This window comes from Coturnix japonica, chromosome 8 (assembly GCF_001577835.2).
Source record: "Coturnix japonica isolate 7356 chromosome 8, Coturnix japonica 2.1, whole genome shotgun sequence".
NCBI lineage: Eukaryota > Metazoa > Chordata > Aves > Galliformes > Phasianidae > Coturnix > Coturnix japonica.
Window position 1 is genome coordinate 19,222,459 of NC_029523.1, and position 71,866 is coordinate 19,294,324.

The window sequence follows — 71,866 nt, forward strand, 5'->3', positions numbered from 1 at the left end:
AAGGGGATTTTTCTTTGCCACCTCATCTGGAGGCAGTGGACTCTAAAAGCAAGATGCTGATTCCTTGATCCCCATGAGGTTGGCCATTTGGTGCCTTCCCCAAATGATGGCTGATGGCACATGTCACCACCAGCAAGGACATGTGGAAGCGGTGCACAGGGGCACCAATGCCTGGCCCATGCTAAAAAACCCCTTGCAGCCACCACTGACAGGTTGAGCTGCTTGCACCCATGCCAGTCTTCTTGGGTAGCTGTCAATGAAGGATGCACAGAGTAAATTTTTCTTTTCCCCCTTTTTATTAGTGGTGTATGAAAACAGGCAATAATTTTACAGAAAGCAGGACTGGCACAATTGGTACATAGCATCATGCTGCAGCTTTTCTGAAATGAATATAAACTCTTTTTTTTTTTTTTCTTCTTTTACCTATCAGAATAAATAAATATGATACAAGTTTGAGTTCCTCAATAGTGAATTCTAAAGCACAAGTTCATACACTACAGCTCAATTTTACAGCAATCTGTACAGTATATTACTTTGTTTTCCATTTTGTTTTCCTTTAGAAGCCATTGTTTCTTTGCAAGGTAGGTTTGACACACAAACACGTTTACACATTGGAGTTAACTGTATATCTTGGGTCAGAAGCTGGGAAAAGATTGATTGCCTCCTGGCATGAGAAGAGAAACCAAGAAGTAGTTTTCTTTTGCACAGACACACCTAAATTTCTCCAGCATGAGAAAGACCTGCTCAATAACTAGCATAGTTTTAAAAGGCTTTGGCCATTTGTAGGGCAGCAGATGCACTATGGGTTTTGCAGAAGGCTTTTAGCCTGGAGCCCAGACTGCTCCAAAAATAAAAATATATTATATGATTCTGTTAATATATGACAGATGTTTTATTCTTTACAAATTAATGTTGGGGCTAAATTTTGTTTGAAATCGGTGCAATTGCTCCACCGTGGCATCGGAGCAATTCAAAGCAGTGCTGGGGTCTTACTTTACAATCATAGAATCATAGAATGGATTGGGTTGAAAGGAACCTCAAAGATCATCTAAACCCACCCCTCTGCTATGAACAGGACTGCCAACCACTAAAGCAGGCACCAGATGAGACTGCACAGAGTCCCATCCAACCTGGCTCTCAACACCTTCAGGGACAAGGCATCTGCAGCTTCTTGGTTGGTTCTTCTGAAATGAGAAATGAGAAAGACTTCATGACCTGGGACGTATCTGAACTTACAGGTCCCATTGGCACAACCAGTGTTGGCATTAATCAGAGCTCTCATCAAAGAGAGGCATCCATTTATGAAAGAGGTGACACTGGCAGCTTGGCTTGTATATCCCTTCCTCAAGCAGCTCTATAATCCAGGGGATAGCTTGGGGTGAAACAGTGCATCTGAGAGGTCTGGAAAGCAAAGGATGTTTCATCATCACTGGGCTGATTTGGGACATGGTGAGAATCCACACATAATTTATTGTTTGTTTGTTCATGCTTTGCTGGATTTTTATTTTTCCTTTTGGCAACAATCTTTTCCTATCCTTCTATCATAAGTCTGGATTGAAAGCAGATCTACTTGGAGAAATAGCTTTTTTCACTCAATGGTAAACACAGGAGGTGTACTGCATTGCTTTGGGACAGGTCGTAAAAAACCAGCAAGGGGTACACGGAGGAGTAAGGAAGGAGGGATAGAAAAATCAACACGGCTTGTAAAAACCAGCGGGAAATTTGTGTAATTGAATCTTTTTAAGCCTAATTGAGTTATGTTTCATAGCTACTGTAATTAAACTAATAGAATATGGTAGATTTGAATTTATATTTCCTCTCTACAGATGTTTGTTTAATCCTTTTCATGTGAACTCTTCTGAAATGTCCTGATGTTGCTCTAAGTTGTCATGCCAATGGAAATACCATGTATGGCACATGGGACAGAAACAGATCCAGTTCCCTCTGTGTCCAACTGCCCTTGGCTGGCTGCAATGGTAACAGAGATGCGGAGCTGCTAGAATTCCTTGTTACAAAATGCCTCAGTGAGAACAGAGATGCAGGGAGAGCTCCATTTGTTGAGGGATATTTTTACGTTTGGGAGCATTTTTGTATTACTTGCACATTAAATGATGATTTTTGATGGGAAAAACTTGCATTGTTCTTTGTTCCCATATAGAAACAAAGGATAAAGGGTAAAACCTAAAGGGTATTTCCATTTGTTTGATGTAAAAAGAAAAACAATGTAAAAAAGGGGAGAAAAAAGCAGGTTTTTTTCCCCTCCCAGCATCATTACAAGTATTTCTACTGCACCATTTAAATACCTCTTTCATTTTATTAATACATATAAGACTTCTCTTGCAGAGCAGGAGAAATTTTGCTGCAAACTCCTACCCTGCATATCATGACTTGTTTTCTCATGGGCCCTTATTCTGCACAGACCATAGCTAAAACCCTTACAAATTCAATAAGCAAGGGCTGAAGCCATGGCTGGTTCACCAAGGAAAGGAAGTGGATCAGATCTCTGCAGGGACAGCAAGGGGAGGGAATCTTCTTTCTGTTCTGTTTCTGAGACTCCATCAACAGATTCACTTTCCCAGATAGCTCAGAAAGGACATGGAACAAGCAGAGCTCACCTTCACCATCAGCAGTCGGGGAGGTTTGCATCTGTCCTTTTCACTCAATAATGTTTTCAGGCTTTTGAAACATGAAAAGGAATGACACAGTACCATTCCCCTCAGTCTTTCCACTGCATATAATATATACAGCCTTGAATTGGTTGGGGAGTTCCTCTTTATATTTTTTTTTCCTATTTTTTTCCAAATTCCCAGAGGCATTAAAACAATTTGCAGGAAAGGGTCTGCTTTGACAGATAATTCTTTATGAAGTTATACAGGCTGGGAGCCTGAATTCCTGCTTTTTGGACTTCCAAATCAGTTTTTGCATTACGCGTAAGCTTGCTCTCATTGTGGATGTTTTGGTGAATTTGGGCCATAAGTAAATAAAAATTAAGAAAATCAGCACTAAATATCTCAGTGGGTTTACACAGGTTTGAGGCAATAGCGTGTTTTGTTTTGTTTTTTCCTGTTATTTTAAAATATTACCTAATTTAATCCCAATTCAGAACAATCTCAACATAAGAAATGTGATGTGGCTGCATTAGATGGAGGCAGATGAGCAGAGAGATCCCATGGAAGGGCTGTATTTGTCCCGGTAATAAAAAGGGTGACTTATGGCCTTTTAGAGAAGAAGAGGACAAAAACAAAACCTTTGTTCTGATGTCTCTGGTTTGGGTGAGAGGCACCCAGTGCTACTGAAGTGAAAGCTGGGATGTTCAAAGGATCTTTTTGGAGACAGTAAATGTGCTTTGGTGGTTTTAATTTAATTGAGTCCTTTGAAAGTGGCAGCCAAAAATTGACGTCCTACAAATGCATTTGGTTTTGGCAAAGCTTAGAATTCTGCTGGTCATGGGACCCGATCTGACAAAGTCAGTAAAACTAAGGAAGGAAAGGCCCAAACTGAAGCATTTGGCAGAGCAGAACTATTTAGGGAAGGTGTTCCATTTACCTTGGAAGCTTCTGCGGTCAGTGAGCTGCCCTTCCCTTTCTTGCTACAATTTTAAGAGGGATAAAGCATCATTTCCAACCAAACTTGGCTATTCTTATGTCTCAGTTTAAGGGATTTAGATGCATTATTGGAGTTGAAAACACCCTTTCCACCTCGTGTTTAAAGAGGTAAATCAACCCACGGCTTCTGCATTAGTATGAAGTAAGGCAAAAGCAAGAGGCTATGCACAAGTTGCCTCTACATTTCTTCTTTAAATCAAGTAGGGACCAGATGATGGCCTGCAGTGAATTAGCCCAGCATGTTCGTGGCAGATCCAGCTGACACCCTTTGGATTCCAACCTAGCACCTGCCACAGAGCCAGTCTGCATTTTTGGTCCTAGGCAATATTAGATTAGATCTGGGTTTCCTCCCTCCCTGCTGCTTGGTGCAGTGAGTTTAAAGGATTTATTTGGTTTGGGGAAAAAAACAAAAAGACCTTTGGGTTGGCAGAGAGGTTGCTTCTCAAGAAGGAAAAACACTCTGGGTGGATTAGTAAAACGAAGGGTCACTCCAGAGAAATGAGGCCAAAACTGTGGACTGAAATCACTTTGGAGTTGGTAAGTTATGGTTACTTGAGGACATTGTACCTTTGGCAAGCGTTATCCACTCCTTGCTGCAGAGAATAGAAAGCCCCTGCTTATCACCCCACTTGGCCTCCAGCACTGCAGCATTTTTCACTTGTTACGTTCTCACTTGCTAACCAGGGTCTGAAGCTGCGCAGCTTGAGGGTAGAATTTGGTGATCGGAGCATATTTCTAAGAACATCTTGCATTAATCGTGGTTTTGTCAAGGAACCATATAATTCATGGTGTATGAACACAGTGGGAGTTCATACAAAGTTTTTATTGTTCTCTATTGTTGAAGCTAGACCAAAATGCTCTCCAAAAAGAAAACCCCATAATTTGTAAATAGGGGAGTTTATACTTCACTGAAGGCCAAAGAGGAAACAATCGAGTCAAAAGTAATTGTGTGAATTTGGCTTTCATTTTTCTCCCCAGCCAGCAGTGTTTGGCCAGTATTTTGTCCTCTGTCTGTGAACAAGTGCTATTAGAAAGTAAAGGAAAAAATGCTTGCCTTTTTGGAAGTGCTTAAACAGGAAATTCACCATTGCATCATTTCCTGGCTGTTATAATACCAGCTTTAGCAGAGAAGTGGAGCCGTGAGTTGCATAATGGTTTTTCTTTGCTCTAAGCACCATTGAGACCCTGAACCCAAGAAGAACAACTAGCTGCAAGCTGAGGTTGGGAGCGTGGCTGATTTGTGACTTTAGGACTAGCTACGAAAACTGAGAGAGAAAGGGGAATAAAAGCGAAAGAGGCCACAGTTCTGTAACACTGGCAGTAACATACAGGCGATTGATGCTTTCAACATTGTAAACTATGTACAAGACAAAGCAGGACTCTTTGTTTTCCCAAAGAATGCACTGACAACAGAAAAAGGTGTAAAGAACACAAGTTGGCACATTATCGCAGGGATGAGGTGAGGGGGCTCTTTCTGAATGTTACAGGCTTAACTCAGAGCAGTCCAAAGAGACAGTTCATCTATCTAAACACACATCCTCTCCCCCTTCCTCCTTAAATATTTAAAGAAGACTACTAAGCCAGTAGTAATGTCTGATGCAGCTGTGGTCCTAGTAAGACGTTAGTAAATGCAAAGTTTTCCCTGATAGGGAGCACCTTACTCCAGGAAGAGATGAGGGTGGTGGAGGGGTTCCAGGAGTGATATGTCTGGTTCTGACCTCTGGTGCATCTTCTTATGGGCAATGGTTGCCCGTCTGGCAGTCAGTTGGGTAGGGTGTCAAGCCCAAGGGATGCTGCATGCTGCTTTGCCCGGAGCCTTAGGTTCTCAATACTCGTTGTTTTACTGTTCAGGCTTGGAAGAGAGCTTGAGGCCTGCAGGATGGGTGAGGACCAGACCTGCTGAGCGTGGGAGAGAGATTGGTAGTACGACTGACAGTGCAGGGAGCTCAGAGGCGCCATGTTGACATTCATGCCCAAGTAGGGCATAGCAGACGGTGTCCCCATTTCAAAGGAGGAGTAATGGACCAAGTTGTTGGTAGCTGCCATGTGCTGGCGGAATTGTTCCTGCAGGCGGAAGAGGCTCAGGGGTGAGGAGGAGTAGGAGTGAGTTTGAGCCAGGCCACTGCTAGATGAAGGAGTCACAGTCGCGCTGATGGGAGACTCTGCATCAGGAGACAGAGGGAATAGAGGTTATTTTGGCAGGATGGATGTGGGTGCTGATCTGCACCCAGTAGGGTTCAGACTGAAGCAAGGTCTTCTCTTGTGCCGCAAGATTGCAAAAGAGAAGAGTTGTATTAGCATGGGAAGGCTAAAACATGTGTCCAGTCCAAGCATCTTATTTCCTAGAAATGGGGTTGATAACTTTTCTGTGGCTTTCTCACTCTTAATGGACACTGTTCTCCCCAAGCTGTAACCTGAGCAGAAGGTCTTTGTTCTTTCTGCCATTCTGCTTCAATAAATATCACAGCCTCCATAGGACACATTTAGCGATGGGGACAAGAAGACAAGTCTGGGCAGCCTACATGCAAGCACCCAGACCTTAGGGAGTAATGCTCTATACCCAACCACCAGCATCTCCTTTGGATACACCAAGGTCCCGATCCCAGTAACCACCAAGATTCTGCCCCTCACCTGCTTTTGGGCTCGCTCTCTTGCAGTTCAAAGCCTTGCCGTCCACACCAGGGCTCTTGTCCACTTTAGCCTCATCCAAGGTGCTCTTAAACTCCTCCTCTCTGTCAGTCTGGTCCTCGGGTGCTGACTCGCTGGCTGACTGCTCTGATAGGGTTAGGTTGAGGTCCGTGCTCACCTCACTTGGGATGCTCTGAGTCTTCTCAGTGTCAGGTATTGTGGACTGGGTCTCCAGCACAGGCGGTTCTGTCTTCCCCTCACTATGGCTGCCTTCACAGTCCTTCTGCTTCTGCAGCTGCTCCTTCTGCAGGCTACGCTGCTTCTTCCGGAATTTGGCCCTTCGGTTCTTGAACCAAACCTTCAATGTCACAAATGAAAAAGGGGAAAAATGGTGAAAATCACCCACAATGCCAAATTCAGCATCATTCAGTAGGGCAACTTCAGGAGACGCCCATGTATGAAATACTGCGGTACCGCTGTGCCCAAACCTCATTCCACTTTGTTGTGTTTTAACCTTTTGTTAGAATTTCTATGAGTAGCACAATAAATATATCTAAAAACATCAGTCATATGTTTGTTCTTTAAGACACCTCATTGTTTTGTTTTGTTTTGTCTAAATTAATCAGGTTGTTGCATCCAATCAGAATGACTGATAGTTTTGTTTGATTGTACTACACTGGAAAGTGTTCTGAATGGTGATTGACAAAGTCATTCTGAGTGCATCAAAACTACAGAAGAGATAGTTAAAGTAAATCATTATAATCATAAGTCATTACAGGTATAGGCTGGTATATTGGAAATGAATCTAGGGAAGGGGAGGGAGAATCTGTCTTTCCTTATCTAGAAGAAGGAGACATGGATTGAAAGAAGTATATTTGTAAGTATTGTTAGTGGGGTTTTTTGGTTAGTTAAATGAAGAAACAGAAATGATGAAGGTCAAAATAGCTTGATTTTTATATAAAATAATTATCTTTTTCCACTGTTTGTCCCCACTGAAAAGCTTGCTTTTAAAGCCCAACAATGCAAGAACCGCCCCACCAGCAGGTTAAGAAGCAAGTTGCACAAGTAAAAACTTGAAAAAAAAATGAAAAAAAATGAAAAAATCAAACCTTGGCCTGAGATGTTACAATTATTGACACTGGTGGAAAAGAGCAGATGGAATTACTTGGGTTTCTGCTCCTCTGAGAACGCCAGAAAAGCCTTGCAAATAAATAAATAAGTAGACTTCTGTTGATGTTTCTAAAATTTCCCCCAAAGAAATGTGAAAGAACAGATGAAAACCAGTGTGTGCTTCAGACAACCCTAAATTAAAAAAAGACGCTGTGGGTTCAGAATTTCTTTAGCATATGTTGTGACTTCAGCTGAATGGTTTAGGAGTTGGGGCTCTTTTTTTGTGTTTGGTTGTTTTTTTCTCTCCCTTCACTGATAATTTTACCTGCCACAAAATCTTTAGTTACACTGGGAATATCTTGAAAGACCAAGAGAGCTCATCAACCCTCTGGGTCCATTGTGACAGGACAAGGGGAAATGGTTTATATCTAAAAGAGGGGAGAGTTAGATTGGATATAAAGATAAAGGGTTTTACAATTAGGGTAGTGAGGCACTGGTGCAAGCTGCCCAGAGAGGTGTTGGATGCCCCATCCTTGGTGATACTCAAGATCAGACTGGACCAGACTCTGAGCACCTGATGGAACTGTAGGTGTCCCTGTTCATTGCATGGGAGTTGGACAAGATGGCCTTTAAAGGTTCCTTCAAGCTCAAACAATATTATAATTCTGTAACCCCAACACATTCATTTAATCATCCCCACTCACAAACCCACGTAACAGCAGTACCTGAACTCTGGCTTCAGGCAGATTTGTGCACATAGCCAGCCGCTCTCTCATCACTACATCTGGATAGTGTGTCTTCTGGAAGGTCTTCTCCAGTGCCTCCAGCTGTTGGGCAGTGAAGGCTGTGCGACTTCGCCTTTGTTTGCGATGCTGGGATCCATAACGTGCCTCCAAAATGATGTCTTGAAATGTACAGCCGTTGGAAGACAAGAAAAGTGGCCAATTTAATTATTGGAATTTGTATGCTGACAGTTGAATGAAGCACTTGCTAACACCAGATGAGTCAATACAGTGGTGTTTTCGTGGGCTCTGGATGTAATAAAACTCATGCATGCTTTTTACTGGTTAGCTGAGGTGTCTGTGGAGGTAAAACCTAGGACTAGGAAGCTTCTTCTGGAGCTGAAAACTATTTCTATAATAGGTGTGGGAACTATTGAGACACCTGAACTAAATTTGATTGAAATAAGCCAGTGTCAGTGATAGGCTTCAGTGCTGCCATGACGTGGTGTGCTGATCAGTGGGGAGAGTCCATGCAGCTCCAACTCAGCTTTTCCAAGCCTGTTTTGTGGCTGTAGCTGCACTAGAAGATATGCGCCTTCCCAGAAACCAGGCTGAGCTCGCTATTCTGTAGTGTCTTGTGTGTTGCTCATTGTAGTCTTCAAGGCATGACACTAGAAAGCTGTCTTGGGCTCCATTTCAGGAAAGCACTTAAGCTCATGTGCTTTTGTGTTTAGCTTGAAAGCACGTGCTTTACTGAGCATGGACACACTCCAGCATCTGGGGTAGAAAAGGCAGCCAGGAACCCAACCCAGCTCTGCTGATGGCAAGCCGAGCTCATGTGCTGAGCCCTTCTTGGTAGAGAAGCTGCTCAGAGGCTTTGACACTGCAAACTGCGCTCACAAAATTGAGGGCAGAGAAGAAATTCAGGCTGGGGAAAATCTGAGGCCCACGTTTAAGGGCTTATTATTTTACCACAGGCGTTATTATTGCACAACAGTTGGTGGGAGTAGAAAGATCTTAAATCAACGAAAATAAGTTATTTTAGAATGAGAAAAAAAAAATCCCTACGTTACTCAAGTTGGGACATGTTGTGCTTCAGTGCTGGAATGAAACGCTCAGTCTGGCGAGAGGTTTGCTCTCAAAGAGGAAAATGCAGAAAGAGCTTTAGCGGTGTCTGGTATCATTTTTAATTCAGTTAAGAATGTGACTTCCAGTAGAAGAGAGGGATAAACACACTAGAAAACAACCTACCAGGAAGAAAAATCATCATTATCAACGTGAGGAGCCAGATGAAGGCTCTCGACGCTGTTTGTTTGTGCCTTTGTCATGAGTATCGTGGCATGAATGTAAACAGTAAAAGAAAACCTGCTGTCAGGCCAGCCCTAGAACCACGCAGCTGGATTCCAAATATGTCAGCTAACGAGCGTAGCGAATCAGCCCTGCACTGCTCGAGCATTCCTCTTCCCAGCTTCCAGCTGTTTCATTCTAGGTCAGCATTTGCAGCGCCTTTCCGGGCTATTGCCAAAGCAGTGTGGTTTTGGCAACCTGGAGAAGACTTGATTGGGGTAAAGGGCTTCGGCCAAATGCAATATGGTCCTGGGTGTGTACAAGAGACCTTTGTGTTCAAGGTATCCAAACTCTCTGGGGAATTAAAACTGGAAAAAGCTGCCACTTTGGAGGCAATAACCTGAAGCTGAAACTACTCCTAAATGTTTTACAGAGCTAACAGTTGTGTTTCAAGAAGAAGAAAGCAGGAGAAAGGACGCTGTTTTAACACCCTACCTGGAGGCTGTAATACTCCCAAATTTCTAGAGCAGAGTTAGCAGCGTTAGACCAACCAGCTCCCCAGAGGCAGCAGCTCATGCATTAAGTTTGGCCACTCCAACGAGAGCTCACCAGCAATTATTTTAATGTTTTTACTATGTTTTCAGGCTTTGTGTAAGAAGGAGAATATAAATTGCAGGTGAGGCCTTGCAGTTACAATCAGAAACCTCTGTTTTCTGACTTAAGGTCGTTTGCTTTTGTGCTGCTTTATTCTGACTGTCCCTAGAAGGCAAATGAGATCTATAACCCTGCACTGAAAGATATTCAGAAGTAACAGAATGTGAAGCAACTGCAAAGGAACCAGCTCATAGGTATGTAATGCGTTTCTTCTACCAAAGATAAGCAGACAAGGGGGCTGCGGGATTTAATTCAGAAAGGCTTCCAGGTGGGGCATTAATTTTAAAGATAAGAGGTTGAAAGACCAATTAAATCTCCCAGTCAACAATACCAGAAGATCTTTTTATTTCATCATTTTATCTTCCTCTTCTTTCACCCTAGTTAAGGTCAAAAGCATTAAGTCCTCCATGATGTAGTATAAAAGATAACAGGTGATGACAAAAGTCTTTTGTGAGATACTTGTGTTTAGGAAAGGGGCACACTGAGACCCAAGGTCTGGGAGGAATATTGTAGGTTTGGGATCATCCACTCCCCTTTCCCACCTACGTGTTGGAATGGTTAGGGCATGAGAGAATGGGTGATCAGGACAAGCAAAATGCTCACGTGTCCTCACTCTGCAGCCGGTAGTTAATAGAGACAGAATCAGTCTCCTCTCTCCTCTCTGAATCCCTTTTTTTGAGGCAGTGACTCCCAGTTCTGCCCAATAGCCTCCCAGAGATCCCGCTGACTGCAGTGAATGGACCAAGGAATCATTTTAAGGAGGCCACTACTAGCATTTCCTTCAGCAGATGGATAAGGGAAATTTACTGCTGTGAAGACTTGAGTGGTTTACTGATAGAGACCAAGACCTTCACCACCTTGCCTACATGATATACTCACTTGAGTGAACTGTCCTGAAAGTTCACCTTTTTTTTTGTTTGTTTGTTTGTTTTTTGTTGGTTTTTTTTTTTTTTTTTTTTGTTATCAATAAATCAGACAGCTACAAAGCTTGCTTAAAGCAGATGAGCAGTTCTTAGTTGGTCAAGTAAGATGTGTCTGTTCTGGAAAGGGCTCTAGAGCTGCATCCACAGCAAAGTGATAACTTTAGCTTCAGCATACTACTGCAATGCTTCTGCTGCTTCCTGTGTCAGATCTGGTCTGCCACACCACATCCAAGCAGCAACCAGAGTACTAATGAGGCTGCTGTTGGCCATTTGAACTGCAGAAGACTCTGACAATCTCAGCCAGGTTTGGGTGCTTATGGTAGGCTGAAAAGCAGAGCAGTTGGTTTTGCCTTATCATAGTATGAGTAAATGTTCAGGTCTCTATCAATTACAGGAAAACAGGTCAAGTCAAGAGTTTGTGTTCCCTACTGAGAAAGAGTTCTGCAAGGTGTAAGAATCAAGGGCTTTTTCCCAGGGAAGGGCAGAAGCCGTGGGTTGTTCTTACCAGCCAATCTCTCTGCCAGGGTGAGGGCGTGCACCGAGGGCCGGTAGTCGGGCGCGTGCTGTGCTTGCTGGGCTGCCTGCTGGTGCAGGTTGTACATGGCGCTCAGTGAGTTCATGGCATGCAGGGAGTATCCGTTCACCCCATAGTGCTGCATGGCGACATCAACCTGCAAAACAGCAGCCAGATCTTTGGAAGGGCTGATCCCAAACTAATTCCCAAACTTGCAATGGCACCAGGTTTAGGGACAGATGCTCCTAAAACACCAATAATACCAATATGGCTACCAAACTTAGAGATCAATATCTGACTGTATGCTACACATGATATGCAGAAGGGATTTTTAAGCATTGTCACATACGTACCATAATAAAAATCATATTATCATTGCTTTTAATGAACCAACCCAGCTCCATCATAGAATCAGCTGAGTGTTTCTTCCTATCATTGCCTACAGTGTGCTGTTCCACACACCCATTGCTAAAATGTCAGACTATCTGAACCTACTCACATGTAATTTATTTCCACCCATTTTCCTTAAGGTTGTTGGTAACAAAACCCAAGCGATAGGAGGAAAAAGAAAAAAGAAAAAAAACATGTAGTGTAAAGGAAAATAAATCTGTAGCTACACCATTTACACCTCTTAGAAAACAGTTCTGACCACTGATCATTGGATCATTAGAGGGAGGTAGCCTGACTCCTGCCATTTTAGGAGAGCATCCAGAGAAGGGCAACAAAGCTGGTGAGGGGGATGGAGCACAAGTCTTATGAGGAACGGCTGAGAGAACTGGGATTGTTCAGGCTGTAGAAGAGCAGGCTCAGGGGAGAGTTTATTGCCCCCTACAACTACTGGAAAGGAGGTTGTGGTGAGATGGGGGTCAACCTCTTCTCCCAGGTAAGAGTGATAGGACAAGGGGGAATGGCCTCAGGTTGCGCCAGAGAATGTTCAGGTTGGATATTAGGAAACACTTATCTGGAAGAGTGGCAATGCATTGGCACAGGCTGCCCAGGTAGGTGGTTGAGTCACAGTCCCTGGAGATGTTCAAGAAACATGGAGATGAGTACTAAGGAATATTAGTTTAGTGGGCAGCACTGGTGGTACGTGGACAATTGGACTAGATAATCTTAAAGGTCTTTTCTAGCCTTAATGATTCTATGGTTCTATATCATACGCTTACTGTGTGATACAATTTGAACTCATAGGCAACGTTAACTGAGATAGAAAACAGCTCCCATTTAACCGTCAGCTCCGAGCAAGCTCCAACCTCAATAAATTAAATATTTAAAAGACATCATACAGCAATTTTTTTTAATGGAGAAAGCCATTCATCAAGCCACCGCTGTGTTTCACAAGCTGTCGAATAGTGCTTACACTGGTTAAAATAATCTTTATATTTCATTAAGCAACCAAATAAGCTGATCCCTCCCCACTGGCTGTATAGATGGCTTTAATTTCCAGAATCTGCAAATGCATCTTTTATGTGTCTGGCTGGTTGGAGAGCCTGGGAGGAGGCTGAGCGCAGCCACCTGCATATTGCATTTCACCTTATGTTGTAGGAGAAGCTCCCTGCTCCTCTCCTTTTAAGCCCAACATTACCAGCCCAGTCCCAAAAAACTCCTCTGCTACTGCTGCTTAATTTGATGCAAAGCAATGTGCAGATTTATGACTGGTGATGAGAACTCTGCTATCCTTGAGCACTCCCACTATTCCCTTCCCAACATTAGCCCCAGAAGCCTCAAATTCTCATGAATTCATAGCATGAGTGGTGTGATTTTTTGCACTTAATGTAGCATATAGGGGAAATTTTCCTCTGAAAGTCAGTATTGTCAAACACAGTGACTTTGACTTCTCAATTTGTATAAAACACTTGAAAATCCCCTATTTAACCATATTAAGGCAAATCATTATGTCCTGAAACAAAATACAAAGAGGAAAAAAACAGGTGAAAACTCCTGTTCCTTTTGACCTGTGTTTCTGCATGCACTGAGTTGAAACAGTCTGAAAAGAATAGAACAATCTTAAAACTAGATATTGAAGTATTCTGCAAAGTGCAGAGGAAAATAATAATAATAATAATAACAATAATAATAATAACAAATAAGACCTAGAGCTGTACTAATTTCACTCAGATATTCGGTTGAGGGACATTTTCTGCTTGCTCCTCTCTCATTCACCCCTTCACTCTCCCATCAATATGTCACCAGTCAGTCTCTGGCTTTGCACGCCAGCTGCATGTGAGGCATTCAACAAAAATACACAACTGACAAAACTCGTTAGGTCAGAAATGTATCGATTGCTGCAGCCCAAGTGTCACGGAACTGGCCTCAGAGCTCACATCAATGCCGCAGCGCCGTCCCCATGCTGCGCTGTGCTGAGTGAGGACGTCCATGGCAGCTTGGCTGTAAGAGAAGAGTAATGCCAAACCAGCACAGTGCTTATGCTTCTGTGTGTTATCCTAGAATAAATACCTCTACTTCAAATGCTTTGCCAGGGCTTTGGGTCATTTTCATTTTTCTCTGCAATTGGCTCTTCCCGATACCGAGCCATCCCAAGCTCAAGAAACAGAGACTAAACTTCAACTCTCCCTGTAGCAGATGAGTTGGAAATGGATGATCTTGATGTCCCTTCTAATCTGAGCTAATCTAGGTTTCTAAACTGACAGACCTACACAGGATCCTCAGAAGCCTTCATGAAGAATGGGGCAATAAAACCTACGAGGCACAGGTTGCCCAGCGAGGTGGTGGGAGCCCCATCCTGGGAGACACCCAAGGTCAGGCTGGACAGGGCTCTGTGCACCTGATGGAGCTATAGGTGTCCCTGTTCATTGCAGGGGAGTTGGATATGATGGCTTTTAAGGGCTCCCTCCAACTCAGATGATTCTTTGACTATATGATAAAGAAGACAAAAATTTTCTTGGAGGGGTCAGGAATAGGATGTCAAAGTCCTCATTTAGCTGGTGGACACTGCGGGGTGTTCTCATTTCATTACATCTTTCCAAAAACTGGGGAGCAGTGGAGTGTATAAGGGCTTCTTTATATAGAAAGGGATAAACTGCACTAAACAAGTGACATCTGGATTTTGACAGCTCATTGGTGGAAGTGGATTTCAACACCATCCTTCATTTCTGAAGAAAAAAGAAGAGCCAGAGATGCTCTGCATCAGGTCTGTGCCAGGAAGCAAGACACTGCTTGGGAATGGGAAAAACACTGGGGAAGATCAAACAAGAAAAAATATGTAAAGATATGGAAAAATAGCCTGGTGCTTACTGGGGACCTACGGCTTGTTGTTGGCATTTGGGATCCTGACAGCAATATGGGAGCAACAATGCCATGTAAAAGCAAAGTTGCAGTCTTGCAGCCCAGCAAATCTGCTCGGTCAGTGCGAATTCCTGCTTGCATTCGCTTTGCCAAGCACAGGAATCTGGTCACTATTAACAGGGGAGAACAGAAAGCGGTTTGTGCTGACAGTGTCCCCTTTATTACTGCTGGCAATAAGCCTCATCAAAACCGAAGTCACAACAAAATATTCCCCCCCTCCGAGGGCTGCTCTGCTTTGTGATTTCACGCTCCGAGTCCTTACTCAGAAACACTTCAAATCAGCAAGATGGATAACAAATCTCTGCCCCTGCGTATCTGACAGCACAGGGAAAGAGGCTCCATCCATAGGCGGACAGATGTTTTATATGTACTTGGTGCTAAATGAGTTACATGCCTACGAGGTTCTGAACAAATGGTCCTTGCAAGAGGTTTTCTTCAATCTTGTTTTTTTTTATATCCCTAAATCTTTGTACAAAGGTCCAAAATCATGTAAGATAATAACCAGCCTGCCATAAATCAGTTTTGTGCCTCACATGAGGTCGTTCCCTCAGACATTCAGTAATCTCACCTTTGTAGGGGATGAAATATAAATAATTTCCAATACTGCAACACATCATATTTTCCCATTCAAACGTCAAGTCTGAGACCAACATGCACCATAAAACCACCCTAAACAAAGGGCTGAAATCAAGAAACAGCTCTCAAAAAATAGAAAAAAATAATATCAAGATTCCCCATTTCTAAAGTACTGATGATATTTTTTACATCTGTTCAAATTCTGGGATTGAACCACCTTTAATTTCTAAGCACAGAGTGAGATCTTAATTACACCTGGTCTGTCTGGACAAGCCACAGACCAGTGAAAGCAGAACTGGAGTTATTAGGTTTGTAGGTTTTCAAAGGCAAACCTGAGAGCATCCTGCTGGGATGGGGAAGTTTTAAGGCTCACAGGACATGGTGATGTGAGCGGCTGAGTGCCGAGCCTGGCTGCAGCAGGAACACTCGTTGGTCACTGTGATTTTTATTTAAGGCTTTTGGGAAATTGCCTTCCCCCCTCCTCAGATATCAGCACCAAGTGATTGATAAGACAGATCCTGGCTAAGGAATATCCAGGGTCTTTGCTTGCTTTGAGGGCAGCCTCTCCCAGTCAAAAATAAAATAGAATAAAATAAAAAAGAAACACACTCACTTAACCTATTTTTTGAGTCAGGCACGGCTTTTAAGGCTTGGTCCCCAACGATGTGCAGTGCAGAGACAAGGCTGGGACTGCTAAACATCACCATGGTGCTCACAGTGCTATGCAGGTGAAAATCAGTGCTTGCAGATCGGTTCCCTTGGAGGGATTCGACCCTCAATAAGAGATCCTGTATTTCGTGTTGAAACATAAACATTTTCCTGGGTAAATAAGCTCACGATACAAACGTCTCTACTTCCAGGATTTCATTCTGCTTCCATCTCAATCAACAACAAAAAACTTAAAACCACATTTTTAGGCAGATTTTCTCTGATGAGCGCTGTGGTGAGACTTGAACTCTGCAGCCCACCCGGTGCTGAGGATGGGAGCACACACAGCCCTGTGCTGTACCCATAGATATCAATATCACACTGAGCTGGGCTCCAATGGACAGCACGACTCGCACCTCTCAGCCCATCCCTGCCTCCAACCTGCCCTGTGGGGTAACCCTGAGGATGCTGAATTCACCAACAGATTGAAGTGTTTGACTTGGCTGTTTGTATAGGGGAAAAAAAAGTCCTTTCCCCCTTGCCCCTTCCAAAACAAGCATGTTTCTGGCTCAGTTGTATTTGTATGTGGGTTGTCTGGCTCGGCTCTTCCTCTCGCTGTCATGAAAATGGCTTTGCTCAAGAAGCACCATTTTGTTTGTCTTAAAGTTGATTCTCCAAACCTGATAACAAGGAAGACTCAGAGATCCCAAGGTGCCTTCAGGACTCCTGGCAGCACCAGGGGCAGCCCCTGGAGGTTCCTACCCATCATGAGGTGAGGGACACTAACTGTGTCCCCTCTGCTCTCTCTCCAGGCAGAGGACAGGGACAAGCACCTAACATCACTGCTCATCCACTGACCCCCAGGTTCTGGGTGTTAAACTGAGAGCAGATGAGCACCACACCTTTGTGATATGCAGCAGGTTTGTGCTTTATTGTAAGAGTTTGCCCCATTTGGCACAAGAAATGAGTTTTCTAGATGCTTTTCCAGCTGCAAGGTTGGCTATAAGGCAAAATGACAGACAAGTCAAATGATGAGGGATATGGTTTGGTGCTAGTGGTGGTGATGGTTTGGTGGTTAGACTAGATGATCTTTGCAGTCTTTTCCAACCTCAGTGATTCTGTGATAATAATAATCTTGAAAGGAAGCCCCAGCAAGTCACGCAATTCCAGGCCATTTTTAATACCTTAAAAGAACAAGGCAGATGTTTCAAGTTTTCCTCCTTTACAAGAATAACAACACCAATATTCCTCCTTCCACTTAAAAAACCTCTACTTCTACACCAGGACTTCGCATGAGCTGGAGGGAGATGTGACCCCTTGGAACCACTGATGGGAGCTGGGGGGAGCTGCAGGCACCATGACTCACCCCATCCCGTAAGTGCTTGGCTGCACACATCAAGATGAGCACAGCTGCCAAGGTAAGCGATGCGCTTTGGCCACCAGCAGGTGATCTGAGCCCACAGGACAGGCAGAGCAGCTGAACGCCCAAGCACCCTCTCCCCATAAAACACTTTGCAAGTTGTCATCAGGGCGGATTAAAGCAGCTTTCCCCCAAGCAGTGTTTGCTCTGGCTGCGATCTCTCCCTAAGGAGCCGTGCAGCAGCTACCAGGAGAAAACCACGTCTGTGCCGTGGCCCACCCACAGCCCTGGCTGCAAGCACTGCTCAGCCCTATTCCCACTCCCTCCCTCCTTAGGGGACCTTATCCTTCCCACGGGCTGTGGCTGTGCTTTGGAACCCATAAATGAAAGGCCTGATCCCAAACCCAGTGGAGTCAAGAGAAATAAGAAATAATCAATCCCAGAAGCTTTTGTGCTGGTGTGGGCTGGACGCAAAAGGCTAAAGGTTTTGAGCAGTCCTGTTGCACTGTGAATTAATACTGATACGTATGTAGCTGCATCTCAATGTTTTGCACATGTTGCAACAGGCATGTTTCAATGTGTTACCCTAAAGTAAGGCAATTATCAGTAGCTCTGTAGAATAAGAAAATTCTGGCTTTGCGTCTTCTTAATGTTTTTCACTTAATGCTTTTGTCAAATAAAGCTGTGTTTCTGTTCTGATGCAGGGACTGGAACTCAGCACTGAATCTCAGCTGACATCCATCAATGAGCTGGGTTTGGGATACCCCTGAGAATTCTCCAACCGAATGTACCTGCAGCCTTAGAACACGTTGCTTCAAGCTGAAGCATTGCCCTACCACATCAATAACCACATCACATCATGGGAGCTACGTCCCACACCTTTCCTGCAGCATCTCTGCTTTGGCAGAGCTGGCAATGGGGATGACACAGAGGAGAGATGCCCTGCTCCTTCTCACTTCCTTTCTTTAGGATGCCCTCTTTTCTCAGCAGAACTTCTTTTAAAGGAGAAATTCACGGCACAAGGATCAAAACTCTCTGTATTCACTCATCCCATGACTACATTGCTTCTCCCTGACAAGCAAGATCTGCTCTGCTCCTTTGGTGCAGGTAGAAGCAGCAGCAACACAGAGAACATCCCAACTGCCTATTGAGTTATGTTTAAATTACCAGGAAAATCTGGCAAGCCACTCTACCTGCTTCCGTACAACAACTTTGGATACACGTTTGCATTGAATACATTGGTGAAACTTAATGCAGCCACTCATCAGCTGCGGGGTAGCTGAGTTGAAGCTGCTCACAGTCGTTCAGGAATTTTCTGCTCTCTGTTATGTACCTAAATGGAAAAACTGAGCTTAGAAACACCATCCAAAAGCCAAAAGGCTGTCGCACACGGGGACATGGGACAACCCAGCCTAAGCGAGTTGCCCAGGTCTCGGAAATTGGATGAAAAAAGGCAGGAATGGCTCGAAAAGGTGGGGAAAAGGATGTTTAGTGGTCACCCTACAGACACTGCTCAGCGAGACCCGGAACGTGGCCTCTGCCGGGAGCAGATTTCCCCCCTCATTTGCTTTGTGCTGCAGGGCAGAGGTGTAAGGAGAGAAAAGCCCCTCCAGCTCTGCCTTTGGGGGAAGCGGGAGGCGACTGCAGACAAAACTGTTATCCATTAACATCCAATTATCACTTGGTCCAAGCCATTAATTATAAATCAGCCTCCTAATTGGGATAATTAGCTCTCTGCTACTTAATGTAGTATGACTGATGCGTTTGGAAAGAAGGTAATCACTCCATTTGTTTAGCGTTAGGAGAACAAATCCAACTCTCACGGTTTAATTTCAGCCTTAACTTCTCTCCATACCCACCCCTCCACCCCCAATCCCCCAGCAACACGAAGCGCTCACCGCAGCCTCATTCATTGTCCGAGGGTTGCGGGGAGGGGTGCACGCAGCCTCGAGGGGTTGGGGCAGGGCTGGGTGGGTTAATTGCAAAGAGTTAATCGGAGGGGACGGGGTTGAGTCCCGGTGGGACCCGCAGGTGCGATGGCTATGGAGGAAGAAGGAAGCACTGTAGCCTCCCCCCACCACCCCGACCCGGAGCAGCTCTGCGTTTGACGCCCTTTTAAAGGCGAGCGGAAAAAAAAAAACTTTGCTCCTCGCTAATTTTCTTCTCTTTCTTCTTCCCCCACCCCCATGCCCCAAGTCCCCGGGATGTCTCATTAATGCCGGCTGCTCGGCGAGCCGCCGATGGCTGCGGGACATGATTAGATATTTATTACTGTCATTTACATGGAAAACTTGAGCTAACCAAGTGGAACTGGAGGGGGCCGCCGGAGGGGACGGGATGGGGCCGAGAGCAGAAGATTTCTTCTTTTCTTTCTTATTTTTTTTTTTTTCCTCCCCCCGGCACTGAACACAGCCTGAGTCCGACCCGCCGGAGCCCCACAACAGCGGGATGAGAGCTGCGGGGCTGAGCCCTCCGCGCTCCAACGCTTTGGCTGCTCTTTTCGGAAGGGGGCCGAACAGGGCCCGCATCCCATAAGGATAAAGAGGATTTTCCCCCTTTGGGCTGTCGGGCGGGTTGAGACCGAGACGATCCCGGAGGATAACGGGGATTTGGGCCGGGATGCGCTGAGCCGGGTCGCGCTAAAGCTCGAGGGGATGCCTCCGAACTGCGCGTCCGCCTGGAAATCAATGCGAACAGCAGCGGAGGAGCGTTCAGGGGGCGGGGGGGCACAAGGCTCCGGGCGGGGCACTTCCATGGAAAGTAAAAAAAAAAGGAAAATACAAATAATAATAATTATTATAATAAAGGCTGTCGCGGCAAACCTCGGGGTTAAAGCGCATCTCCCTCGGAAAACGGACTTCTCAGAGCGCTTTTCCTGGAGCGCTTCGTTTTGCCTGCAGGATGGAGCCATCCATCCTCCGGGAGGGACCCCCCACTCCGGTGAGGTCCCTTCGACCTCTACGTGTCCCTGTCACGGTAGCCGCGGTCCCGGTGTCCCTTCAGCCTCTCCTATCGCGGACTTCTTTCCCTCCCCCCCTCCCGAGCCGTTCTCCCGTGGCCCGAGGGGCGGCTTTGGCGGAGATGTATGAGATCTCAGGCAGTAAAAATATGCATGCTGCTCCCCGTTTGGTCAGCCCCGTAATGGAGGTGTAAATAGGTTTCGACTGCGGAGCCCTTCATTCATCAACCCAGCGTGACAGCGCGGGGTCGGGGTTTATGTACCTCTAAGAGTGAGAGTGAGGAAAGTAACCTCCCCAGATCTTTGGGGGCCAGTGCCCAACCTTGAGGGATTTGGGGGGGGGTGATTTCCCATAGAAACATACCGTAGCACTGCGGAATTTCGACGCTGCCCCCTCTTTACTTAACTTCAGCGGCACCGGCAAGAACCCCGTTGCCCCCCACCCCCATCCCATGTCGGGACGCAGCGCTCCGTCCCGGCTCTCTCTCACTCACCGATGGTTTCCCCACCCGGCGGCTGAGCCGTTTATTAAAACATCGTTGTGTAAATGGAAGAAAGTTGCTCTCACCCGGATCGTGGCAAATGCAGGATGCGCAGCCCCCACCCGTACCTCCCCGGCTGCCAAAACGCCCATCGCCGCCGTCCCCGACCGCACAGCGGCCCTACGTCTAGAGTTGGGTTTTTAACCTTTTTTTAATATTATTATTATTATTTAAGAACGCACGATACGCTCCAAATAGAAGAAAACAAAAAGAGAAAGAAAACGTGCACCGCAAGGAATGGGATCTGTGCTGTGCTTCCCCTTCTCGCCGTGCCCGCGTCCCCGCGAACTCTCCCACAGAGGAACTTCCCTCCATCCCACTCAGCCACCCCTAAAACTCTCCTTACTTCCCCCACGGAACCCACTCGGGTGGGTGCTGGGATCCTACCTGGGGCGGCGGCGAAGCCTCTCCGCCCGCAGTGGGAGCGGGGACACGCGTGGGGAGCGGGCGCGGCTCTGCGCCCCGACCCTCCCTACTCCATCCGTCCGCGTTGCCTCCGCGTTGCTTCCGCGCCCGGCGGAGCTGCCATCTACCGGGAGGCAGCATTGAAGAAGGATTTTTAAAAGGAGCTTCAGAACGACCCGGGAGCTACCCAGCAGGATTTTCAATGGTCCTCCATCCTGTCAATCAAAACGGGGCAGCTGATAGATTCCCCCCCACCACCCCCCTTTGCCTTTCCCCCTCTAACCCCCCTCTCCATCCCCCCCCTTCCACCTTCACCAACACTTCTTACCAGTCATTTACTCCAAGCCGAGGTGTAAACGCCTAATTAAATCTCTGGGAGCGGACGGGATGCTGCCGGAGGGAGGAGGGTTGAACCCGGGGGTGGGGGGTGATGGGGGTCTGTAAGGCATAGGGGAGGGAACCTGTGTCCCCCTCCCTACTCCCTGCTTAACAGCACGCCCTGAAGTTTTCCTCTCCCCGATAATCTCCCTGCGTTAAATCACTGAGCTGCTCCCGGCCCCCTCCTGTACCCCTCTTTTGAGACGGGACGGATGAAATTGGGGACAATGCGAGGAGCCATAGGGCTGGGAGCAGCTCTGAGAAGGAAACTGAAGAAAGAGGAGGCGAGGGGGGGACACTTTAATAGGGAAGAGGCAATCACTAAACCGCCCTGATTTATATATGTTTTATATATGTATCTATACGGACACTCTAAATTTTTTTCGGGACATAAAAATAGGAAACCCCTCTTTTTCTTTCCTTGTTTGTTTTCTAATTTCTTGCCCCCCTCTCCCCTCCCCCCATCCTTTTTCCTTTCCTTCCCTTTTTTTCTTCCCCTTTTCTTTCCCTCTCTGCGGGATCTCCGCAGGTACCCCCGTCCAAGCGGCCGGGCTGGGATCTGGCAGAGCCCACTAGCTGCAGCCGTGGCTCTATTTGCTTTTCAGCTTTGCCATGCCTTCGCAGCAGAAAGAGCAGTTTAAAGCCTTTAGAGAGATTGCTAATAGATGCCAGCTCCTTGCCTTTAGATTCTCTCCCAGCCCAGAAGGATTTAGGATAGGATTGGGAGACAAGACGCCATTTCAGGCTCCAAAACACCCTGTTTTAAAATGACTGCGGGTAAGAGGATTAAAACAATAATACCCTTCTCTTCTTGAAGGTTTTTTTTCCCTCTCTCCCTCCTATAGAAAAGATTTCTTCTCCCAGAGCAAAACCGTTTAGACAGGAATTAAGGGAACAAGAAAGAATAAGAGGGGGGGAGAGGACCTTTTAATTTGAGCTTGATATTTTGTACAAATTCTGACCATAAAAAGAAAAAAGAAAAAAAAAGAAGGAATTGGTCTGTCTCAAGGCACCCGAGGCTCCGAGTGCCACTTTCTTGTATTTATTTTTATCTTATATATACATTTCTTGCAGAGGTTATACGGAGCCAAGCGATTGTCCCGGCAAAGAGAGGGGTGAGGGGTTTGCTTGGGGTAAATCTATTTAAATCTCTTCCATCCCTCCCAGCCTTCTCTCCCTAAGAAGGATAGGAGCCCTCGCGCTGCCTTTCCCCCAGACCCGATAATTGATAACCACCCGCTTTTGTCCTACAAACCGATCGGGAGAAACTCGGCTCTTTTATTGCAGTCATCGCTTTTCGAGGGCGTTTTTTTCGGGGGCCTCCGTCTCTGGGGCTGCGGGGGCATCACCCCGCAAAGCTCACGAGGTACCTGTTTTGGGGTGACTCTACGCAGGGATCCCTCCCCGCCCCCAGTCCGTACACTGTATTTTCAAGCAGCTCCATCGCTACCCCGCAAAATACAACGAGTTGAGACGGGGGTGAGCAAGGGGCGGGCGGGCGATGCTGCCCCAAATTCGGTCCCTCGCTTGGAAGTTCCCCCCGTCTCCCAGAAGCTCGGCCGGTACCAGATCCTCCCCCCGACCTGTGGCTCGCAAGAAACGCGGTCCCTGGGTACGAAAACCCACTCGAGTGGCTGCTAAACTTTGCAGCATCCTCCGTTGAAATTAATGGGGAAGGGTCCCGCCGTGTGCTGGAAGGGGGTTGGAGGAGATCGAGGTCTCCTTGGCCGTTCCCGAGTTGCTGCTGGCAGCCCGGGCACGACAAATCCCGACCCCTCCGACCGCGATGTCACTCTCTTGTCGCCTTAAACACGGGAGATTTTGGGATTGCTTCGATGGAAACTCCTTAGTTTTAATTCTCCCCCCTCCCTAAGTATTAAAAAGAGTTCCTCTCTGTTTTCACAAAATCTTTCTGATTTCTCTTTACCGTCGGGCTTTAAACAGACCCGATAAAGAAATAACCGCATTTAATTCAGCGCATCTTCGCGGGGAAGAGTAAGAGGTGCGCTCCGCACAGCTCTCCAGCGTGTCCTCAGTTTGTCCGCACAACCGACTGAATAAATTCCCCCCCACCCCCGGCCCCAATGTATCGATACGAGCAAAACATCGGGAAAACGGCACGGTTGTGTGCAAAGAAGACTTTATTCTCCGAAGGCGGGGAGATGCGGGGATGCCCCGCACGGAGGGAGATTGCAGCCCCGAAACCCTCTTTGCCCCCCACCAACCCGGGCTCCTCCCCGGGGCTCCGGGGGTTCGCGGCCGGCAGCGGTCCGACTGCAAAGCTCGGCTTCTCGGGGCGAGAAAGGGCTGTTCCCACCCCCGTAGGTGAAGTCATCATCATTAAAAATAATTAAAAAAAAAATAAGAAAGAAAAGAAAAAAAGAAAAAGAAAAAGCGAGGGGAAGAAGGGGGCAAAAAAATCGGGTAATTTTTTATTCCGCTGAAGTTTTGCCCGGTGGAAGAAGGGGCAATATAGAAATGCACACATCTGCCACCCCGACTCGGTGGGTGGGGGTGGAGGGGCTGTTTGCTCGGCAGCAGAAAGGACGCTTTCCATTGCCGTGACATCAACTGTATAATTCTGGCCGGCGGTGGAGGTCCGGACACGTCTCCCCCCATCCTCCCGAAATGCCATTTGTTATATCTTCCCGAAGAGAGCGGCGAACTTCAGGTTTGGGTATAGACACTGAGCACCCGCACCTGCATCACAGGACAGAGAGCGCAGAACTGCTTTTTAGGGGGGGAAAAAACCCCAAACCTAAAATCCTTGGAATCATCAGAGCGGAATTGTGGAAGAAAACCGTGTTTTCCTCATATTATTGAGGAAGATGTGAAATTTCCCTATGTTGGGTGTTTTCCACCCCTCTCTTCGCACCCCCCTAAATATGTAGGGATATGCAATAAAAGAATATCACCGTGTGTTCGCCCCCAGATCGTGGCTGTTTGCTTCAGTACAACTAAAATCACAGCGCGGCTGGTTATGTTTTAAACAGCCGATGCATTAACTCCCTCCTCCTCTCCCTCTTTGTTTTTGAGTATTGTCTCCCACCTATTCGGACAGTGAAGTGCTCAGAGATGAAGGGTGCCAGGGGCGAAGTGTGCTGGGGATGGGATGTTTAATTTCAGATCGAATGAAGAGAAATAAAACTCCGTCCTCTGAGGATGGACAAGGGAGAAAACTGCATGTACGGCAATACAGCGCAGGATGATTTATACTCGCCTCGAATTATAGTGGCAACGGGGTCTTAAGATAGTTACTTAACTAAATCAAGACCACTTCACCGGGTTTTGTGTTGTTTTGTTTTATACATTTTTAGATATGGGGCATCTTTTGGGAGGTTTGAAACGTCCCAGACATTGTCCAGGACTTTGTCCCCGACGCCAACCGCATTCGTGTGAGACCAAAAGGGGATTAACTTGTGAACTTTTAAAAATCAGAACTTAAATGAGAGGCAAATCTAGGCCACAGCTCATTGTGGGAACCGTTTCTTAAGCAATTAAAGCGAGAAGAAATTCCTCGCAGCCTTTTTCCTTAAAGCAGCTTTCTGAAGGATTTAAGGAGGACTAGTGTCCGGTCCATCAAGAAAGATTTAAACTGCACAGTGATATAGAAAATCTCCACTTGCTCTTATTTAAAGGGGCACTATCACCATTTCCATAAGACCCTTGACATTGTTTCTTTAATCTTGTTTATAAACTTAAACAGATTTAAAAAGTTTTTTTTTTTTTCCCTCTCCCCTGCCTCCTTTTTCTTTTCCCCCCCCCCTTCCCCGTGAATTCATTGAAAACATATTTGATGCAGCATTTGAAAAGAGACCAAAACAGGCTCACATTTAGGGATTTTCTGTTACTAAAAAGTCTCAAGCCACAGCTTGCGCCATTTCTCCCTTTGCTCTCAGAGGTTTGGAGGAAAGCAAGATTAGGAGGAAGAGGCATTTATATGATTTTTTTTCCCTCCAGGGTCAACTATGTAATAAAAGTTCCCTTTCTTCCAAGTGAGGACGACGTGGTGCACCTTTTCCCCCCAAAACCGACTCCAACCTTTGCTGCTTAAACATTTTCCTTTGGTTGAGAGCAGAACCGTATTCCTTCAAACCTCCTGCAGCTCCATGTATTGTATCCCCTCCCTTTTCTCCCCTTGCCCCACTCCATTTGTGCTCTCTCCTTCACGAGTCCTTTTGCCTTAGCACACACTGGGGCTGTCCCTACCCGTATTTAAAGGTCAGAATCTCATACAGTTTCCCCACATCTCAGCACTCAATGCACAGCGTTAGGAAATACCTGCTCACCGTATCTAGCAAAACCAGTTGTTCCCCCTTAAGTCTTTAAAAGAAGAAAAAGGAGGAGAAAAAAAAAAAAAAACAACCCTCAACACAAAACAAAACCAAAAACCAATTGAACACCTTGGAGTCACCAAAGCTTTTGGTGCTTATAGCTAATTAATAGCCCTAATGATATTTTTCCAAGTCCATGAATACATTATGTTTGCAATCCAAAAAGGCGTTAGCCCCATTCAAGGGTACTTCAACATCTGCTCATTTAAGGGCAATTAATCATTTTGATATATGGTTTAAAATTGACTGCTTCCAAGGGACTTTTTTTTTCTTCTTTTTTTTCCCCCCTTTTTTTTGACAAGAATAACAAAGCAATTTGCCAGGAGCCATCTTCTGGACATGTTATTAGCAGAGCCTTCATCTTAAAGAGGGTTTAAAAAAAAATCCTCAGATTTAGGTACCTGCTTTAAAGGGAACCTAACACCTCCTCTCTCCCTCTTCCCTTCTCCCACCTCCTCCAGTGCTCCATCTGCCCTTTCATCTCCCCGATGAAACATGGAGATCTCTACCCTCTTAGACCTGACGTTTGTATCTGGATGGCAGAAGAATGTGATTTTATAAGATTTTGAGATGGTGAGCTGCATATCATAGATACGGGAAATCCTCGGTCTTCCGCTCTTCCTTAATTGTGATAGCAACTACCCCCTTATAGCCCTACAGCTCTATAGATTTGAGTATGGGTGCTTTGTTTTCCCTCATCAGCTTCATCCAAGGAGATTTCTTTTTGCTATTAACTGCAATTTGTAACCACCATAAACCATTTCTTAGTTTAGCCTATTTTTTATAAAAAATACCTGTAAGGAATCAAATTTACCAAGAGTATTAGGTGAAAACAGCCAAAGAGATCAATTTTTTCAGCCTCTGGTTCCCGGTAAAAGTGTTAGCTGGGAGAATGTAAAGGGGAAGTCTCTCCCGTGCGGGGAATTTAAAGTACAGTTGTGATGGGCAGATCTGCTTACTTATTTCTTCTGTGAATCCCGGCTGGGCTTGGAGGTTGCTGTCAGACCAGGCCCTGCTCAAGCCTGGGATGAAGCAGGATGAAGAGCTCCCAGGGCAGAGGGTGTGAGCAGAGAGGTGATGGGAAAGGCAAAGAGCTGGACCAGGACTGGTGGCAGCACTGGCATGGAGGTGATGCTCGGGTGCACCTTGGTACTGGGGTTGCCCTTTCCATGGGGACGTCTCACACCCAGGCTGCTCTTTGATTTAAAATTAAATTTATAAAGCTGAGAAGTGTAGGCAGTTCTGATTTGTTTCCACTGCCACAGTGTTGTTGAGTATGAAACACCTTTTTTCTCTTCTGATGATGGAGCTCTATGGACAGCGAACCTCTCCCGTGTGGTATTGAGGAAGATGTGGAAATGGGAGATTGGAACCTTCTACCACCACATTGCCAAAAAGACCTCTTCTAGCTGTCTGGTTCTGACATCTTCTGAGGAAGGTATTCTTCACATACTGGCCTTAAGTAACACTAAAGCAATACCATTCCAGACCTTTCACCTCCATATGCTGCCGAGAGTCTAAAAATGCCCCACTGTTCAGCTGTGGTTGAGGAGCTTGAGTAGAGGCTGAAGGGTCAACACATTCTCTGCTGCTGGAGGAAGAACCAGGGAGTCTACTCTATCCATACTCAAGGGTTGGGTAATGGGGTGGTGGTCTTTGGTAGGCCTCTCTCCCACTGATTAACTTAGGGGGAAAAACATCTCCTAGGTTTTTACAAGCATTACACTGTGTGTCCAATGTGTACAGTGACAGCTTTTGCTGTCTTAGACTGATTCCAACAGAGAAAGCCCAAGCTCTCCTCTGCAATACCCAGCCATGTAGGTAATTGCTGTTTGTTGTCAGGAGATTTGCTCCCTTTGGGAATTATGCCATACACCCACCTGTACAGCTGTCAGTAATGCAAGCAAAGGAGTTTCTGACCCAACCTCACATCTCTGAAGCCAAAGGAGGGCTTTGCCATTGTCAGTACAGACCCATCCCTTAACCAGCACATCGCAGAACTGGATTTCTCTGCCCATCTTATCAGGAAGAAGTCCATTTCTTGGTCTCTTGGCCATCAATGAGATCTCTGCCTATTCTGGCAGCATAACTGGATGCAGTTTCCTTGGTGTGCATCCAAAGTAATTTATTCAAAAGCGATGGTATTTATCTAGATTTACATCATTTAGCACTAAGTTCAGTCCTTCAGTAACGGATGCTCAAATGCATGAGTGCATTTATTTCCTACCTACCTCTGAGCAAAATGATAGATATGTTTCCTTGGGGATAAAATCCATCTCCCAGGCACAAAGCCGGGCTGGCCGTGTTTTCTGCAGGAGAAATTTCAAGGACACAAGAGAGCTGGGGAAAGTGATCTCTTCTTCCTAAAGCAGCTCTCATCCCAGTGGCTGCCTCTACTTGAGCTCCCAGGATTGTGGTTCTAACGTGTGTGTTGCATTTAGAGCATCTAGCAGAAGCATTCCTATCCAGTTTCTCTTATCAGGAACCATCATAGCTTGATCCCCATCATGCGGATGTCACCAATGAGTGCTAGCCCACCATGATGCCAACCCGTGTGCCACCTCACCTCCCCAACAGGGGACAGAGGAGGGGAAAGGAAAATGAGTCCTATGCAGGTTTGGGAGACATCTGACATGAAATATGTTAGGTAAACACCTTATTAGAAATGATTTGCCATCCCTCTGCCTCTCTCAGCTGCATATAACTCTATCTCCAGACTATTATAGTATCAAATATATTTTACAAAAGTTTTACCTACAGGTGACTTGCTCTTTATTATTGGATGTAGGCAAAATCAATACTTTAGTAACTAGAAGATAATTTATTTTGCCTTTTGAAACATTTTTCAGCAGTGGGAGAGCAGCTAAACCCTGTGAAGCTATGATTAAGAACAGCAAACTCTACTTTCCTTCCCTTCTCTCCCTCCTAACCCATTTATTGACTTAAATAGGTAAGTTCCAAACCCAGGACAACATCCCAAATAGCCATTGCTGGAGTATGGTTCTCTTTCTCTCTTTTTAATTTATTTTTATTATTTTTCCCTTGCAGACAGATAATTCTTTAAACTTGGGTAATTTCAAGGGGGAATCAACTTAATATAAATGTACCTGTCACCGGTTGAAATAGAAGCAGATTCTGGCCTTTCAATAAGGCCACTTCTGCAGTCCCACACTGGGGAAAAATCAAAAATTGCTGGGAACTGATAATGCATTCCTACAGTGACGCAGCCCTGATGGAGTTCAGTCAGGCCAAATACCCTGCCTGGTTTTATGCGTTTATTTTACCTTCTGATTTGTTTTGAAGGTCATCTGATGCAAAGAAGAAATGCTTGTTTTTTAAGGAGGTTTGTCCCTAAGTCACAATGCCCCGCTGCCTGCTGAGCATGGTGGCTGCAGCCCACAGGGCTCAACCACTTGAATTAATCTTGGGGAGAAGGAATGTCCATGTAGTCACTGTGAGGTCTGCCAGCTCATTAGGGTCCTTGTCCCCATCCTGTGCTCCAGCAGTGGGAATGAGATGCCAGCTTTATGGAGTTTCCTATGCCTACAGTGATCCGTGCTTCCCAGTTTGTGAGTTGCTGTCATGGGGGAAAATGCAGCCTATTTCCCCTAAAAAGAACTTGAGAGGTGGGTCTCATATGGGGATTCTCTCAGAATTTGATTACTGGCAAGTTTATTTATTAAATGATGTGAAGTCTGTATTTACAAGTTAAGAAAAATAAAATTGCACTAGATCATAATGAGAACTAAGATTGCAAGGCAGCCATCTGATCAGTGAGGCAGACTAAAGTGTTGTGAATGGGTATAAAATGTCAGGTTTTTGGAGGGATGTTTGAAAATGTACCTTTACTTGGGTAGCCCAATTCAAAAGCACCGAAGAGCTTGGTGTGAACATGGAAGGATGCTGTTACATGGGGTTTTTTTTCTTCTCTATCACTTAAGATTAATGGCAGAGCTGACCCAGGACCTGGTGCTGGACGGTGCAATGGAGACATTGTATGGGCATGTGCCAGGTGGAAGCAACTTGCATAGGTGAGAAGCCTGAAGGTCGCCATTCAGCACGTCTGGTGACCCAAGTCCAATTTCCCCCTTGTTGCCCAAGTCTCACCTTTCCCTCACTCATCTAGATGTAAGATCCCTTCCAACTTAAGCCATTCTATGATTCTCTTCTCAACTGGTGCTGAATTTTCCTCGTTTTGGGAGGGAAGCTCTCCAGGAGGCTGGGAGGTGGCATTCAGGCTGTCTCACAGTTCACTGTTCCCACCAGGTCTGGCCATCTTGTATGCACAACATGTCCAGCAACGTTTGTGTCAGGGGGTTTAAACTTTAGATCTGTGTGACCAAGGAATTCCCAATTCTGCTGCATGTGTTCCCCTGTCTCTCCCTCTCCCCCCCTCCCTGTCTTTCTCTTGGCTGTGAAACAGCACAAGGAGACTCTTTGTATGCTCCTAATCCTGAAGCAACACAGCTTTAGCAACATCCAGGGATAAAAGCACCATCAAACCACAACTTTATGGGGGCAAATCTCCTCTAATCCCTCGCTTTAGCTAAACAAAGCTTCTTGCCCTAATCCGCTATCGCTTTAAAAAAAAAAGAAGAAAAAAAAAAAGCTCAGATTTTGTTTTTAGTAAGAAGATGATCCAAAGGACTAATTTTAAGAGAGACTAACCAACTCTGACAGCTTTTAAAATAGACGACAAGAAAATAGATGCAAACTTCCCTCTCAATTCAAGGGTTTTCAGCCTATGCAATACGAAAAATATCCAGGGTTTAACTGCTTTCCTTTAAGCTCACTCTTATTGTATTAAATACTCTGACCAACTCAGATTCAAATCACCAGGCCTAAATGCCATTTGATCTTTAAAAAGAGAGTTAAAAAGTGTGCATATTATTCCCAGGAAGGCAGTCCAAGGAAAATCAATTATCATAAACAAGGATTATATTACACACATAGTCAATATCAAAAAACAAACATGATGCTGATAATAGGCTGTGGAAGTGGCTCACATCTGGGGCCCCTTTGACTGCAATAAAGATAGTTCCTTATTAATTTAAGGGTGTGTGTGAGTAAGGTAGTAGCTAGCGGTAACTGAGCTCTTCAGAAGCCAGACCAAACTTTGATTCCAAAGCTGAAGCAAATCTCAACTTCTTCTACTTTTTTTCCTCCTGCAGGAGATAGGAAAAGAGTTAAAACTTGGCTTGGGTGTTTCGGGGTCTGTATGTGGCTTAGAACTGCTTGGTTTCATATGTGGGAAAATGCTGGGCTCAGGGAGCAACAGGGAACAGCTGTGAGGGTGCTGCGGGAAAACAGCTAAACCCATAGATCTCTTCCTCTGGTTTATGTCTCTATAATTCTCAAGTTAGGGGTTTCTGGGTTTCCTTCAGCATCTTGTCTGGCACTCAGCAATCTGGAGGAAGAGGAAGGAAGACCCCAAGGAACACTGAGTGTGTTGTGATATCATCATTTTGTCTTTACACCTGCTTTACACCAGAGGAACAGGTCAAATTACACCCAGTTTTTCATCACATCCAATGCAGCCTGAACACCTTGTTGATGTCAGAAGAAAGGAGACAATGCCATGGCTTTGCCCTTCTGCACACCTTGGCCAGCAGAGAAGGATGTGGGGGTGCTCATCCACTTGCTCCATGCTCTGATTCCACCTCAGAGGACCAATGGGACCTTTTCTGATCACAGACCCTTCCCTCAGGCACAAAAATATATTCATGCCCCCATGGCATTTCTTTGCAATGTGGTTTGGTGAAAGCCTTGCTGGGAAGTAAGAATTATCCACAATAATTTTGGTGCTGTGACGCCAAAGGACGCGAGTAAATAATGCATATGGCATGAACAGCGTATGGGATAGAACTGCGGCTGTGGGAATATGTTGACATAACATAAAAGCAGAAGTTAAATAAAGCGAGGGAGCTCCCCCTCATGTGGCAACTTGCTGAAATGTGTCACTTTTGATGCCCAGCACCCTGAGAAAATCTGTGCAGATTCTTTGGATGTTTTCTTGTTCTGAAAGGTTATTGAGCACAACATGTTCTCGCCACGTGTTGGCTGATCACTGTCAGATGAGGAATGATCCTGACTTAATGCTCTCAGAGCATCTCCATGGACCCAGCTCCCAGCGTCATCATCACCTCTGAGCAAACCAGCTGATGACCTCCAAGATGCTCTACCTTCTACACGGTGCCATTGGTGCCCATCAGATGCCCCTGACCCTCTGCATATCTGCAAGGAAGAGCAAGAACCCAAACTGACTGAGTATAGGATCTTTGTCCTTGACCAAAGAGACGTGTATAATCTTTGCTAAGCTCCCCCAGGACAACCAGCTTTTCTCTGCTGAGCCGCACAGAAAGGGCCCTTTTGATGTCTGCCCGGCGTGGCGGGGTGTGTTTGCCCGCTGACGGCGAATGAAACTGGTAAACATCATTTCTCAACTAAAATCTCCAAAGTTCATATCCTTTCAGTCTGAAAGTTTCCCTTTCTCATTGACCTGTGCCCAGAAATGACTCCTGATTTGAATAGTAAATAGTAGCTGTCTTTCTCTTTGTGGCTAAGCTGTTTTCTTCCACCCAAAGAGAGGTGGTATCTTTTCATGATGATCTTCAGAGCAGCTGTGCTGCTTTGGAGGGGAAGGGAAGGTGATGGAGATGGCCCATGGTGGATGCTTCCAACCTGGCTTTTGCAAAGAGACTTTGACTGTCCTGCTTTTTCCCCATGCAGAACTGGACAGCTATAATCTTCCACTGCTAACAATGTGTCATGGAACAGGGCTGAGTTTTTTTGGAAGCAGGCTTTGGTTTGGCTGACACAAGGTAAACATCCAGTGATGGGCCGATTTTGCAGCATCTCGTGTTACCTGCTGATAATTTGAAATAGAGAAACCCCAGAGGAGGGAAAGGATGCTCTCTTCAACTCTTCCAACATTGGATTATCTGCTTTGGAGCAATGCATCCTATTGCATCCCATCACATTCCACTGCATCCCACTGCATCCTGTTGCATCCTGTTCCCCATGTGCAGGGCAGGGATGATCTCAGATCTCTCAGGTCTAGAAGCTTGGCTTCCCCTTTTAACATTTAATCAAGCCTTAGGATGAAAACTATGTAGAATTTTAACAGCCTGAAAACCAGGCTTCATGAGATTATAAACTCCACTCCTTTGTTGTCTATATATGCAGCTGAAATCTACAGCATTGGCTGTATTACCACTACTGTGATACGGCTTCTATTTTTTACCCAAACAAAATGACAGGGCACAGAGTTTCAGCCCCAGGTTTCAGATCCCAGAGCATCCAGCTCTCTTCTGCAGGGTTTTCTACTTCCTATTGCCTTTCTTAATATTTGATGTGAATATCTCATAAAAACCCTGCAAAAAGCAAGCCAGCAGCAAACCCAAACACATCCCCATTGCAGCAAATGCTGGAAGAAATAAATTGAGCTGAAAAATCCCTGTCTTGTTTTTTTGTTATATTTCTTTCTCTTGGATAAGGCAGTGGAAGGAGGAAAAATTAAAATCCCTTGGTTGCAAAAATGCCTTCAGTCAAGTTCTCTCTCTTACTGACAGCTCAGTTCCAGCTACAGGAGTTTTAATGATATTTTGGCCATAATGCCAAGAGAAGCAAGAAAGCCCCTTCAGACACTTGGAGCTTTCACCTGACTGGAGCAGTAAGTAGACAGCTGAAATGTATCTTTGAACTCAGGCAGGGGAAAAAACAGTAGTTTGCTGTGGCACCCCTCCTCCCCATGTCTGGATGTACAGATGCAGCAGGCACTGCTTGAGGCTGTCCCCTGCAAGGTGGTTGGGATGGGAGGATGCAGTCACCCTGCAGGCTTGGTGCTTGTCCTTCTTTGCCTGGTCTGGAGGTGTGTTGTCAGGATGTGGTCATCAGCAAGGGTGTGTTTCTACAAACCCCTCATGAAATGGAAATGGTTGTATGCCTCCTCAACAGCAATCAGTCCTGGTGCCACCAGCTGCCTGCCCTGTTGTCTGTGACACCTTAAGGGCTTAAATGTCAGAGGTCTGTATCAAATGGAGATTGAACTAAAGGAGAAGGATCTGCTTTCATCTTAACTATGGGTGTTGTAGAGAATTCAGGTCTCCACTGGTTCAGATGGGCTGGTATACTTTCACCAGCCTTGCTAAGCCCTCAGTGGTTGTGTCTAGCAAATATCTGGGGAATGACCTGAAGAATGACCCGGGATCTATCCCAGAGTCAGAGACAAATATACCTTTTTATCTGCTGCTGACATCAAACCTTCTGTCTGCTTCTAATGGCAATCCTACCTTTGCAGCAACCCTATGGTGATACGGCGTTGTCCTTAAGGGTCTCCAGCTTTGCATGGATAGAGGTAAAATGATATCACTGTGGAGACCACATATCCCTCTGCTTCTCTGCCCTAATAACACCTCAGAGAAATCCCTTCCTCTGCCCACTTCTTCCTTGGGTCCTCCATGGAGACACCCACAGGGCTACTAGTCCACCTATATAAGTAAAACCCCAGTCCAAGGAGGGTTGTGTTCTGCTCCCAAGGCTTTGGTTGCTCAGTGAAAGCCATTTGGAAAACAAAATAAAACAAAAACAAAACAAAACAAAAACCCTAGAATCTTTTACCCCTTAATCAAAGTCTTAATCCATATGTTTTATTTGCCTTTAAATCCCAGCTGGAACTGCTTGCAGCCCTCTCCCAACTATTGCCTGATCCTAAGTAATAAGCACTAATGTTTGAGCTTCAAAAATCACTTGCAATGTTTCAGCCTAGTAAAGCCATCTGGCTGAAATCTGTCAGGATTTATTTTCCACTGGAAGTTTCTCTCTGGGCAGCTCTGATGCTGTCTTTTGTTATCACAGAGAGATGATCATATTAAACTAATTATAGGGAATAGCTGATGACAAGTTCCTCTTTAAACTGCAGTCTTTCTTTAAAATCAGAATTAAGGTCATTCTCCATTCTCTGATTTTGGAAACTCCCTGGCAGCAGTTGTTAGCTAGGTTAAAATTACAAACAAAGTATATTGTCTTTTGCTCCCACTAGGAATGAATAAGCAGAGATTTGTTATCTAGGCTCAAATTCCCCATCATTTTATAGGTACCAAGTGTTGTTCTCATGTACTTCCTCCACTGTGAGAGGTAGGTGAGAAGGGCTTTCAAACAAATCAGGTGTTTTTTAAGTGTAAATAACTGAATTGTTCTTACACTGCTCAGAGAATCTCCTCACTGTGCAGTTTCCCTGCAGTGAATGGCAGATGGGCTGGAAGGAGTCACTGAGATGTGGGAGGGATGGCTTCATACTTCAAAAATCATTTTCCTGTGATATGATGCAATGTAATGCTTGAGCCTACTGCTATGTCCCTAGGATGTCACTTGGTACGACTGCCTCCATGCATGCAAACAGAAGCAACCGGAGCCCTTCCCTTAGGGCTTACACAAATACACTATATTTAATAACAGTTAATCCTTTTAACACAGTTGCTGGCCTTGCCTTTTGAAATTGGATTAAGATTGATGCACTATAAAGAGTTTTTAATGCCAATAAATTCAACCTGTTCTAGAAAATGGAAGTTGTAAACATGGTACAGATGCTGTGATCATCCTGGCCCTAGGAGATGGCTTTGAGAAGAGCTGAACAAAGACCTCTTGTTCGGCAGGACCCAAAGGCAAATCTGCAGTTGTGAGTGGGGCTATCAGGAGTTTAGCTGGTTCTCTGCCACACTCAGATGCATAATCCAATGGGAGCAAAAACTCAGGTTGTGAATGTGTCCTGAAGAGGAAAAATACCAGTACCAAGTGGAGAAGTCAAGCTCAGATGCGGCCTTGGGAATGAGTAAAACTGTTGTAGGTCCAAATTGTTATGGGAAATTGTGTCATCATGGGGCTGGGCACCAGTGCTGAGCTGCTGATGGGCAGCTGGGAATTGGCTACTATTTGTGCCATTTATGATGTCCTTTACTTTCCAAAGTACTAAGGGAAGGGAGACGTTTGCTCAGCCTTCTCTCTTTTGCCACGTTGTTTGTAATATGAAGCCGTATAATTAAATTCGGGATATCCCAACCTGTTGGTAGGCACAGACAATCCCAGATCTCTTACCCCTCCATGGCAGAAGCAGATCATTGACACAAGCAACTGCATTTCTGCAGTGGCATTTGGATGTGTGTGGAGGGGGGGCAGGGAGGGAGAAAGGAGCAAACAGACCCAGGGAACTCCAGCTTGACATAAAAAACAATGTGATGGATAGTCCACAGTGGCCATTGGCTCATGTGGCTGCAGGACAAGAGGAAAAAAAAAAGCAAGCAGGAAGGGAAAAAAAAAAAAAGAACAGGACAAGCAATCTGCAACCAGCCTAGGAAGATTACTGCCATAAAATCAATGCTGGAAGGGGCTAGTTATCAAGTGGAAAACAAGAAAGTACAACTAGCTCCCCAGTCACCAGATTTAGGGGACTCTGGTTGGAAGGTTCATACTCCGGTGGGCCATTAGGGCAGAAACAGAAATGGATGCAGTAATCCAGAACATATTGAGTCTCTGGGTTACTGTGAAGTATAATGCAGGGAGAAATGAATTATTTTCCAAGGGAAGCTGTAGAAAGCACATATATAGATTTTTTTTTATTGGAACTGTGTTATCAGCAGTCTCTCTTAATAGTCAAAAACAGCTTCTTATGGTTTTTTATAGAGTTTTAAAGATCCCTCTGGACATGTCTGAAGGGGTGGGATGGGGGAAGCTGTGGGCCGAGGAGGCAGAGGGGGAAAAGGATGAGGGAGGTGGATGCAGTCAGAGTGAATGTGGGCTGGTTTCCTTGGACTGTCACAGCATTTGGCCACAGTGCTGTGTTATTTTGTCTTGTTCCTTGTGTAGAAATAACAGCATGTTTTGTTTCAGTTATATGTGGAGCCTGGTTGAGCTGGATGGCCTCCTTCACAGAAGGATTAAACAGAATTTCTACAAATATGTATGTCTAGAGAAGTCAAAAGTCTGCCTCACTGACTTGGTGCTATTTCTATGCAACCTAAAGTAAAGGTGGGGTAGTAAGGAAGTGAGAGAGCAAGCTCTTCCTCATATTGGAGGTTCATCTCCTTGCCTCTTCTCTCAAAGGACAAACAAACAGCTGAAACTATTGGAAGAGATAATTGCTTTGTATGTTGTGCCAGGGGAGATTCAGGTTGGATTTCAGGAAACATTTACTCTCCAAAAGAGCAGTGATGCTCTGGCACAGCTGCCCAGGGTGGTCAGGGAGTCACACTGTCCCTGGAGGTGTCCAAGGAATGTGGGGATGTGGCACTGAGGGACGTGGCCAGTGGCATGGTGGGGTGGGACTGGATGGGATGATGTTACACATCTTCTCCAACCTGCATGGTTGCCTCTCTGGCATGAGCTGGATCAGTGCAAGGTCCTGGATGAGAAATGATGGCATGGAATGGCACAGAGACCCTATTGTTGCAATTTTTATACAAGCTCTGCATTATGGAGACGTGCAAACATCTGATTTCCTATCATGTTTCACAAAACAATGTCTGGCAAACAATGTCATGAACAGCAATAGGTGCTTTAATGTCTGAAGGCACAGAAGATGAATAGCGACTCAGAATTTTATATACATCTCTATTGTCTAAAGAATCTCGTGAAATCTCTCTCATGACATTGATGGGACTTTAAATGTTTAGGATTGAAAACATTAAGGAAAATCTAGGAGGTTTTGAACTTTTTATTCCATGCACAAAGATCAGTTTTATACTTTAATGCCTTCTAATATTAACAACTCTTGCTTTTAAAAAGCCACACAGAGAAGAGCCTATTGCAGCTCAGCATGTCCATCTTCACTTCTCCTGCCTGAAATGTGTCCCCAGACCTCAGCCACTGCAGTAAACACCCCAGCTCCCAGCTTGATTGTCAGCCTGCAGTCCTTGGGATGGATGGCAAAAGCCCATTGGGAATGTGTGGGATGTGAGCTTGGCAGCGTGACTGACTGAATGGGCTCCTCCAGCCTGCGGGTATCCTGAGAAACAGAAATCCCAGCGTGGCACGTGCTGGAATTTCTTTCTTGCTGTGCCAGGTTCCAGATCTTGTGGAAGCATTTGGAGTTTGCAATGGGGGGAGATTGGCACAGATTTATATGCCAAGCTTGTTTCCAGCCCTGACTCTGTTGTTCTGCCAGGGCTTCCTTCATTTAGAGCCCTTTGTTACAAAATGTAATGGGTATTGCCCTAGGAGTTGTTTCCAATTGCTCGTGACCACATAAGAAACAATTAGGCAAAGCATATTTTTGCTTATATCCCCACTGCCTCCTTTCCTGGGAGAGATTTAGCACTCCATGGCTGCTGGGTTGTTAAAACACTGCTCTTGGAGACAGGATCTAAAGAGACCTGAAAAGGTGGATCACGGTCACAGCCCTCCAGGCTGGGTTGGGGCTGTAGGAAGGAAGATAAGGATTAAAAAACAATTCTAATTGACAGAAAGAATGGAAGTTGAAATAATTTATGTTTTAATTTGCATCAGAAAGGGTAGTTTTCAGGCTGGCCTCACTCTACTGATGATGGAACCTATGCTGGACAGTTCAAAATGCACGAGGGGCTGAAATCCATGTGTAAGTGCCTGTGGTAGATCAGCCAGAATCATTTGGCTGAGTATCCAGGCAAGGGGTGGCAAGTGATGGAGGTGTAGGAGGAAGCAGATGCAATAATGGACTGTGGCTGCAGGTGATCCCTAAAGAAGTTCCTGTCTTAGGTTGTCCTTGCCCAGCTGGGCTGAAGGCTGGATACAGCAAATTGTATCTGGATATGGGCTCCTGAGCAGGTCCTGCATGTGTTGCAGAAAGGGATGGAGAGGCAGGAGGCATCCTGCTGCCTCTCTCACTGCTTTGAGGGATGCTGATGGGGGATGTGGGCTGCCCCAGGTGCTGTTTCAATTGGAAAGGGATTCTCTTGAGTTGAGTATCCAGAATGAAAGTTTGTCAGTCAGGTCCTGAACCTGGTTGGAGCAAAGCTAAGGGAAATCCCAGTGGGGAGAGATGCTGCTGAAAGGGAGAGAGTGCCATCCAAAATCCTTGTGAAGATTTCAGCTCCCGACAGCACTTCCCTCCTGAGTACTGTCAGTTTGGCAGAATTTTATGCTGATAAACACTTGGGACAGCATCAAGAGCAGTGGGTTCCTAGAGCCTGCCTGAGTGCAAGGATGGGCTCCATGCGAGGCTTCTGAGCACACAGCCACCGTGCTGCTCCATGATGGGCCTTCCCAGCAAGAAACTAAAGAATGCTGCCTGATAGGGGATAGCAAGCTCGAACCAATGAGGCTGATCACTAATTCTGGTGCAGGATTAATCTCCACTGAACGTTACTATATGGCCTCCCTTCTTCCAAATGGCTCAAATAATGGGGCTGCTACTCCCAATAACTGGGATAAGGATACTCCATCTATTAGACATGTAGCTGTCCATAAAAGGACTCTGGTAGTAAACACAAAAGGACAAGGAAGAGCAGGCAATGCCAGCAGTGAAATACTCCCGCTATCCTCAGGCAGACACACTGCAGCCCCTGTGCCCCCATTAGGCAGGGCAGGCCCCTTCATCAGCTTAACGAGCCCAGCAATCTGCATGCAAACAAGGGTGGGGGGAAGCATTCATCACCGCAGAAAAGGGCTTGGAGATGCTCACAGCACATGGCTTATCCTTGGGAAATTGTAGCCTGAGGATAACATAGTATTCGGACCTTCATCTGGCGGAGGGAATAAACTGGGAGCTGCCATCCTCAGTCATTTCAAATAAATCTCAGTTACTGATACAAAAGGCTCTCAGGGGGTCATTGATAAACCTCAGTGTGAAACCCAAACAGCACAGCTACCTCCTGGTGAGGAAGGAGCAGGTTTAGAATGGGTTAATTAGAAAGATAATGAGCTAACAAGGCTTCATTTCTGTTCAGTGGCTCAATGAGGAATTCATTAGGAAGGCTTAATCTAACTGAACAATCCCACGGTTTAGAGAGATTGCCCATTGATTGCCAGCCCGAACTGTTTATTTACAGGTTTTTGCTGGCTGAGAGGTCTCATTCCTTTATTTCTAAGGCCACTTGGATGTGCCATAAGGAGATGTGGGTCCTCCCCCCCAACAAAACAAAACAAAAAAGCCGGAGCAGTAAAATTCTGGCAGTAGAGACAGATGGGAAGGAAAAAAAGATCGATGCTCCCAGCAACGCTAACCATCTAATTTCAGTGTCCTCCCCAGCTTGAGGGTGAGACCGAGGGAGTTTATATGTAAGCTTTGGGTGCTGAGGGAAAGAGAGGAGAAATGAAACGTTAGGAGAGGGAAAACAAATGGAGTGCTACTGGAGCCAATGTCGGTCCCCCATGGTCTTATCTTTGTGTTTTTACAAACTGCATCAGTGCTAAATTGTGCTGTGTAAAAGTCCCAGCTGGATTTCCTAGGTGGGATTTCAGCCTTTGGTGGTACTTCTCTCCTGAGAACTGGCAGCATTTCCAGCCAAAGCCTCTGTTGGTGCACCAGGGATGGTCCAGCTGTGCTTCACTGTGGTTATGCTTGGGCCCACTGTTATGCTGCATTCTTGCTTCTCTTTTATTCTCATTAGGAAGTGGAGCTGTGTGGTCGGCTCCTCAAGATGAAACCAATGTGGTTCATGTCCAGGAGTCAAAACCTACCAACACATGGCTGCAAAAGTGTGAGTTTATTCATGTCTTCATCCACCCATCCAAGGAGTACTTTGTGGGAGAAGTGCTGTCCTGGACAATGGGGTAAAGATGCTACCACTGATAAAGCCATCTGCTATGTCAGAAAAGTCCTGAGGATGATGAGTGCAGATCTGATCAAGGCTGAGGGCTGCAGGCTTTCCAAGAGCCACTGCACATCCTCCAGTAATATAAAAGCAAGGAAAGCCAGAATTCCTTATAATAAACATCTCAGGTCTTTGTAGCCCCTCTGCGCCCTGCAAGCACAACCCATAGATCACTGCCATTACACCTGGACCAGGCAGTGATGCTGGTGGTAATTTTTAGATGGAATATGTTAGACTCACATTATATTTGCAGAGGTCTTTGCTAGATTAGTAGCCTTAAAAAAAAAAAAAAAAAAAAAAAAAAAAAAAGGAAAAATCTATCTTAGAGCCACATTAAGCACAGGCCACAGTGTATTAACTGACAAAACCCAAATTGTTCTTTAATATTCCTAAAGCTGGTGTTAAGCACAATAAGGACAATTTTCACTTTCAATAAGAATCTGACCCTGCTTTTGCCCTCTGCCCTGACCTGAGTCTTTCTATACAACCATGAGGGACCATGTGGAGTTGTTCTGTGCTCCTTGAAATGATGATAATTAAAAAGCATTTACTTTCTGATTAGTGTTCTTTTTTTTCCCCCATCTGATTATCGCCCCACTTTTGGTCTCTTTCCTCTCCTGGGTATGCAACTGGACTTCCTTTTTCCTGCTTCATCATTGAACTCCTCTGTTCTTCTGTTGAATCACAGCACTCAGAAGTCCAAATTATATTTATCATTATATTGGACTTGCTGGGGTTTGTTTATGGGCAAGAGAACTGATGTGTTTGCTGGATGTATGCACAGTGCTGTTTGCCTTTTGCCTCAGTTTCCCATGCTGGAAACTCTGAATAGCAATATTTTTGTGGAGTTTTACTGAATAACATTAACTGTAGCTCAATAATGAGGAATATATCAGAACTTGGGGGGGAAAAAAATGAAACAAAACAAGTAGCAGCATTTTCCATCCATACAACACATTCTTAAAAGGAGGATCTTGGTATGTCTTTGGTGCCTGCACCTGGATATATATGTGGTTATCCCCAATGCTCCTTTGCCATTTGCAAGGGAGATGAGACCTCATGCTCTGTGGTTTAAGCTGATCTCCAGGTGTTAGGACAGTTCCCCATGGTCACGGATCATTTGCCATCATGCACCATTAGGGCACCTTCTGCTGAAGTCACTGGTGCTGGTTCCTGGCTGAGGTCAGAGATGCGATAAAGATTATGGCAGCTCCTGGCTATCTAAAATTGTAATGAGAAAAAGAAATGTTTGGAAACACAAGCAGCATCACCCTCATATTAGTGTTTAAGGAAACCTCCAGCACAGTGTTGGTTTGAAAAGCCAACATCTTCCCCTCTGCCTGCATCTCTGCCTGCCTTGCTGAGCACCAGGGTACCACTGTTATCCCAGTGGCCAAAACAATATGGCTCAAACATGCTCTTCTCCTTGCTTTCCTTCTTCCTTTCTTTCTTTAATTTTAGGACAGATTTCAGCCTGGATCAATCGGCTGAGCAGCATGGAGTGGGGAGGCGGGTGAAGTACAGAAACTTCTTAAGCCACTCTGAGGAGTGGATTTAGAGCCACTGAGGAAATCAGGACAATTCACTTCCCACAGTGACTGCTGCCAACGTGTTTTATGGTTTTGGTGCTGCAACATGAAATCAGTGCAGGGTTAGTTTTTATTATCCTTGATCAGAGGACCCGGTAACACTACACTGGTGCAATATTGCAAAATATTTATTAGCTCAGACAGGAGCATGGGAAGAACTGTTGAGAGTAGGACTGATGTTGCTAACTTGCAGCTTTTTGGTTGTAGGTACCTGCTCTAGCAGAGAAATAGTTTCGGGGGGGGCAGAAAAAGAAAATCGTGTTGTCTCTGTGTTTCCCATGCATTGTTCCCTATGAAAGCATCTCCCTGCAACCTTTACCTTCTGTTCAGACAGCCCCAGCCTGCAAAGAGAGAATGGCAGATTTGTGCTTTCTAAGCTCCAGATGGGGCTCCTTTCTTCTTCCTCTGTAAGTTAATGGTGTCTTGCTGAGACCAACTGGGCATGTAAAGATTTGGGCAAAACTCACAGCAGTGGTCTCATAACCTCAAGGCTTCCCAGCCTCATCCTAACTTGACGGCCAGACCCCAGCGGAGCTCGCCTGTGGCTCTGATGTGGTGCCAAAGAGATGGGGAAGGTTATGTTGATTACATCTGTTTACCAATGGTTAAATAAATTAAAAGCTCATTGTAGACCACCAGCAGGCAAATGTCCCTGTACGGTTAAGTGGCCTGATAGGGCTTCTCTGCTTATAATTTCTTTGATTCTCTGAGCTAAGCCATCAGATCCCTATTTGAGGCTTTTTTTATAATTCATTCCTAAGCAGCCAAATTACCAGCCATATGGACAAAGGATACTGGGGGAAGATTATTAAGATTATTAAAACAGATTACTTTTGCCTTTGGAGCAGAAGTTGTGATTAGTGTTGAAGGTCTGAGCTGTTCCCCACTCCTCTTGCATGCTGAGATTGTTCCCAGTGCTTCTTCATTCACAAGGGTTCATAAAGTTTTGTGCCTTTCAGTAGTTATCCTGGATACCTGGGGGTATGCTGTGTACCACAGGGGCTTGTTCACTGAGGCAGCAGTGTAGCACTGTGAAAAGTTCATCCCACTGGAGTGAAGGATTCGCTTGTCTAATATTTCAGGGAAGGGATACACCAACATGTCTGCAAAAAGAATAGCTCAAAAATGGCAACAATCAAGACCAAGGTGTTTCTTGGGGATATCTCTGGATATCTTACCTTGCATTCATTGCTATATGGCTTTTGGGAAAGGAGGCAGAAGTGCAGCAGCATGTCAGTGATGCATTTCTCTGGATTACACAAAGGTATTAATAAACAAATTATGGACTTCCAGATCCTTCTTGTAAGAAGATCTAGCTCTAGATGAACCTGATGCAGCTGGAGCTACCAGTGCTTGCCTGGCTTCTTGGTATTCACATCCCATACCCATTGGACTTGGGAAATGAATGAAATAGCATACAGTGTCAGGATGGAGAGCCACCAGGCCACAGACACTCCTCCAAGCCCAACCCAACCTCAGTGCTTTCTGGAGCAGAGGTGTGTAAATTGTTCTAGAGATGCAAAACCTCAGTATAGTTGTTATCAGGTGTTGTTACCAAAGGTGGAGGAACGAATGTGCCCAAGAATTAATATTTATCTGTGCATCTCTAGGTGTGAACATGGAAATTGTGTGTGAGTCCCATTCACTCTGATGGATACTAGTACTGAGGGAAAATCTTCTATGATAATTGACCCAGGAGAGAATCTCTCATCTATCTGAGATGATCTCTCTTCTTTCACTTCATCCATCACTCTATTTGTGATGCCATGAGCGTATCCAGGTCTATAGCAGCAGAAGCACAGACCGCAGCACCGCACTGATGGAGGAGCTGCTGGGGTAGGGAGGCCCCTGGGAAGGCCAGGCCACGCATCACTACAGAGACTTGCAGAGGTACCAGGCACAGACATTATTTTTAGTATAAGTGTTCTTGTTTCAAGTTTTTTCAGGTGTGAAGTTTCGCTGTTCGACAGCCCATCAATCACATTGGGGGACACCATTAATAAATCTGTCCCTGCTTCTCCCTTGAGCTTGAAGAAAGAAAAACTCCAACTGTTAACAATTATTATAGAAAATTAACTCCATGGCTTTAAACAAAGACTCATTCCAGGCTATTTTTACATCACAAAGGAGTAAAAAAACACTCTAGGAACTACAATGATATGAATTTAAATTTCTATGTGAAACACAGACATATTTAATCCTAGAGATAGATGTAAGTTCAGTTCCTTCCGTTAGTCTCCTGTTGAATTTGACTCCTTTCTAACAGTCTGTTGTCTGGACACTGCAGAATGTCACAATGGGAGCCAGCAGTACTTCCTTTAAAGAGCCAGCAAGGCTTGCTGTGGTCTTCTAGGGTCACCCAACAAAAAAGGCTTCCCTCTCCTTCCTGATTTTTCACAGCATTTGTTGGCCAAGGTTGGCTGTGTCTTTTAGAAAGCCCCCAGTCTTGATTTCCTAACTGTGAGTGGCTGATTGCCACAGCTGGCAATGATGTTTATGAGCTTTTGGCTTTTGGGTTTGAACACTGCTGACTTCTGTTGCCAAACTCTGGGTATTGTGACTTTGTCTTCTAGATTATCACTTTATTACAGGTGAAGGAGGCTGTGATTCTGTCTGTGGCACAAGGGAAGCAGCAGAGAAGAGGTACAAGGGTATAACCATGGAAGAAGAGCCCTGTCTGCTCAGAGTTCCCTTGGAGAACAATGGGATGTCATAGAAAAGAAAGTTGATGGGGATTTTCATATGCTTATGCCCATGAAGAGCAACCATCTTTGATGTGATTATTTTGCACACACTGAGGAGTCAAGATTAGACCCAAGGAACTGTCCGATAAGAAGTGCCATGCCCTACTGCCCTACATAAGCTTTGATTGGCCGCAGCTCAGTGGACTCCTTCATTGCCCCCAAAATTTTCTGGCCATCTCCAAGGAGGCACTTAGCAGAGGTCTCCTTTTCAATCCTCGTGCTTCCTAAGAGCTCAGTGCAACCTTACTGTCTTCCTCCTCCTCCCAAAGCTCTCTATACAGAGTCTTTTCCCTCCCTCCCTCTCCCAGAAGCTTTCTCTGGGTTGCTGAATCCTTGCACACTAGTAGGTTATATTCATTTGTCTTGTTCTCCAGTTCATTTATCACCATGAGTGTTCTGTTGTGAAGAATCCTGATAGAAAGTCCGTTTATTCTTCTGGTTGGCTGGAATGTGGCATTTCAATCAGCTGATTGCTTATTTCCACGACCTTGCTGGAAAATCTAGACAGCACCCAGAAGGGTGGGGAGACAGGTCTTCCTTTGTCACTTTTCTCATGTGGAAGAGCGATAATAGCATTTTCGTTTCTTTCCTACTGGCTGCTCTAAAGAGTTTTGCCTTGATTTTTATTTTCCCCTCGCTATTTTCCAATCCTGTATCTGGGTTATGAAGCTTTTGTTTTACCCTTCACCCTCAGATAGTTAATTACTGGGACCCACCTAGAGCACAACCAGGACCTGAAATCCTTCAGGGATGGAGATCCTCAACCTCTGCTGTCCCATCCCAGTGCTGCACCATCCTCAATTGGCTGTTAATTCATGTCATGTTGCTTGTCACTTCAGAAAAAAAATCTTTGTTGCCACTTCCAGTTATCTGAGAGCAGCATTAGACCTTCCCTTAGTACTTTTTGCCAGAGAGAAGAAGCCCAGTTGCCCCTGCCTCTCCTTGCAGGATGTGCCTCAGCTCCTTTGTCCCTCTTGATCTGCAGGTCCCAGATGTGGATGTTACCAGTTGTGGCCTCACCAAGGCTGAGAAGAAGGGATGACTGCTTCCCTCTATCCTCCTGATAATTCAGTGGTGTCTAGATAAAATAAAAGAGCAAAATCCATCAGCACTACTTCACTGGTGATGGCAGGGGAAAAACCTGGGAACAAATGGCTTCCTAAAGAGCCTGCCATCCTAACATGTGTGAGGCTGCGACCCACACTGCAAAGCCAACCCAACTGCCTGTGAAATATCTACAGGAGAAAGCAGAGATGCTCTAGGACAGGGTATGAATGGATGTCACTTGCCTTGATCTCATCTGGCACAAATGATTCCTGCAGATGGTTTGGTTTGTATGTACAATGCGTTCTCCCTGATGCAGCTACATCCAGATACCATGACAGGTTCCCACAGAGCACCTGCTACTTGCAGATGTATGTGTGGATTTAACCTTATGAACAGAAATACTGAAGACTGCATACTTGAAATAAAGACCTGTGATAGATGTTCCATCCCTAGAGATTCATGGTCAGGCTGGACCAGGCTCTGAGCACCTGATCAAGCTGTATATGTTCCTGTTCATTGCAGGAGAGTTGGACTAGATGGCTTTTAATGCTCCTTTCCAACTCAAATGATTCTGTGCTTCAGCAACTCAACAACTTTTCAATAACGTATCTCACTGTGTTCTAAACTTCAACGGTACATTTTAATACCTCCCTCTGCATCCATCCTTCTGGCAGCAACAGACTTAGTAGGGGAATGTGATGCAGTCTGAACCCTTCCCCATCGCCACTCAGAACAAATGGATTCCAGGAGCAAAGCACACCATGACTTTATCATTCTTTTGACAGGTAATTTTCTCCCTGGTGAATATATCGGAGGCTTTTGCAAACCACCTCCCAGTGACTGCGATGAAGTGGTTTCACTCCTGGCAGCAAGGAGCAAGCCCAGCAGTGGTGCTGGCTTGTTGTTCTGTGTCTCTCTGAGCCCCACACACCTGAAAGCCTGGTGAGATTCTTTATTATCCCCTGATTATGTCATATGTCCTCCCTTGCCTGTTGTGACCATCAGGCATGTAATTTATTACAGTGTTTTTCCAGCAACCTGGCGTGGTCCCTCCTCTGAGGCATTTCACATGAAGCTAGGAGATAATATTCTCTCCCAGGAGTTCCCAATGGAAAGGCTTACACAGCTGCCAACTCTGCTAAGAGTTGCCTCTCACCTTGATAGTCAAATCAAGATTCAGATGTGAACAATATCATGAATGCAAAGAAGATACAGCCTCCACCGCACACAGAACCAACATCACAGACAGAAAGAAACAAGTAACCAGGGGTGTTTTGAAAGGAGAAAATTCAACAAAGGAAATGGAGAAATGGGTCTAGAGGGAAATTAGGGAAAGAAGTGAAGGCTGCAGCAGAAAATCTCAGGTTTTTTAATGAAAACTAAGGTGAGAGTATTTCTTTGCAGCCCCCACATAGATATGTATATCAACAGGCCACCACCACTGCTTTCCACTGCCAGGATTCAGACCCTCCAGAGACATTAAAATCACAGCTCTGGGGGAATAAGCCCCTCAGAGAGAGGCCTGTTGGGTTGGGAATGGGCAGAAAACCCCCAGGTCTGGGCTTCGTGGGTTCATGGAATGCACCTTCTGCCATGTCCTAGAGGATGGGACTTTGGTGACTGCCATGTGAAGCTAGAGGATTATTTCTTCCAGCCAGTAATATTTATTTTGAGACCTGGTTCTGAACCAGGAGTGAGAGAAAAATGCAAAGCAGTCTTCACGAACAGAGAAAGTGACATTGCTTCCTCGGTTCAGGTGTATTCTACTTCACACTTCTTACCATTTCCCTATGAATTCCCAAGAGGTGAGTGTTTCCCTGTGTTTGCTCAAGTGCTGACATCAAAAGTAGAATGGAGAAATAGAAAATTGGGGACACTTTGAATCGGAAGAGGCAGAAGAGGCTGTGATATAAGTCAGATTTCCTTTCTTTCTCTTCTTTTTTTTTAACTTGAAAACAACATCACCTTGGTGGAGCCCTTCCCCCAGACAGGCAAGTGATGAGCTGATATGGGTTGGCAAGGACTGACTCCCTATGGATCGGCCCCATCCTGCAGTGTGCCTGGGCTGTGACTTGGCTAGTTCTTGTGCTGTGCAAGTTCACAGCCTGTTTTTTTTCTTCCTTGTCATATACTGGTCAAGCTCTGGGTGTCCTGAGGATGAGGACAAAGCTGTATGGCAAAGCATTTCTTTTTCTTCGTCTTACAGGTTCATAGAATCATAGAATTCATACAATTCTCAGCCATGGGCTGATACTGTGGGCTGAGTGCCCCCACAATATCAAGTTGACCAGGGCTCACCCAACCCAGCCTTGAGCACCTCCAGGGATGGAGCACCCACATCTCTCTGGGCAGCTGAGCCTCACCGCCCTCTCAGTGAAAAATTTCCCACTGACATCTGATCTAAATCTCCCTTTAGTTAAAAAACATTCCCTAGGAAACATTCATAGGGATGAAGAGGGGGCAGCTACCAGGGTTCAGCCTTAGGGGTAGAGGGAATGCTGGATGGGGGAACAGTGCCCAGCTCCCTGTGCCCCCATGCTCCATCACACAGCCCCCAGCCCCGGAGCCTGCTCAGTTCTTCTCCATTTGAGCAGATCTATTTAAAATTCAGCTGGGAGATGGGCTCTGGCTTGTTACAATGCCGTTGCTTGAAATGGAGTCATCACCGGAGACTATTCCTTTTTACAACTTTAGGTATATAGATTTTCTCTCGATTCAATTTATTTTTATATAGTGTCTTTAATACACGATCTCTGCAAATGCTTTAGCAGATAGAATTGAAATAATGAGATAACGCTTTGCAGAAGTGTGTGCAGCCACTCTCAGACGGGCAGCGGGGCAAAGCGAGAAACGGAGATGGAGCAACGAGTGCAAGGTGGAGGCAGCAGTAATAGCAGCAGCAAACGGTCCTGCAGACCATTATAGTGAGCACGAGAACTGATGGATATGGGGAAAAGCTTGTAGTCAGGTGCACTCTAAAAGGAGGAATTAAGGAGCAATTTGAACTGAGGAAAGATGGCTCTAAAGGGGGATGCATTTGAAAAAGGGGTGTTTTCAGATGAATGGATCAAGGACAGTGAAAGCAAGCTTTAATTCTCTCTCTGTTTGTCAGGAATAGATGTCTTGTTTGTTCCATCATCACTATAATATGTATCAGAGCAAGGGAAAGTGCAGGTACCACAGCCCTGCTGCAGGGAGATGCCCTGGTGACCTCCCTGGGAATGGCCAGGTGTGTGCAGAGGTAAATGCTCCCAGATGGAAATTTCAATCCGCTTGGTTTTGAATCATAGAATCATTTGAGTTGGAAATGACTTCCAAAGGCCAATTCCCTTGCAATGAACAGGGACATATACAGCTAGATCAGGTGCTCAGAGCTCCATCCAGCCCGATTTTGAGTGCATCCAGATAATTTCTTTTTGCCAGATAATGTCGATATGAGATGAGCAGAAGGTTTTAGAGAAGAACTGGTCAGGAAAGGGAACTGTGTTTTGGGTCTCATTAGTACAGAATAAACTTTTTTTTTCATCAGGGAAGTGGATGAGTCACCATCCCTGGAGGTGTTCAAGAAGCATTTAAATGTTGTACTAAAGGACAGGATTTAGTGAGGAAATAATGGTGGTAGGTGGAAGATTGGACTGGATGATCTTGAAGGCCTTTTGCAACCTTGCTGATTCTATGATTTTAAGATTCTGTGACGTTTTGGCTTAAAACAAACACCAAAACAAATACATATTGTGAAGAAAGTGAACAAAACAGGAAAGAAAACTTAATTTCATCCACTTCAGCTTACTTTTGTTTTGCAGGGAAGAACAGCAAAAGAAATTTCAGGGCTTTTTGTTTTCATTACACGTTGGACTGGCAGGAAAAAATGAAATCACAGGTCTTCCTGCAAAAGGGGCAGTCCTGTCACCACTCAGGCACAGTGAGTGATGTGAGAAAAGTCAAAATGCTTTCTTGGACTGGGATTTCTGGGCCTTACCAAAGACTACTGAACCCAAGGGTAGTTTCACTGGGACTTCTTAAGAGACAAATCTTGAGTGACATGGAAAGACACTGACAGGCAGAGGCTGCCAGTCAGAGATTGGGCAAGAGGACAATGTAGGCTGATGATGCATGGCTCTACCAGCCATGAACTGCAGCCATAAGCAATTTAGGAGCTGGGGTTGTGATGGATGCAGAGCCCCCAGCATTGCCTCCTCATCCAAAACACCAACCCACGGTGAAATGTGGGGGATGCTGGCTGGCTCCTCCCCTGTCTGCCAATGGATGGCTCTGCCCTTAACGGCTGCCATCAGGAAGAGCCTTGTCTTGAATATCATTCATGGGTGGCAAACACCAAGGCAAGGGTTGTGTGGATGGGTCCTGGGGTCTTTATTTGGACTTCAAAGAAAAGGTACAGCAATGTGAAATTTGATTATGTTTTGTTTAATGAGTTTTGAAAAGATTTGGAGCTGAATTAAAACTAACAAAAAGCCAGGGAGATGAATGACCCTTATATTAAATTCAATTGGCTTTTGTGCAATTTGTTGCATAGCGAAGCCTCGTTAATACATTTTGCAGGCGTTCGGATCATTTGTCATCAGAATCATACTTTATGGAAAGTAACTTTCCTCCTTCTTCAGTTATTTTGCTCTGAAATGAGTTTCCCTGGGCACTATCTGCTGGCAGGAGCTGATCTGAGTACAGCAGAGCCACACAGTTTCATGTCAGAGAAGGATCTGGCCTGTTATTTTCAATATATGTATGTAAGTTGTCCTTAAATAACATGTTCTATGGCTAACATCTGAAGTGTATACACCCATAGCCCTCATCCATTACAAAGCAGCCCAGACCCATAGTATAGTTAATAATATTTATTGTTTCCTCTTGTTTTTCTTGAAAGCCAGTGCAGCTTCCCTCTCAGGAGAGAAGAAAGGCTGAAAAAAAAACAACTGAAAAACCTTATTTCGTTTGCATTTTCCTAATTTACTTTCCTCTGGCTCAGACATGTGTTGCCTATAAGCTATTAAAACTCTTTCTCTAGGGTTATTCTCCCCCTCCCTCCCCCATCTGATATTCACAACTTCATTCTGCCTGGATCAATGCCTGCAAATTTGCTTTATGACAACTTGAACAAACCCATGATGGATCAGAAAGGACCTCAAAGTAGGCTGAAGCCTACTCAAGTCAAGAGCACCAGACACGTTTGTTAAAGACCTCATTGGCCTCTGATCCTTGGGTTGCTGCAATATTGATTTTTAGGGTCCGAGCTCAATTGCACTGGAAGTCAAGTTGCACGGAGTCTCATGCTTGTGGGGAAGATGGGAGCTTTATAATGGGAATGGATCGATGGGGAATGATTTAGCACAGCGGGACCTGGAGGCTTGGCAAGGAAGTTAAGCAGTAATCGAGCTGGGAGCCGTTTCTGGATGGTGTTCTGCCTGCCTTACTGCACACAGCAGTGCCGGCCGACCTGCTCCGTTAATCTGGAGTAGGCGAGTGTCAGCCTATGTCCCCTGCTCCAGGCTGAAATAAAGCCAGTTGGATGCTCAGTTGCCATGATCCAAGGCCTGGCAGTGTCAGCCTGCTGGGGTTCTAGGCTTTCCCTGTACATGACTTTCCTGCTAGAGAGGCAGAACACAGAGGTCACAACACGTATAGAAGCAGCACACAGCACAGGATTGCAGACACTTTTATCTCCGTCTTCTGTGGCTGTCTTGCAGTCTTCTCCATTCTCTGAGCCCTCCAACAACACTGAGGGATGTTGTTTTGTGATGGGACTGTTCAGGTCAGGTTGTTAATTGGACTTGGTGATCTTTAAGGTATTTTCCAAGCTAGGCAGTTCTGTGATCAGTGTGGCTGAGGAATGAGAAGCACTTGGACTCTGGCTTTCTGCTGTGTGTCAACATGCAGAATCCTGCAGCCCCACTCCATACCTGGGTTACCCTAAACAGTATCACATGAAAATACAAACAGTTCCACTGAAATTAAAATGAGGCAGGTTGCAGATGTAACACTAAGGCTTAAGGTTCGGGTTATGATTCTTTCTCTATTGTAGACTGCCTCTGTTTGCCCCTATTATTATAGTTAATCCTCACTGTTGCCCTTCTTTAAGACAAAAGAGATGCCTCTCTAGTTGCTCCACACATGTCACCAACAGATTATTTCAAAAGCCAAGTGAGGTTCTATGTTTAGGGTGTGGTGGCTTATCTCACCTCATCTCCAGTCCTAATACCTCCAAGGAGTCAGGTGTTGTCTAAGATGGACCTCAAAAGCTAGAATCCAGTCACCATCCCAGAGGAGTTCTTCCCTTTCTGAACTATTATCAGGATGTGCTTCCTTTTACTGTGGCACTTTAAGCTGACCCCAGGAACATCTACTCCTGTGTTGTGTCTTGTGCAGTGAGCAAAGATGTCATGGTGCTTGAGCTGGAGCCTGGAGTCAGGATCTGTCCATACAATAGTTATGTAGCAGGTATGGAGAAGAAGGCTGTACTAGAGGCTTGAGAAGTCTCTACCTATCTAAATTAGAATCCCAGAATGGTTGAGGTTGAAAAAGACCACTAAGATGCCCACTAAACCATGTCCCTAAAATTGTTAAATTATTTCATTGTCCCTCCCAACATTCCATCAAGCTTTAGCTGAAGCTTAGTTTGGCTGTTTCAGACCTGTCAACCCAATTGGAAGTGCAGTTTCAATCTATTCCTGCTGCTGGGAAGCTGCCTCTTTCCCAGCCTAGGGATGTTCATGGTCACTTCCAACTAACCCCAGTGTCCCTGCCCAGCCTCACCTGTACATCAATGGAGGGATCTAGAAGAAACAGGGTTAATCTGGAAAGACAGTAAAAACTGGCAGAAGAGGTTGGCTCAGCACCCAAGTGAACCAAGATCAGACAACTTGCCTAGACTGTCTTGAACCCAGTGTTCCACTTTCAGATGGATATACCTGATGCTGTGCCCTCTGCGATTGCATTTCCAAGAGCTTATGTTGCAAATAAATGTATTTCTAACTATTTATTTAAGAGTCTCTGCAGAGGAAGCTCTGCCTTTCTCTATGGATAGACAATTTCTCCATCCCACTGATGCTAAGTGACAGCCGGTAACAGATTCAGGATGAGAGCAGGTGTAGGGATCCAGATAAGTGCAACTGGTAAATCTTTGCTTGGTAATTCACTATATTTTGGGGGAAAGATAGTGGTGTATGAGCACAGTGACAGCTAGGTGCAGCTCGTGCTCTGAAATCTTTGCAGAGAGGTGGGAAGAGGCAGCCAGGTTTTGTACTTAGGGGCAGATTATAAAGTGTGGAGATTAGTGAGGAGTAATTACAGTGCCTCCGCTGTATGTTAAGTGTGTGAAACAATACACAGGCACTCAGCGTGTGGCAGGCATTATGGTTGGGTGTCATCGTTGATGTTTTTACTACCCATTATTCAAAAATTGATTCCATGCCTGACGATCAAGCAGCATCCAGCTGTACTATAAGACTAGTACCGTACAACAGCACTGACATCTGCTAAGAGCTTTACAAACATTAACTAATTCTGCTCACCCCCTCCACCAGCAGCAGGTAGGAGCTGCTATTTCTGGCTGTCTGAATCCCTGAAGCTGTTGTAGATGGGGATACCCCAGAAGCAGTCGATGTTTATGGCTGAGAAGTGCAGCAGTGCAGCCAAAAACTTGATTTTATTTCTCATTAAAGTGAAAAAAAAAAAGCACTTTGCCCAAAACATATTTTTGGGACTGGAAGTGTCTCATTCAGAAAAAGGTGGTTATCTTCCCTACTGAAATAATACATGGCTCCAGTGGTTAACTGGTGTATGGGACCTAAGTGCAAGGAGCAGCAGGGTCTGTTGTAATAGGACAAGGGGAAATGGTTTCAAACTAAGAAAGGGGAGATTTAGGTTGGATATAAAGAAGGTTCTTACAATAAGGGTGGTGAGCCACTGGCACAGGTTGCCAAGAAAGGTGATGGATGCTCCATCACAGAAGACATTCAAGGTCAGGCTGGACAGAGCTCTGAGAACCTGATGGAGCTGTAGATGTCCCTGTTCAGTGCAGGGGAGTTAGACCAGGTGGCCTTTAGTGATCCCTTCCAATTCAAACGATTCTATTATTCTCCTCAGAGAGCCCAGGTGATTTTTGCTGTGTGCACTCCTGGATGGCTGTTGACAAGCTGGATTTCATCTTCCTCTCCCACCCCTACTTGACTCCAGGAATTTCACTCCCAAGCCTCCGTCTTTTTAGGCAAATCCTCTCTGAAGATTACCTGCATTACCTCCTTCTCCCTGGAGATAGGCTTCTGTCCTGTGCTTTCAATTAATGAAAGATCTCGCCAACCCTTCTGTTTAATTGCACCATTTTGAACAGCAGCCCTGACATTCCTAGTCAGGCAACACTTTGTGCTGGGAATAGATTTGCAGCTTGTGTTAAAATCAGATGCGTATAAACTCCAAAACAATTCCAACAATCTGCACTGAGGCCGTAAATATTAAATGCACAGCCAGCAAAGAATCAGGCAAGAAACCTTTAAGAAAAGGGTAGACGTGGCACTGAGGGACACAGTTAGTGAGCATGGTGCTAATGGGTTGGAGTTGGACTGGATGACCTTAAAGGTCTTTTCCAACCCCTGTTTGTCTGTGATTTGATCTCCAACTAAACAGGGCTGCTTCCAGCTGCGTTTGCTCCTGTGGGGCGTCATGTTGCTGGGTGGTTATGTGGGGCTCACCATACCTATAAATGTACCCGGCGGTGCTGTATACCGACCGCTAGGACTGCAAAACAAAGATACACAGATGTGCCCTTGGGTCCTGCCTTGTTTGGAGGTTAAAAAATAACGCATAAGTTCTTAGAAAAAGAAAATATTTTAAAAAATAATAAATGAAACCACCTCACACTTGAAAGAAACCTGCCCCTTTAAGAAAGGATTGAACGTAATCTATTTCCAGCGCACGAGAGATCGGCTAAGGATTGCTGGGACATTTTCACTGACACAAATCTACATAATCGTTTTAAACTTCTCACCATTTCTTCCGATTATTCTCTTTCTGTCACTTTAGGAAGCTCTAAAACTGATTTTCTCTCCATAATCTTCCAGTATTGCTTAGCACCCAAATCTCTAATATTTTAAGAAGATTATTTCATTTATAATTGATTGAGTGTATTTGCCAGTTTGCTACTTCAAAGATGTTGTGCTTTAAGGGGTTCAGGTAGAGCATTATTAAGTTTCCACCCCTTTACCCTCCAGCCTAAAAAAGAGCCAGGAAAATTTTGCATCCTGCCTGACACTTGATGCAGAATTTTTTTTACGATGATTGTTATCAGTATTATTTACATTGTCAGAAGGCTGAATAGCTAAAAAAGATCTTCAGAGATGAAAGGCAAGTAGAGCTGCCTGCTGTGGCAGGATTGCAATTTCCATTGCAAGGTGCGGGCTGGGGAGCAGTGATTGCAGGAGGTAGCTCGGGCAGCATGGCATCTCCCAGTGCAGCACCGGGAAATGGATTAGAAAATCAAGAAGCATCTTTTTAAACAATATACATTCTTAATTATTATTATTTTTAATGGACGCAATGCTTTTTTGGCACCTTGGGATGTTTTCCTGCATTGAGGTAGAAGGGATTGCGCAGTTGGTGGGCAGGGTGAGGGAGAAGACACTGAGCAAAGAGTTTTTCTAAGACACACTGGTGCTGAAATTCATCTTCATCCAACTCATGGCCAGGCTTGGGTAACTATTGCCTGGATGGAAGTGGACTCCATCCTTCAGTGATAAGTTTTGCCTCAAGAGAAGGAAATAAGGCTGCAATAGGCAGCATTCACTGACAGTAGAGGAATTAGCACATCTACAAGCAGGAGGGCAGGCAGGGATGTGCAGAAAGAGACCTTACCTAACGCACTGTGTAACCCAACAGCTTCAGAAATAAGGGGGATTTTCCCCCATTCTCAGCACCATTTGCTCTGTGTCACCTGTGAGCCAGCAAGGAGACGTGCAGTGCAGTGTTCAAAGGAAAGCTCTGAGCTCTCTTTTAGGTCTGGCAGAGACTTAGTGATGCTCTGTCACAGTCATTTCGGGGAATGGAGCAGCTATCAACTAACAAGAATGAATTTCAAGGCTGATCACCTGCAAGCCAGGGATAATGGGAGGTCTGCACAATCAAACACGTCTCCTGTTATAGTAAAACAAGCAACACTTGAAAAAGACATGGAAACAGGCTTCTTTAAATCCAATTCAGGGATTTGGAATCCCCACTAAACGCTTAATTAATTTTTGATTAGCTGAGAACCCATTAAACAGACTGATTCTTCTAGCTTTATAAGTAACGACAGCATGCTGCTTTAATTAAATTAATACTAAGAGATGTTCATTTTCAAATCCTTATGTTGGTTATTTGAGAAAAATCATTTCATTTCCTTCCCCTAAGAGGTTTACCATAGTCTTTGAGCCCACTGAAGTATGTCTTCATACTGTGTTTGTGTTGCTGTTGGTTTGTCTGGAGGAAGGATCCTCCAGGGCCCTCAAATTGTTTGTCCCAAAGGCAGGGGGGTACCCTTGCAGTTCTAAGGACCAAGAACCTCATTTTCCTATAGGGGTTCATATCTGGTCATGTGTATGCCAGCTGTTTGGAGTCTCATAACCTTGGCTTTTCCCATCCATTCTTTGTGCCCGGTTACTTCCTACTGCAGGTAGAACTCTAGAATCACAGAACGGTTAAGGTTTGAAGAGACCATCAATATCACCCAATTACAACCCCTCTTTTTATGGCAGAGACACCTTTCACTAGCTCAGCTTTCCCAAAGACCCATCCAATGTGGCCTCAAGCACTAAATAGCTGATCCTTCCTTCACAGCAATAGTGAGCAGCTTTGATTTATCATTTGCTCTTTGAGGGTAAAGCAGTTGACACACAGCTGTACCTGGGATATCAGGAAATGCATTGTGGCTTCTTTGCCCCTGATTTTCAAACCCTAAAGGCTTCCTCTGTTTCTCAGTGGGAATCAGATGGCTGCCCAACCCTGGCAGTGACTGGTATCTCCCAGACTGTGCTGGATCCTCTTGCCATGAGGCACATGGAGTCAACTGTTGGGTCTTTCCCGGAAGATGGAGATCTGGGATGGAATGGAGGCACTGATGGTTGTGATAGGACTTGTTCTTAGAGCAACACATCTCATGGAGGTGTTCAAAACCTCCCCCTGTCCAACAAGCATCTCTGTGCTGGGGTGATTCCCCATGGGTATAATCATGAGTCAATCAGCAAATCCTGATGTTAGGCAGGAGGGCGCTCAGGGTGCAGCCCCATCCTCCTGCACCTCCATCCTCCCACAAGCCTCTCCCTCTCCCCACTGCCCACTTCTTGTTAGGAGCTGTCGGAGGCACCTGGCTGCTCGTGCATTAAATTAGCAGATGTTGTGGCTACACAACATTAAGCACAACAATACTGTTAATGTGCCCTCCGGAGCCCTCTGCCTCCCTCCTCACCAGGCCTCGCCAGACACAGCCTCTCTGGAGGCAGATTAATTTCAACTCTCTGGATCATAATAAATTAATTTTTATTAGAGGAGTAGTGGGGGAGGACTGATCTCCTGAGCTGCAGAGATTTAAGCCAGCTGTCGACCGTCTCTTGGCATTTGGGTTACGAAGTAAATACAGAAGGAGGGGATGTTTAAAGAACGCCGCCAGCCCCTCCTCTGTGGGAGGAGCACAAGGGTGGCTTGGAGGCAAGGGAGAGAAGATGATGATGTGAAACCAAACATGGGAGGATGTTTTCCTTTTCTGATGGGTAATCTTCATGCTACATCCTGAAGACCTCCCTTCTTCCTCAAATGTGGGGACCCAAAACAGGTCCCCATGCTGGCCAAGCCCAACATCCACACGATGTTCATCAGGATGGGATGAGCGTTGTGCTGTTCTCAGAGATGGGTGGAAGGTCCTGAAAGCTCACAGCTCCTTTTGGCTTAAGTAAAGGCTGTTTATACTCAGCACTTATGAAAATAAGCCCTTGGTCTTTGCTTAGATTAACGACTGGTGTGAGAGGAGAGGATGTTGTAAATCCAGATCTTCTTTTCTCTGTGAGGAGCACGTTGCCAGCCTGAGTGTGGAAGAAGAGGGAGCTCATCTCATTCCCAAGCTTTACATTTGAACCTGGTGGATTTACTGTCAGTTGGAGTAGCTGCTGAGGGTCCTGGACTTTGGCAGGACTGTGAACATGAGAATGTTACCTACTAGTGCTATCTTAAATGGCAGTACCATTTCTACTAGATCTTTAGAATGCCAATGAAAATAGCCAATATCTGGTCAAGACTCATCCACATCAGCATCCCCTGTCCAGCCATGGAAAGCAGTGAATGTTTGTAAATGAATGTAGCACAACAAACTTGCAGTGACCCCTCCAAGGAGTGTGCCCATGGGACTCTTCATGTAACTAGAATGGATTTATTTCCTCCTTTAATTTCTCCAGCTGCCTTTGATCACTCAGTATCAAGGAGCTCCACAGACGGACAGGTTTAAGGTGAAAAATTATTTTTCCTTTTCCAGCTTCTCTGAGCTTCTGTGTGTTGCTCCAGGTGGGAGGGCTGTGAGGTGCTCCAGCAGTTGGGCAAGGACCTTCCCATTCAGCTCTGAGAGCTACTAGTGTGCATCACCCGTGGCCCACAGCTCATGAACATCACATTCATTCAGTCATGAAGGCAATGTCCAAACCTGACCCCATCACCTTACATAGCTCTCCTGAACTTCCCTTTGACAGGAGAACTTGGGGAAAGGAGGAGAGCAAGCGCTGGGAAGGAAAGGGGTGCTTGTGATAACACAAGATCAGATTTCACTAAGTCTTTTTCAAACACCAATTGAAAACCCCTTCTATCACTTGACAAGTTTCGAAAATCCTCTTTCTTTCCAGGCACTGCCCATGGCCCTTGAGTGGGGAGAAGAGGCTGTGAAATGAAAGCCCTATTTGCTCTGTGAAAGAGCTTGACAATGTGTTGAGAGAAAGTGTTACTCACCGGCTCTGAGCATTCAAAAGGCATCCATTTATCTCTCTCCTTTTTATTTTCCTGCTTCTTGTAAGGAATCTCTGCTTGTAATCCCTCTCTGGGATTTTTCATAGTGGTCTGATAATGTTAATATTTATCCTGGCTCAGAGATGAACTGACAGCACTGTACTCTCTGCCTTCATTTTATCTCTGTGCATCTATTAGGTGTTCTGTATGGCTTTAACTTCATTAATACCCAAGTTGAGAACAGGTAAAACCACCTTCCATCACTTCCTTTCACTTTTCTCACCTCCAAGGGCCTATTTTGTTTGTTTTCACCTATATATTAAAAGATCTAAGATTTTGGACAAAGTTCAGTCCTTTGATGAACAAGACCTATAGGGCGATGGGGTTCTTACTGATGTTCAGATAATTCTGGAGAATGGAAGTCAGTGAAAAACCCATTAGGGTTTATGTTTCCCTTGGGAGAGATGCTTGCAGAACTGCAATAGCCACACATAATTTGTGATGGAGGCAATCAGAATTTCCCTCTCTGGGGTGTGGCACAAGTGAGAGGGAACAACAGCGGAGTTTCCTTGTATGGAATCACAACTTGGACTCAGCTATCCCTTCCAACCAGGGATATTCTGTGATTCTTAATACCTGCCAATGCTTAGGATTTTGTTGTGAGTTTTGTGAATGGCTGTATTTATCTAAAAGCCTCCTAAACTGGGTAAACTTAATTTGCATTTGTATAAAAATGAGATTACTGGTGTCATGTATGTCATATACATCTGAGAAACAAATAAAAAGGCCCCCAAACTGGTTTAGAAAAGCACATAGTTAAAGTAATCTTGCAATTACTTGCAATCATTCCTCGTCCTATTGCTGTTACCCTGTAAATCACCATCTTTCTGCAGGAAAGGATGGTGGCTCTGCAGTCATAAAGCAAATGAAATGTGGAACTACTTTGTGGTTTTGAGGAGATCAGACTCAGCAGCAACGATACAGACGCTATGGTGTCTGTCTATCAGTGGGAGCACCCATGTTCCCAAAGCTGGAGACACCAAAGTCCCTCCATTTTGAAGATGTTGCTGTAAGGCTGTTTGGGTTTTTTTAAATACTATGCTCATCACAATCTTATTTAGAGTAAAAAAATCAAATCAACCAAGATGTTTTGTTGTGTGAGGAGGAGCTGCTGTTCACCTCTGTGGGCTGGTCTGCTTCAAACTGGGGCAGAGTAGGATCAGACCAAGAATATCGAAAGGAACAAATCATTTAATGAGAGGCTGCCACTGAAAACATCAATGGTGCAAAGATCACAGCTTCTTTTTTTGAGATCTATGCTGCAAGCAGCAGCCCCTAGAGAAAATCCAATTCCCTGCAGTCCATCATGTACTGTAGACACAGAAAGCTGTGCAACTTCACATGTCAGCAGCCCCTCCCTATGAAATCACATTGTGAGATATCACTGATGTACAGATTCCACCACACTGTGTTGGGATTGACCTCAGTAATAACTGCTGCCAAATTAGGCCAGGGCTGAGAAACACCATTCCTATCCTTCTCCAAGCAATAGGAAAATACATATGTTAATGTTACATTTATTAATTATGATTAATTAATACTTAGATTACAGGCTTGATGTGGACACGTCACTGACTTCCCAAAACTCCTCCCATCCTTTGACCTGCCTCCTCTGTGCAAGTTTCTTTTTCCAGCAGAGCTTTTTTTTTTCAGTTCTTCTGCTACATTTGCAAAATATATGCAGATTTATACAGCAAGGCACACGCTAAATACTCTGGGGGAAGGAGTAAAATAGACATTAATCAGATATTAAAGGACTTATGAGACAGGGAGAAATATACATTGGGGCATCATTTGGGATTGGTTTTAATTGTTACGTAGACGTGTATATACAGTTACCATGCATATGTATGTATTGTTATTCTGTTTTAAATAGCTGGGTTGGATGGGGTAAGAAGGAAAAAGGAAGAGGCGGGAGACAAATAATAACAGTAACATTATGGAAGTATGGCTAATTTGCAAATGGATACCAAATGGAATCACGCTTCCTTTAATCTGTGTTGCTTTTAAACCCCCCTCCCCAAAAAAAAAAGAAAAAGAGGAGGAGGAGGAGGCTGGGGTTAGCAAGCGATCTGTCAGTCTGAACAGCTCATCTGCTTGCAGGGATTGGGTTGGGAGCAGCACCTTTGGACCAGGTGCTGCCTTTGCTTCCCTCCTGGCTGCTACTTGAGAAAAGGATCTTCCAGCTGTGCAAAGAGGGAGGTGAGATTGGGGTGACTGGGACAGCAACAGCACAGCGTTGGGTGTTTACACCAGACCCTGCCCTTTCCTCTGGCTGTGTTCCTTGTAATTTCTGGAAATCAGAAATAAGCTGACGTGATTAGAGAAGAACCGATCTGGCTTAGTGCTCCTCAAGCTTAAAAAGGTGTTAAAGACTTGCCGAATTAGAAATACAGCACTAATAGCCATCCAAAATAAGGTGGGATGCCTAATTCCTTTGCAACTAGTGACAAAATGAAGGGTTGCATTGCTGTCATTCATGGGCCAGAGAGAATACCTAAGAGCTGGCGCTCAAGTGAAGGCATTTTATATTCCACTCACCTTTAATTCGGATAAGGCACAGTTTTTGCAGCCTCTTAGTTTTGGTGGTGGTTTGTTGATGACCCAGTGGAAACAGTTCTGTGCTGTTGCTTTTCTCAGGGGAGGAGCCAGCCTTGGTTTTTCTTTAAGTTCCACTTCCCCCCTCACCCCCCCCCCCTTCTTTTTTCAATGCAATCTCTTGAAGTCATCTTGCATTAATTAGCCGTCATCTTAACGACACTGTTGCGCGTTAGACTAAGAGATCTCTGAATTCAAATAGTACTTGACCCTAAGAGGGACCAGCTCTCTGGCTTTTTCTTCTCATCTCCTTAAATCTAAAAATTGCTAAGTGATCTCTGAGGCTCAGGCTTTCCTCGGAGATTAGTGTAAGAAAAGCCCCAACATCTGCAAAAGTGACTGCTTTTGACAACCGTACAGATATCTTAAAGAGCAGGAATTTCCCTAATAAAACCCCTTAAAATAAGTCTTCTTAAGATTTCTTAATGCCACAGTGATCAGTTTGCATGTTTCAGAAATTCAAGAATTTTTTATCTGCTTTGGAAAGTTATGGAAGAAGAAAAAAAGAAGAAGAAGCAGGTTTATTTAAAGGGGAGAAGTACTTGAGATGCAGGAGAGACGGGGTAGCAAAGCTTAGGAACTGGTGATAAAACCATAAATTGTATAGCTCAGGGAATTTGTGGACTGACTAAAAATGACAAAGCAAAGCAGCCCAAGTTGGTCATCAGAATTATAACAAAGAGGACTTCTACCAAGAAAAAAAAAGCACGTGTACCCGCTGGCATTCTGTAGGCAATTTAAATAGCTTAATTCGGCATTGTTGTGATTAGCTGTTTCCCTGGTAGCCTGTGGGCTGGATCCTCTACTGGTGTAAAGCAGAAGCTTTTCCAACTGTCCTGTTCAGTAAAGCATATAAAACACAGTGTTTAGTTATCTGCTGAAATGTGCTTAGATCCTATCAAAGACATGAAGGTAGTTAAGTATCATCACAAGGAAGCTGCCGTGGTGCAGTGATAAATCCAAGTAAGTTTGTAAATATATCTACAGCTGGGGCATAAGCAATGCCTGGGGCATTTCTGATCAGCTCACCAAAATTTACCATAAGCTGTTGGTTGTTGGCAAAAATGTGAGATCCTTGAGTTCATTTGATAGAGATTTGGAGAAGATGTTGACCAACCACCACTGCTGGGAATTAGGGCTCAATGGGATGGTGTTGCTTTGCTGAATGCTGGTTCTGCTCAGGGAGTGAGCTGGGACAGCAGCACAGTGTGCAGAAGTGATTTAGTGTGGGTGTGTTATGTACTGGCAATGGACCGTGCAGACGGGGAGAGGAAGAGACAAGAGGTGAATAGGTATTGGCTTTCTTCATAATATCTGATTTCTATGTGAATAACATTGGAAGGTATGTCCCAATGATAACACCTTGAGTTTCAGGGGAAAAGTCCTTTAGAGAGCAGGATTACTGGAGAATGTTATTCTGCATTTGTTTGTGCTTTTTATTTTCTCTCTCTTTTTTTCCCCTGTTCATCTGTGCTTCATCTGTTGTGCTGTGGGACACAACAGAATGGAGTGGGAACCAAATATATTAAGCCACATACATAGAATTGTTTTTCCTCCTCCTTTCCCTTCACAGGAACACTTTCCAGGTATTTCAGAGCAGAGGGACATACCAGAGTTAGAGAATAACCCACTGAAACCAGAAATCTGGTGCATGCTCAGCCCTAGCAAAGATGGAGCAGGAAAGAGATCAGGGATTAGACCAATGAAGGGACATAAGTTCACAATTACCATGTTAAGCTCTCCAGTCCATCTGTAAAGCCTCCAAACCACCACCCAGTCCTGCTTGACCCTGGGCGCTCCTTAAATCTTTTTGGTGTGTCTGTATTGCAGTGCTGAAACTCCCAGGTCATTAAGAGGTGTGCTGTGGGGCCTCCTGGGAGCATCCCTCCTTGCCCTGAGCAGCTCAGCGCCACCCGTCAGGATCCAGAAATGACCCTCAGCCTACCCTACCCATGGTAAGGCACTGGCACAGCTTGCCCAGAGGTGTGGTGGATGCCTCATCCATGGAGACATCCAAGGTCAGGCTGGACTGGGCTCTGAGCACCTGCTGGAGCTGTAGGTGTCCCTGTTCAGTGCAGGGGAGTTGGACTAGATGGCTTTAAGGCTTCCTTTCAATTAAAAAGATTCTAATATTTTATATGGTGTCCATTTAATAAGGACCCCAACACCCTGATCCTGGCACTATGGTAACTGTGATGGTAAGGCTCAGAGAGGGTGGTAGAAGACATCACAGCTAGCATCTTTTCTCCCTGTATTTGTGGGTGCCCTTTTCTTTGGCCCAGAATATGGTTAAACACTTCAAAGGAGGAGTCTTACAGGCTATCCTAGGGCTGAATATGTAGATTCTTGCAGGTGGGAGATAGCAGGTCAAATCCCCTCAAGCAGAGCCATAAATAAATGCCTTGAGAGGGTAAAACTAGGCCTGTGATACTGTGCGATCAACCTCAGGATTCCAAAATATTTGGAGGAAAGCATGTATTTCTTTTACAAAACATGCAATTTTTATTTTATTTTATTTTATTTTATTTTATTTTATTTTATTTTATTTTATTTTAAGAAAGGAAGTGGTACATTTTGATGATAGAAAGGAGCAGCTTGTTGTGGAGATCTACATCTGGCAAATTCACTCCTTAGCATCTCCCCATCACAACTTTCTTATATATGAAATGGGCACAAGAGTGCTTTAACCATCCCTTCCTATGCACCCTGCACTATGGGCTCCAGTATGTTCTAAACGGTGCAAATTAAACACTGGAAGTCTTATGTCTATGTAGCAGAATTAGAAATACCAGTCTGTAGGAGAAAGGAACACGTACCATCAGGGGAGTTTTATTTATGGCATTGCAGGTCTGCATTTTCTGTTCGTAGCCTAAAAACAAGAAGAACTTGGGACTGAAAAAAAGCAGCTTTCTGATTTAATATCTCAATCAGAAGAACTGTCCTTTTTAATTCAAATGCCCAGGTCTAGAGTTGTTTTCCCAGCAGATGCTGCATTGTATTGGGAATATCAGGAGCTGCCAATTGCAATAATGGTTTCTAATTCCAAATTAATTCAGTGTAAATGAACTGTCAAGAGAAGATTGATTTGTTTTGGTAATTGCCCTGATGCAGGCTGCTGGGTGACAGCGGGAAAGAGCAAAGAAGGGAGCTTTGGCAGGTCTGGTTGAGCCTAAGGGTGGGTTGAGGAGACAGAGGCCCAGCTGCAAATATCATCTGTCAGCACCGCTGCTGAGCCGGATGCTTTTTTCCAGCCTTCAACAATGTCTTCAGGAATGAGGCTGACGTTGCAAAATGCTCCTTAGGTTAAAGAGATCATTGCATGGAGCCATTAGTGTGGAAAAAAAAAGAGCGTGAGGATCACCTATATTAAACACCAAGAGGTGTTTGAGCAGGAAATCCGACGAGTTACACCTCCAGTAGTGAAGGGAGAGGCTGAATGAGCCACGATAGCAGGGAACAACACTGTCCATATGCTCAAGGCAGGTTTGGGAGGTTACTCATGATTTCGAATCCATTTTTACAAAGAAATATATAAGCTTTGTCAAAACTTCACCACAGCTACAGCATGCAGGCAAATGCTACAGTCTATAAAACAACAAAGCAAGAAAACTGCCTGAGTAAATGACACAGTAAACTCCCAAATGTTAATGAAGTTGCTTGCTAAAGCACTCCTAGATGAGCTAGCTTTTGCTTGCTGTATTTTTGGGGGTTGTTCTTGTGCGTGTGCTTAAATTCGCCAATCAATGCAGGTGCTGTGTGACTGAATTGCTAATGGAGATGGTAGATTAGTTTATCAATAACATTTAAATACTTTTCACACTCGCAGTAGATTTTGAATTATTTATTTGTTTCTGGTCAATTGCTTATGATCTCATTAGCATTCGTCTGTAAAGTGATACCAGACTTGTTGGAATACTTTAAAGATTTCCATGGCTCTGTAAATTTTCTTGGGTAGAGACATGTTGGAACTTAGACTCACAAAAGTGAGGTCCTACAAAGGAGTTCTTTTATAGCAGTGGACCCCAAGTGAAGAGGACCTCTTGGGACCTGTTCATTGGGAAAGGAAGGTGGTGTGATTATACATCATCCTCGGCTATCAGAGAGCTGACTGCCATTCATCCATACTTGCTGGATGTCACAACCCTGGTTGTGCTCAGTGTTGCACACATAGGCAGTAGCAATCCCAGTGTTTACAGTGGACCAGATTCCCAAGAAATGGAATGAAAGGAACCTGTCACCCTCATTTTGAACTTGGTGTGAAAATAAGTTTGGGATCCCATAGAGATCCTGTAGCAGAGCTAGAACATGAGTTGAAGCCTTTTGAATCCCTGTATCTTGCCTTCCCAACAAATCTGTTCATTCTCTTAATTAGAGAAAAAAAGTCACAAGGATGCTGAACAATCTCACTCCATTCTATCTGTTATGTTATTCTGATTCAGTGGAGAAGGGTCTGCATTGTTCTGACAGATATTTATCTTGAAATGCCACATATGGACTCTAAATAAAGCTAATAACTAGATAAATACACTTCAGAGGGGAGGTGTGCCTGAAAAACATTAGAGATATGTAACATAGTCATTAGAAATGTATTCTAAGAAGGGGAGAGAAGATTAAATGTAAAGGAAGCAGAGGAAGAAATGGCCCCATAAACCTCAAGTGGGCAGTGTGAAGTCTAGCGAAAATCAACTAAGATCTCCCTTGAAGATGCCCCCAGTCACACTAAGGAATCTTGCAATAATTAGCATGTGGGCTCTATTCCTGCCATGCACAATATATGTCACTGGTGGACAGACTGGTGCAGTTTGGTAGCAACCACCAAAGTGAAAGCCAGGAGTCCTGTAGCGCATGGGAGGGCTGTGCTGGAGCAGTCACAAGCAATCTGAGTGCCGAGCAAGAAATGCAGTGGGGTTTGTGACAGAGATGCACACCTTTTCTTCCTCTGAAAGGCTCGGGGGCCATGTAGGACTCTGAGCCAGCTGGGATCTCGGATGAAACCCCTTTTTCCTTTTGTCTCCTCTTTTGTCTCCTTTTCTTTCCCTTTCGCCTTCTTTTTCTTTTTCAGATCAGCCTACATAATGATCTAGGACAGCACTGTCTCTTTAAAGGTGGCCTTTTAAAGTGCAACCTAATCTTCTTCTATCCACTTGGACCTTGGATTTAAAAATTTCCACCAATCCGGATTTCCAAATCCTTGCAGATTCCGAGGGGGCTTGTTTATGGAAGTATCCTTTAGAAAACGGCTTAGACTTTAAGATGAGGAAACGCAGGGAGCTAATGTGAAGATTTAGGACTTTCTAGGAAGCTTGCAGTGCCTAAGCCCTGCTTGCTTGAGCAGTCTGAAGGTCCTTTTGCAGACTAAGAGGGATTAATACCCCTTTAACCAGCGGGGCTATGCACACATTCATAAATATACCATCTCTCTCTCTCTCTAATCGTTTCGCTCCCTAATCCACAATGATTTCTTAGGAATTATCATTTTATCTCAGCTAAATAAGCACATTCCTTGTGCTTTCCTGTAGAAATGAAAAATCTTTCAGGAGCTATTCTTTTCAAAAGCGATGACGTGAAAACTGAGCTTTTATTTAAAGCCTTGTGTAAATAAAGAAAACTTTCTTTGCTCCAAAGGGAAGGGTGTGGGATACATCTTGACCTGCAGTCGGGATTGGGCCTATTTATTTGCCCTGAGAGTTAGGTAGAAAAGGCTTTTGCAAGTTATTGCTGGTATGAACGCGATGATCATTTTCCAATACAATTTAGGGGGAATCCACATTCATTTTGTGTGGTTTCCATAGGACTTTCTTCTTTTTCTTTTCAGATATTGAGTTTTTGTGTTTTCTTAGTTTTCTTTTTGTACCTTTTTCCATTTCAGTTATCCAAGCCCTTCTGCCTCGCACTCGTCTCACCTTTAGGAAATGTCATCCTTATTTTGCCATCAGCTGTGCTTTGAGTTCTCATGCAGCAATACAGCACAGGCTGCAAACACAGCAGCTGAGTTTGTGAGGCTACACTTGGGGCAGAGGGGAATGCAGGTAATAAGAAATCTGACTTCTAATGACATGAAAGAAAAAATAAAACAGCTTTTTTTCATTATTATTACTAAGAATATTGAGCAGAACTGAGTATTTCATTGCTAAATCGCTCTCCACTAAGGCTTTGGTTTCTAAGATGACTTTCAAATCCAGAAATGAGTTCAGGCAAATTCCAGCCGACCTGAAACACTCAGCTTTGGGAAAGGCTTTGAGTTTAATATAAAAAATAAAAAGCCTCAGATTTTTCTCTATTTCTAATTCTTGCTGATTTTGGTCAAACCCCTGCTTTTCAGTACAAAAAATACACATAACCTTGAGAATCAGTACAGCTGTACTGTATGGGGTTTTAATATTCATGGGCCAAAAAAAGCTTACAGAAAGTATTTCTTCTGGTGGGATTTCTTATTAAGTTTTGAATAGAATGAATAGGGAAGATATTAATTAATTGTAGATAATGAAAACTGTTTTGGATCAATCAATTCTGTTTAATTAACATAAAAATATTTTTAAAACAGTTTGAGGGTTGGAATTAAAATACGTGTCTGTTCTCTTAATAGATGTAATAATGATAAATGAAGAATTAGAGCTCTCTTCAAGTACTTCCAGAATTCAGAGGTATTTGAATCTGTGGTTTATGTTATGTCCCTCTCAGCTGAGACCATTCAATTTAATAAGACACAAAAGAGTGTGGCAAATATGTTGCAGAATTTTATTACTAACAGTCCCTATGAGCTTTTCATCTACTAACCCCCTTCCCACTCAGTGCTCAAAACGTTAGAACAAAAGCCATAAATAGAAATGGTAAGTGGAAGTCAGATGTCTTGCACTGAAATCTTTGTCTTACTGAGTCTATTTTTGTTGAGCAACCTCAGGCTGTTGGCCGCAGGTGTGCTAAGGACTGACCCCATCAGTGGTCCCCCTATAGAACCTGCAGGAGAACCCCTTTCCTTTTCATGCTAGGAAACCATTTGGTGCTGGAATGGTTTTAAAGCAGTTTGAACCACATGGAACTGTCTTGAGCCTCTTGGAACTCATTAGAAATTGATGGAACTTGCCCAAATTGGTTAGAAATACTTGGCCAAGAATACAACCACAGAATGGTTTGGGCTAGAAGGAACCTTAACCACTATCTAGTTCCAATCCCCTTGCTTCCATGTTCTCAAGTGCTTTAATGGTATTTGAGGAATGAAAATATACAACCAGGGTTTTCCAGCCTGTTGCTAGGACAGCTGTGATCTCTGTTTGCTTAGGGAATCATCATCAATAATCCCTTAATCTAATCACAACATATAAAAAGCTGCTGCACAAGACTGACCCTATTGGATGTAAACAGTAAGCAACACAGTATGGCAATGGGCATATCCAATAGCAGCTGCTTAGTTACAACTGTATCCAGGAAAAGGCCATGTGTGCAGACACCTTGGAGGCGTATGAGAAGTCTTTTTTGTCAACGAATGGACCAAATGCATGCCAATAGGATAACAGCTATACTGTATTATTTGCCCATGAACAAAAACACCTAAGCCCACAAGAATAGCCACACAAAGCCAGATCAACTGTCTGCTGGAAACAGTTTTGATCTTAATACTGAAAGTGCTCAAAAAGAATGGTGACACTTTCCCAGAGTGGTCTCTAACCTTTAACATTGCTGTTCAGACCTACAGAACCAGAGGTGGTATTTTGGAACTGAACATCCCTCAGAGGTTTTTCTCCCATGAACTTGTTTGGTGGCCTTTTGAATGGAGACAAACTTTTAACATACAAAATATTCCTTATCAAGGAGTTTCATGGCTTATTTGCATACTCTGTGTTTGTTTTGGATCACTGTTTGTTAGTGGTGGTTGGTTATCTCTGCTTCATGTACTGGAAAAGCCATTGAACTAACTACCTTGCTGTCACTTTGCTTCTTACCGCTTTACAGAGAGGCAAGTGCAATTCCAGACTCCATTCCAGAGGTTCACAAGCACAAGGAATAGCAAGAATATCCACGAATCCTACATAATTATGCTTTCGTCTCTTTGAAATACATACCTAGTGTGCTTAGAATCATAGAAATGAACACTGAAAGAAGAAATTAGGTACAATACATACGTATAACGGTGAGGTCATTTGAATTCAGACCTGAAATAGCACGAGCCTTGATGCATTTAGCATGTGGATAACATACACTGGAGTGTGTGCTCACATCAGACAGGGCTACAGAGCACAGGACTGAGTTTTCACATACATACTGTAAAGCTGGCAATCTCTTTTGGGGCACAATACTACAAAATTGAACCTCAAAACCTTGCTGCACCAGCCTACAAAAGTTTCTAGTAACTCCTTTTTTTTTGCTGTTACAGTTGTCTAAAGAACAGATCAGGCAGCAAAGCTGGACACCTCCGTTTCTTTCCACGCACTGACAATCCAGAAGGATGAAAGTTATATTTCAAGGTGAGCACACAGGTCCTAGTTCAAATGTCTCATAAATCACTGTCTAACTCTTGTAACTCCCATCTTGTGCCTAGGATGTGCAGCGTGATTTACTGCTTAATTCAGAATTTGATCCAAAGTCAATTGGAGTCAGGGGGTTGATACCAAGTGGTTCAGCCCCTAAGGCTGTTTAAGTAGGTCTTACAGAAGGAGGCACATGGAGATACAAACTTTCTGTCTCCTGTTGTTCACTATTTTTTTGATCAGTGGTTCCATGTTCCACCCAGCCATTTCAGCTACTAGAGTTCTGTTTTCTACCATGGCTTCAAAGTATGCAAAATAGCCTAAATCAAGGCCAAAGTCTTTCATGCCCCATAGGAAAGGGGACAGAATTGCATGACCTGCCCATAGGAATGGCTAAAGCAAACAGCAGGGACTATTCCCCTTTTCCTGAAACTTTCTTGTGCTGAACCCAGCCTAAGGAAGACTTGTGCATTGTACCTTGGATATTCTATATCTCCTACCCAAATGGAAGAAGTAATTATAATAATGGTCTTTAATGTCCACCCCAATCCATACTGGGAGATTTCTAAGGCAAGGCCCAGCCCCCCACACTCTTCAGAGTCCCTGCAGTGATTCAAAGCCCATGCTTATTACATAGCTCTGGGTTACACATAGCTAATATGCGGTCCCCTGCAAAGGGCAGAGGCATGGGAATGGCCACTTAGAGAAGGACTTGGGTAGTTTCTGCACAGAGACTGTAAAGCCAGGAAGGTTATCAGGAGAATGAAAAAAGGCCATGAATTGTGGGTGCTGGCAGACAGCCATCCATACTCCTTAATGCCCTCATTTCAGATAGTACAGTCTCATCAGCAGAGTAAATTCTTATAACTTGCAGTGGCCATTGATCACGAGCTGCATCAACAAAATAGATTTGAAAAGGAAAGAAAAAGAAAAGGAAAAAAACAGGCAAAGAAATTACCAGTGTAATTGCTTGTTTCTTTTGTTTCTGCACCTAGTAGCCCTTGGAACCCTGTTAGAGCACAAGGCTTGTTTGGAAGGTGAGATCTCTGCACTGCCAATCACCTGAATAGAGCCTGGGATGTCAAATAATCACTTCCATCCTGCAAGAACCATGAAGGTCTTTCTGCTCTATCAGAAACTTCTTTAGGTAAAATTGTAGAAACTCCCCAGCTGTCTAGAGTGACCATCTGTTCAATGTGAGTGGTATTACCGGTGGATTCAGAACAGATTTCAGCTGTCTTTCTGCCCATTAGAACCTCAGCATGGAAACTGGGGAAGAGACCAGTGTCACATGAGCTCTCACTGGAGTGCATAGGATGCTCTGTATGTACTACAGTGGCTGTAGTGCCCATGGCCCAGTCAGGAGATGAGGGCTGCTGGTGATCCCTGATGTCTCTGTTCTGAACATACGGCTCCAGTGCTTCTGAACCTTGTCTAACAGTGATTTTCCTCAACTGCAATCCTTTAAGGTGTTAAACCTAGCTTTAACTTATTTGGCTGATCCAACTTAGATCAGATTATGTTTGTATTTATTGGGATTTATAGATGTATGATTGCCTCTGAGCCCATATGGACAGCTAATTTGTCAATTAGAGCAATGCTGATCATTGTGAAGTCATGGCGTAGGCTGTTAAGCACCATTATTGGTTTCAAACAGGTCTGA

At 44.6% G+C, this 71,866-nt stretch overlaps 1 protein-coding gene across 1 annotated transcript; it reads right to left on the bottom strand.

Annotated features, from left to right (window-relative positions):
* Positions 1-221: 221 nt before the first annotated feature.
* Positions 222-21,377, bottom strand: DMBX1 (diencephalon/mesencephalon homeobox 1). The gene is made up of 5 exons (XM_015870545.2): positions 21,222-21,377; positions 11,435-11,600; positions 8,069-8,247; positions 6,237-6,591; positions 222-5,767 (listed from the first exon to the last, which is right to left on the bottom strand). The coding sequence occupies exons 2-5, from the start codon at positions 11,586-11,588 to the stop codon at positions 5,367-5,369; spliced, it is 1,089 nt and encodes a 362-aa protein (XP_015726031.1). The 5' UTR covers positions 11,589-11,600; positions 21,222-21,377; the 3' UTR covers positions 222-5,366.
* Between the last annotated feature and the right edge of the window lie 50,489 nt (positions 21,378-71,866).

Bases quoted from the DNA above. Each gene is read 5' to 3' on its own strand.
- DMBX1 (XM_015870545.2), bottom strand. From the start codon at position 11,588: ATGCAGCACTATGGGGTGAACGGATACTCCCTGCATGCCATGAACTCA. The intron at 6,592-8,068 runs GTACTGCTGTTA...GTGACATTGAAG, and splicing joins TGCCTGAAGCCAGAGTTCAG to GTTTGGTTCAAGAACCGAAG. The intron at 5,768-6,236 runs GTGAGGGGCAGA...CTCCTGATGCAG, and splicing joins GAGAGCGAGCCCAAAAGCAG to AGTCTCCCATCAGCGCGACT.